Raw genomic sequence first — 53,350 nt, 5'->3', positions numbered from 1 at the left:
TCCAAGGAGGAAAATGTGATGGTACTATTCCAGAAGAGGAAATGAAGAAGAGATATGCTCAAACATCTGAGGAAAAGGGCCTGCCCCTCCAATAGGTTCAGAACAGGTTTTGTTCAAAGAAGAAACAGAAGGTGGCCAACCAGAGTGAGTTTGTCCCTGTTGTGAGGCTCCCAGTTGCCCCCCCTTGCTGGCAGTTGGAAGGGCAGGCAACGGCCAATATTCCTAAAGCAAAAATGGGCAAAGAACAAGGTGGTAGGATGACTTTTTGAAGCTGCCTATTTGATATGTCTCTTGAAAGTGTAGTATTTCCGAGCCAGCGCAGAAGAGCTGGCCAGATAAACACAACACTGAATTCAGTATTCTTGTCTTTCCAAAGTGTTTTTAAAGAAGTAAGGATCACTGCCTTTGAATTAAGTGATTTTAGGAACCATCCCACAGGATGGAACTAGGTCATTCAGAAATGCCAGCTGACAACTGCCAGAAACAATTGATTTTAGAGGCAGTACTTGTATGAGTGCAGTGAGAATACAGAAATCCTCAGTCTTACACCTCCAGGTTGACAGGTAAGTGAGACATCTGTTGAAGTCCATCACTGATAAAATGCAGCTCCCTGGGGTACCAGCAGCAAACTAGATCTTCATTAACCCCTGCACATGGCTGCATTTGTGTGAATGTCAAATAGGATAAAAGACCTAAATTGTTGAAGAAAAACACAGCCACACTGCAGACATTTTCTTTAAAGCTGTAAAAATAAAAATATATATTTTATATGGATTCACCCACTCTTAAAATCAAAGCCTAAAGGAATGTCTTCGGTGTTCAAGAAATGGCACAATATGTATCTTTCCTTCACTGCAGGATGGCAGGTTTCAGTAATATGAACACTTCTAGTGCACAAAACTAAATAAAAGGTATTGCATATCTCTTTGTGTGTGGGATTTGTTCTTGATTCACATGGCAACTTAATTTATACTGTCTTTGTTATGAGAAACAGATCAGACCAGCTGTTCAGTGTCAGGAACTAGAAAATGCAGCTCCTGAGATTATGGAAACCAGTATTGCTGCCATTACTGGTCCTACGGGAAGATCTTTTCTATGGTAAGGAAAAATAGTACCTATGTGCACTATTTATTTTTTATTATTTTACAAGAAATGCTCTAAAAGAAATGTCTATGAAGCAAAGCAGTCATGGGAAGTTGTCCTTGTTTATTCCTTGTTATTGCATTAACTGAGGAGATCAACAGTGATCCATTCTTCTGAGGTGATAGTGTACTTGGTGCACTGTGCATCAGTTATGGATCAGTGCTATTCATAAAGTGTTTTCTGATGCTCTCAGAGAAATTAGATATTAAAGGATAAAGTGTTAATTCTATCTGATCTTGCTGTTATCCCCATAAATCCCAGGGGCAAATAACACCAAACTTAGCAAATCAGTCCCTATCTATTAAGGATGGTATTTCAGGCTTTGGTAGAGCAGCAAATTAATACTGCATTCTGGATGACTGGCTGAAAAGATCTGATCATCTCTAGTTTCTCTGCTCATGGATTTCAGATTTTCGGTATTCAAGGCTGCTGACAAACCTTGTTTTTCGCAAAGCTACTCCTCTATAATGTCATCTGTGTAACCCAGTGCAGCATCATCAAACAAATGTACCTCTTCTGCGTTTATAACATGACTTTTGCTTACATTCTGTGTTCAGAATGGCTAAGGTCCTGTTCTATAGCACAGCCTAATACCCATAGAAATTAATGGAATTGAGGCATCTGTTTGCTTTGTGGTTTTTGATCTGGTTCCTTAATGTTCAGGTTAGCCTGACAGAGATCAGCTGCTTCTGCAAGAGGGGACGACTGTGTATCTGTCAGGAGCAGGGACACAGGGGAGAGAATCGATAGGGTTCTGTAAGACTACAGAGTGAAACTTCTGGCAGGTATCAGTTTCATAGGAGAAGTAAAAAAGAGAAATGTCTACACATCCAGTGAAAACAGATACAGATGCCCCCTTTTTCAGATTTTCCTCTAACCTTTATACGTCACTTATAGTGTGCCAAATACAAGTTCTTAGACACAAACACAGATGTGGACCTCACCAAATGCCATCTAAAAGCACTGTGGATACGGGGCTGGCAGACAGAACATGTTGTTCAGATGTTTCCAGAGGCTCTTGCAGAAGCCTTCCCTGGGCAGAGCTCGCTAGATATTTTCATCAGCTGAAGATACTTCTGACAGAAACCTGTTTAACAGCCAGTAAGTACTGGCAGTTACCCGTGGCAAATGAGACAAACAAACTGTGTCTCCTCCTCTTCCCTGCCATGCCAACTCGCAGGACAGCTCTGTCGGCAGAAATGGTTCAGGAACGTCTTTGTCAGACTGGAACTGGTGAACCTCAAACCCAGTGCCCTGGCCTCTTCAGTCTCCTTCTGGTGCTGTCGGTGGCAGATGAATATCCCTCCATTTCCCTCTGGAAATTTATGCTGAACCTTTAATTGAGTTGGTTATACCCTTGGTTATCATCAGCACTGACACAGAAATGGAGCCCTTAGAACATGGGTCCAGCCAGGCTACACTCAGGAGCAACCTCCCACCCCTGCTTTTGGAGGTCAGTGTCCCCTGCCCTCTTGCCTGGGTGCAGAAGAAGCACCACTCTCTGATGGAGGATCAACTTATAGCTGTAGCACCTCTTTCTAGAAGCACAGCTCCTTCCTTCAGTCGTGCTCTGGAGCAAAGTCATCACCTCTGATGCTGATGCCATATGTGTACTTTAGACTCTCCACAACACCCCCCTCACCCATATTTAGAGATCCACGCATACTGATACTCTGCAATGTAGTTACCAACACTATATTTACAAGAACAGGACATGTATCCCACAAAGAAGTACAACAAACACAGCATGAAAGAGCTGAGGAGAGTTTTAATTTACAAATTGGAAAATTGTGTTGTGTTCAACCATAAGGAGTAAATGCAGAACTTATTGCTTCCCTATTAAAGGACTAAGCACTTTCCTACATAGAAAAGTTAATATTAAATGTTAGTAGTTTCATTAGATCAGTCATATAATTCTTCTAATTCTGTACATGAGAAATGTGGCCCCAATTGCAAGTACTCTAAACTCTAGCAGAGTAAGGCTGTGCCTGCTCTGGGCTGGCACTTCTGTTTAGATGATGCAGTGAATTGTGGAACCTGGGAAACCATCAAGAAATGTTTTATGGGAAGAAAATGTATAAAATGAGTAATATTTATGCATAGTTAAAACATATTTGCCAAATGCTGAGGAAAGGGGAAATATTAATTAATAGCAGTTTTTTACAGCAGAAAATTAACTGAAATTATTCAGAGTCCAATTCTGCTCTCCTTGTGCTGTGACTAATCTAATTGAGATGAATAGGCTACTTGTAGCATAAGAAACTTCTTAGCATGACGAACTTTGGTGAAATCAAGCTCTCCATGAACATTATTAACCAGTTTTGAAACACAGTGCTCATTTTGTGTTCGTCTACTAAAAGACAGGCAATTTTATCCACTCCTTTACATTTCCAAGATGCCCAAAAAGGTGTCATTTCAACTTATGCCAAGAAAAAAACAATAAAACAACAAACTAGTTATGAGATGGCATTCTTACAGGTGTAAAATGGCTCCTGTATGTATAAGAAGTGAAATCGCACTTTCAAACTTCACATCTCAGGAAGGCAGGACCCCTGCCAGGGGGTTATGCCAGTGGAGGCTTAGCACCCTCAGTGTCAAAGGGATGTGCTGGGTTTTCTGGTGTCAGATAACGTCAAAGCACAGGGCAGGACCGTCCCCTGGATTTCTCAGAGCACCCGTGTTCTGCAGCTGTCTGCTGCACAGAGCTGACGCTCTCAGTGTTTCATTGTGAGATGTAGTCTTAAAGCATTTAACATAACCACAGTCTGACAGACAGGAAGATGTTTATCCCCTTAGGGAAGATATCAACAAAAGCACATCTGGATGCAAAGCAAAGCATTTGGATCCCGTCCTTATGGCCTGACACCATAAACAATGAAGTCAAACTCTTTTTGCCTGCAGGAGGACTTTACACTTTTGATCCAGAGATGTGCTAACACAGAGCAGAAAGTAAAGGTGGCATCCCAGGTGGACCACTGGTAGATCTCTGGATGCCCCTGAAAGGAAATCGTAATACTGTTTCTGAGTCCTGCTTTTTGTTTTCTGGGTCCTGTGCAGGCAGTTTGGTCATTCTCTAAGCAGAAAGGAGACAGCTGCCTGACAGGCGCCCGTGCACAGTGACGAGCTGGTGCAGGCTCCAGGCAATTACTGGTTTTCTTTCAGCATCTGACCCAAGGTAAGAACTTTTTCCTTGGTTCTAATATTACAAGAAAAACAAAATCCTTACAGTATGGCTGCTTATTAAGCTATTCTAATTTATTCCATTTGGGTCTTTATATAATGAGTTATTACATAAGGCTACAGACTTTATGACAATCCACTCCTCAGCATCTCTGCTAATGATGCTGTGGATTCATGGGAACATGGCAAACACAGGATAGGATGCTGAAATATTCTATTAGATGTCCCATATATTTTACCACCTCAGTGATAAACGTTCTGCATTGCTGGTTAGAACATGGGAACCAGTGTAGTGCTGCCTACACTGGTCACCTGCCAGAATTTGGACCTTACTCTCACACTGACCTTTATGGTACTGCCACCACATGAAAGAAAGGGCCTGAGATGTAATATAATTGAATCACAAATTGTCTAAAGTTGTGGAACACATTTTATAGTTTTAGCCTCCTGCAAACATAAGACCTTAATGAAATGTGTCAAGTCCCAGACAAAGTTGTGCATTCCTCCAAAAGTCCCAGGTCATAAGTATGTGCAAGAAAACAGAGAAAATAATGTCTTGTCATGCAAGACAGGAATGCATTTCATGTCCCATCTGAAAGGCAGGCATATAATTTATGCTATGATCTAGAATCCTGTGAGCATGCATGGAGAGGACCACCCCTAGGATGAGTCACCCCACCTACTCTAGACACCTCACTTAGGAGGTGGTGAGTCACCCATGAGGGTGTCTCTTTCTGCATTGGTTGCAGAGGAGATGGAGACGGCTGGCACACAGTGGCTGCCTGGATTCTCAGGCATTGGTGTGAGGCGAATTCTACCTCAGCTGATGGGTATTTGTCTCCATCTTGTCAATGGTGGTGTCAAGGGAGGAATAACAACTCGGTCCTTTCCTGTTGAGTATGTGGGGTGATAAAGGTAGCACTGGTTGCTGGAATGAGGTCTAGAACCACCCTAACTTAGGTAAATTTTGTGCTTTTCAGGCCTCTCTGTCTTGCCTTTGCAGAGAGGACATGATGCTTGCAGTCCCTCAGTTGCTACCCTCCATCAGAATTGGGTCATTCTGCCTTTAAACCTTGACGGCTGGCATAGTGATTAATGAGATTTGAATTTAATGATAATACTAAGGCTGAAATAGTTCTTTGGGGAACCTCTTTCTCCATTTGACTTCTGTTCACAAGTTATATACAAATTTGAGTCACTTCACTTCACTGAGCTTGTGCTGTTTATCTTTGAGAGCTGCCTGTGGAAATGTTCAATTGAAAGCTCTTCACTAGGGCCCCGTAAGTCCTTTCTAAACTGCTGATGTCTGCCAAGTAGCGAGAAGGTGGCCTTGTTGCTGTGCCCACGACACTTTCTTCATCTGGGTTCCCATCACACTCAGTGGGGCTGGTTTGGGGGCTGGCAGGGGAGACACGGTATGTGAACTGTGCTCTCTCCCATTTCCAGACTTTATCTTTTCATTTATGTGCTGCTTATTTGGCCCCTGTCTAAAGCTGGTGTCATGCCCACCTATCTTGATGGAGTCAAGGGTTTCATTTAGAATTCTGCAATGTGTGGCAGGACCTTTTAACAGGTACTTTCTTGCATTTATCTACACTGCATTTCTTGTACTATATGTTTCCTTTCAGCTGGTTTGTTTTAGGCTCTTCGAAGATCCTCAGCATTATGGTCACAACTTTACTTACTTGAATATATTCTTACCAGAACTTATCTCCCATAAACCACCAAAAGGCATAAAATCTGAGTTCCAGGAAACCTGGTTACACAGATGATAGTAAGAATGCTTCGTGTTCTGTGTGAATAATGTGCATATTGCCTTTCAATTGTGATAATAGTTTTATTCTGATCCCCTAACTGAGGCTTAATCAGTTCCTCCCATATAGTTTATAAGGGATTGTACACAACATTATACCTTTTGGACCAACTGATACCAACGGGAGGCTCACATCACTGTATGCTGATGCCATAGTCCAAAGCCTCATAAGTAGGCTTATTTTCTTTTTAAGGAGCTTTAAGGAAAAAGCAACTGAAATTAACATTTAGCCTTTAGCATCCACATCTCAACTTGGACATGCTCACATGTTGACTTGAAGGTCATGTTTCACCTTCAAAATCCGTTTCTATAATTGTGCCAGGGTGGAACATGAAGTCTTGAGCAGAAGAGAACTGAGTCTGGGAATTAACTGCAAATGATGCTCCAGAAAAGTGTCCTATCGTCTTTTAAATACCCTGCCAAATTTCTTGGCTTCTCTTGTGGTTAAGAGGGCTACCAAAGCCACATACCTCATCTTGCAGTTTCTCTTCAGAACACATTATATTCCTTTTTAGCTAAACATAAATGTTTTAAGTATAATTTTTATTCAGAATTTTTTGTAGAGCAATTTAAATTCTGAGCTATTTGTACTCTCAGAGTTAATTTAAATAGCTTGTTTGGTTGATGGATGGCATATGTTCATTTGTTAGATTGGTAATTTGCTCTGAGGTATAATCCAGGAATCAGATGGTTAATTATTGCAGTTCTGCGCAAAAATTAATTGCGAGACCAGGTGCTTGCCTTTGTACATGTTAGGTAGAAGTTCCTGAGAACAAGTTGCTTCTGTATGATTGTTGTTCTAGCTTGGAACTATGTTGAATTCATTAGAGTGCAAAGAAAGTGGTTAGGAGACCATCTTGAGCGGGTGAGAAGATTGTTAGCCTCTGGACTTCTAGGTTGTTGTTTTGAGCTCTAAGGATATTCCTTTATCTCCTCTGTATTTAAATATGAGTGAAATATCTGTGAAACATTTTCTGTGATGTGTCAGGAGTTTTAAGACAAGTCTTTCACACATCAAACCTTACTGTGTCCTATCCATTATTTCCTATACACTTTTCCTTGTACATCTCAGCAACTGAATGCTAATTGTATGAAGGGAAGCTATCTGATTCATCATTAAACTTTTCGTTTCTGATAAGATTAACCACTGCTGGCATGTTTTCCAATAATCTCCTCATTTCTAATATCCTGTTCATGACATTAATGCAGCTTCCAGTGCCCATGAAATCAGGAACTATAAAAAATAACCAGAAATCACGCTAGTATCTGTCACTTACTATTCTTCTGTTTTACAAGCTTGTCATCCAGTTAGGGAACATAAGATACGCTATGTGACTAGTCCAATACCAGTAACAGACAGCAACTTGTCAAAATGAACATTTGCAGACAACCCACAGAATAAAAATGTTTTTTTCTGAAGTGTTTGAGAACACTTACAAATAACAATTACAGTCAGGAAAGCCTGAGAGTAGCATTCAAACCAACAAATTCTAAACTCGTATTTTTGACTCAGTGGGTATTATTTCATATTTTGAATGTGATGTGTGCATGTTTCTGTATAGGATTGACCATATTACTTCCCCAGCCATTGGTAAAATAAATTAAAACATCTCTCAAATAGCAGTGCTAATAGTATGTATTTTATTTTCTCTGGTTCCGTTGTACTGTAGAGTCCGGGGTGACATTTATATGGGTACATCAGAGACACTTCATCCAACCTCAGGCACTGAGGACAATCCACCTCCTGCCTATTGGGCTCTCTCAGCCTTCAAATCAGATCACCCTGTCAGGAAAGGTCCCTGGCCAGTTGTTAGCTCTGAACTACACCTGGAAAATTTTTTGCATGCCAGGGGCATTCAAGCAGTTTACCAGCAGTGACCATCTGGTTCCAGTGCCCAGGACATTCCCTGGAATTAGCTCACAAGGCTCACTGCCTCAAAAGCCTGTGTTTTTCCCTTACAAATACCCCAATAAAGAATTTGCAGTGGAGCTTCACTGGTGGTTGACACATAAGGAAAGCCAGGCTCAGGGCAGGAATAGTGTAATTTCCATTTGGGCAGAGCAGAGAGCCAGACTGCTCTAAGACAACAGTTATCTGGCTGGCAAAAATAATTATATATATCCAAATCTCCTACTAAAATCTGCCCCTCCATCACGGTGCATTTAACAAGACCTGCGCACCTTGAAGACCAAGCTCTGCCAGTGAGTGCCAGGTGCTTGAAAAATCTGACTGCAGAGCATCTGCTTAATGTTGTGCAGCAAAGACAGGGGTAAAAAGTACATCTCCAGAAACCAAGCTGAGAGCCAAGGGACACAAATCCCTTCTTGCAACCCAGCAGCACTAGGGCTCAGCTCGGGACTGAAAATGAATCATGCTGGTGGAACTACAGAAAGATTGCTAAGATTCAGCACAGACATCAGGATTAACGTGAGAAAAAATGGTGACATTTCAGTCCCCAGGTGGTCAGCCAGCTTGAAAAGGAACTGAAGCAGGAGAAAATGGGCTCCCTGCTGTCCTGGCAGCAATGCAGAACCTAAACCCAAGGCCTTGAGGTGTTGGTGCAGGCTCAGCTGAATGAACACTGCAAAAAGGGATATGGCATTTTTGCTGACAAATTATCCTAACTGGTCTGAACTTAGTTTTCTGTTCGGAAAACACAGAGTCCTCAGGGCTATATACATGGAACATGCTCACATAACTCCAGGATAGCAAGTATTGTTGATAAACGTGATACTCACATCTTGCTGTCAAAAAAACAGAGGGAATTTGAATGAGGCACACACTAACATGAACACCCCAATACTGTTCTGGAGATGGGTGGAAAAGCTGAAATCCCACATCCTGAACTCACAGCACTTCCTTACAGTTCTGTTTTTCCTGCTCACCTTCTTTCATGCTGGCACAGACTTGCATAGCAGCTTCTGCAGGGCTGCACTGGTGTGATCGCCTCTATGGGGCCTGATGTGGACCACCAGCCCACTGAGAGGGCCATGTGTTGTGTGAGGTTGTGTGGGTTGTGTAGGGGTTGTGTGGGTTGTATGGGGTGGTGTGGGGCATGGGGTGCAGACCCCAGCAGGCTGAGCAGAACAGCAGTTATTTTGCCTTGCTGAAAGCAGGTTGTGCTCCTTTGGGTGCAGGTACAGCACCAACAGCCCCTTCACCCCACCCATATCTCCAGCTGGGAAGCTATGGAGAGGCCATGAAGCTCCAAGGTCAGCTGCAGCCGAGGCTGGGCACTCTGCCTCTTAGAGGACTCTGTAACATACTCATACACTACAGACCACCCGAAGGCATGTGGGGAAGGACGGTTCCCTAAGCAGGATCCCCAGAAGAAGTGCACCAAGCAGGAACCCCTCCAAAAGTGGCCATCAGGAGAGAACTCTTGGGACTGGATCCTCTGCCCATCATCAAGATATAAGACACTCACAGAGGGAGAGATGAGTCTGCACTCAGGATTTGCTGCCCTTGAAATTAGGTCACAAAACCTTTCTTCCAAACCCAGACAGGAGGAGGTACCCTGCCTTTCAGAAGGGAAGTGATGCCTCTCCAATCCTTTTCCAACAGGGTGCAAGCCCCTTTTGGAGATTCGAATCCTCAGTTCCTCCAAGGACCCCTTACTGACTGAATTATTGTCTCTTCCAGTGCAAGAACAATCAGAGCTCCAACACTCCTATTTCACATTGTGAGATCAAGCACCCACTGGTCTAATAAGCATGAAAAGTGGATATCTCTGTGCCTGCTGCTCAGACATGTACCTCCCCACTTTGAGGCAGGTTCATGGGGCCAGGCTGCTTGCCACCATTTGGAAAGTTTCTTGAAAGAAGCTGCCTCCCCTTGCCGTGGGCAATGATATCCTCCTAGCAGACACCTTTTCCCTGGGAGGCAGAAGGCTGCCTGTCTTTCTGATGCCTCTCATCACCTCCCCTTTCTTTCTGTTTTTGCTGCAGTGGATGTCCATGGGGAGGTCTCATGGACTTTCACCCATGCTGTCCCAAACTGCTAGCCTCGGGGGTAAACAGCTGTCGGCTGCAGCCCCTCAGGTTTAGTCTGGCAAATGCCAGTAGACATTTAGGTCAATTGATTGCAGATGCTTGAAGGGCTGGGTTTCTAAGTGCAGGCTGGGTCTCCAACAGCAGTACCTTGTGAGCCAGGGACAGGAGCTGCCTCTTGGAGCATGGCACCACCAAAAATCTCTCTTCATGGAGATCTGCGAGAGCAGTTTGAGGCCAGGCTCTTAGGAGGTCTCAACTTATTTTTTGTTCATGGGTGTACATAATATAAAATATGTTAATTATGGCCCAGATTTACCCTGGAACAGAAACAGGTAGAAGTAGTTACAGAGTCAGCCCTCAGCAGCCTCAGCCAGCAGGAGCCCTCTGATAACAAACACCACCAGAGTGAGATCCTCAAGGACTGGATGTGACAACCAGGTAGCAAAAGGAAAGGTGCAAAACTGGCCACACCATAATATAAATGCTTATTCCTCTTGGTGCAGAGAAGTTAAGTGAGAAAAATATGCTGGGGCTTTTATTGTCAGGAGAGCAAAGCTGCTATTGTCCCCAGGTCTTGACCACACCAGGTATGCTGGTGAGGAATGTTGAAGCACCTTTATTCAAACCCTTCATAACGATGGTTTGTTTTCTTGCCCAACCACTGCAAGACCTTCAACATTTTGTAGTAGTTATTAGTGCTATACCTCTGATTGCTTTCTTTGGTAAACTGTTGACATAAGGTATTGTACAACACTCATGAGCGTGAATTGAGAAAGGCACCTCTTCTCAGCACTGAAATGCCGAACATTAATGCAGGTCTGCATCTAAACACCATGAGTAATGGTGATAGGAAAGAAACCTCATTAATGGTGTGTGAGCTGGCAGCTGAGACCACGGGGCTACCTCCTCATTCTGAGATGATTGGCCCCAGGTTCTGGAGCAAGAATGGGCAGGCAAGCAGCAGAATCAGGACTTCATACTTCAGAGCAGATTTCACCTTTTTTTCACCTTTAGGGAATTGCTAGGAGGAGTTGCCTTGGAAGCTGCCACAAGGGAAGAAGGTGCTCAAGAGAGCTGGCTAATTTTTAAAGAAAACATTGAGAGCTGGGGAACATATTATCCTGTTGGGAAGTCAGACCAGGAATTTCAGGAGCAGGCCTGCTTGCCTAAGCAAGGAACTTCTCAATGAACTAAACTGCCAAGAGAGAGTGCAAAGAAGTGGAAACAAGGAGAGACAGCAAATGAATAGTGTAGAACTGCTTGGGGATCTAGGAACAAACTCAGGAAAGTCAAAGTCCCTTTGAAGGTAAAACTAGCAAGGCACATAAAGGGTAGGAGGAAGTATGCTAGTAACCAAGAGAAGTTCAGAAAGAAGTTCAGAAGTTCATGGTGGTGAAAAAGAGTATGAGCCGACAGTGTGCTCTCATTGTAGATGATGTAAACTGCATACTGGAGTGCTGCAGGAGGACTGGAACCAGCAGATCAGATAGTAATGGCAGACAGTAAAACAAGGGGCAATGGCCACAAGCTGTGGCTTGGGAGGTTTGGACTGGGCATTAAGAAAAAAAATCATGAGGAGGGAATGCAGTGCTGGAAGGATTTATCCAGCAAGGCTGTGGAGTCTCTGTCCTTGAAGGTTTTCGGTACTTGCCCAGATGAAGTCATAGCTGGCCTGGTCTAGAGTCAATGGCAGTTCTGTTCAAGAAGGTGGCTGGATGAAAGACCTCCTGAGGTCCCTTATGACCATGTCTTTTTGGTTCACTTGTTTAGGGCTGGACCTGCTGGAAAGCAACACTGCAGAGAAGGACTTGGGAGTTCTGGTCAACAACAGGTTGACCATGAGTCAACAATGTGCCCTTGTGGCCAAGGCGGCCAACAGTATCCTGGGGTGCATTAAGAAGAATGTGACTGGCAGGTCAAGGGAGGTTCTCCTCCCCCTCTACTCTGCCTGGTCAGAGTACTGTGTCCAGTTTTGGGCTCCCCAGTTTAAGAAGGATAAGGCATTACTGGAGGGAGTCCAGCGGCGCGCCCTGCCTGTGCTCTGGTATCAAGCTCCTGATCTAAGAGCTTGAATCACCATCCCTGGAGGTGTTTAAAAGACATGGTTTAGTGCCAGTGTTAGGTTAGCTGTTGGACTTGCTGACCTTGAGGGTGTATTCCATCCAAAATGATTCTTTGATCCTAGACTAGCTGTCACAACCCATTTCCAGGTGAAACATGTCCATGCAGAAAGCCTGGGGCTCATGGAGGTATGCAGTCCCATGCAAGCCAGTTGGTTTCTCCATCTGTGTGGGAACAGGCAGTTATAGGACATGTCGATAGGTGCCAGCCATGAGAAACCTGGAAGTCACGCTGACCCCCAAAGTAGTTGAGCCGTGGCATGGAGGTGACCGTGGGGCTGACTGACCAGCTGCTGCATAGAAAGCATCATGGGTGGGGTGGCTTTGGGGTTACATGGCCCAAAATGGGGCCCGTTGTGGTGGTGGTGGCTGGACATGGCAAATCCAATATCCTTCTCAGGGCTGTGCTGCCCTAGGGTGAGGTTTTTTATCTTCCTCTGGCGTGTCCCAGGAGGCCCCAGTGCAGACATGCTCCTGTGCTGGGAGCCAAAATTAGTAATCCAACCCAGTTAACCCTGCTCCATCCCCTTACCTGGCCTGGTTTCAGACTTACTGTGGCCTCATAGCTTCTGCCCTTGCTGCTCCTTCCTTCTCCACGCTCTCACCTTCATTTGGCTACAGCAGCAGCAGTTGTTCACTTTAATCATTTGCCACGTATGGAAAAGGTGCCAGGAGGAGCTGGGGGAAGGGACGCCATGCCTGAGTGTGCAAGTGTGCGTGCCTGTGTGTGAGTGTGAACACATCTCTGATGCACGAGCAGAAGCAAGCTGGTTCCTCCTTGGCTGCCTCTTATGAGAAGAGAAGGAGAAACTGCCAGATCTCATCTCAGCAAGGGAGCTGCTAGTCAGGGAGCTGGAAACCTTCCCTCTCTGCAGAGCTCTGAAAAAAGTTGAGCTTTATTCAAGTTTTTCACAGCTCCGCTGCATCTTCAGAGAGCTGAAGTAATTTCTCCCAGAAAGCCTAATGTTTGTTAGGATGGTGAATGAGGCAGGGAACTTGCCTGGTATTTAAGAAAGGCCACAACTGGATGGACTGGATCCAGCTGTCAGGTGCCTCCAGAGAAAGCGTGTTGAACTCCACTGAGATGGTAAAGTAGGATTACCCAGTTTGCAGAGCTTTCCTATACCACACTGGGAACATGCCTGCACAGTCTTAACTCACCATTTAGACACTGTAATTTAAAAACTATGAGAAAATCTCCTTCATTCTGAATAGCAGCAGGAAATAAGAGATGAAATTTTCTCTACTTGGGGAGCCTTTACAATCTTTCTTCATAATAAAGAAATAAAATGAGCAAGACATCATCACACGGACAGGCAAATAATTCAAGTGCTTTCATTATGTAAGTCATCTTGATTTATGTGCCATAAATCAGAAGTGCGAGCTCAGTCTTTGGCTGGGACCTCAGCACTGGTGGTTGTTCACCATCAGAATCTACCCAGGCAGGAAAACCTCACTGCTCAGTAGTAATTTTTATTTCCACATGAGCAGAGGCAAACAAGTCTGGACTTGAGGCTGGCCTTCCTGTTCTATGTTAGCATGAGCTGTGAAATGATTTGGATTGGGCTACTTTGGATTGTGTTGTCCTACAGCAAAAAGCCTTCAAAACTAAGAAAAAGTCTGCAGGAGTCCTCCCTGTGGCTGGTGGTGACAGGCAGTGCCCATCCTGGGAACAGAACACCAGAAAACAAAGCTCTTGAGATCCTCCTTTAACATGATGTGTAAATGCAGGAGGTTGTACTCTTCATCGTCTGGTCCCTTGAGAAGATGAACTCCAATGTGGTCTTAACCATGTGGAAGTGGCATTTCAGATTTCATAATTTTTTTTCTCTTCTTTCCAGGAAGAACCTGTCTTCTTAAAATAACATTCCTGGTATGCTAAAGGCAGGCAGAATGACACAGGAGTTAAGAATACTTATTGTTTTATCTCTGTAGAGCACTGAAGACCACAAGTTGCTTGTGACTTCACCTGAAGAGTGAGTTAAACAGAGGAATGTATAGCTTGCTGTGGAGGCCTTTAAGATCTTTCCCCCCCCTTTCTTTTCTTGTAACAAAAACAACCCCTGCTATGCAAATAACTGAATTACTCATTCCAGACTGACATATTGTCTTACCATTTCTGCTCTATTCTGAGCAGTTGCACTTTTCAGCTGGTACCTGGAAAGAACATAGTCTCTTAGGAGGCTGCATAGGATGGTTAGAAAATACCTGCCTAGATGAGTCACTAGGGAACAGAGGGGGAGAAAGAAGGTTGGAAGCATTAAGTTGCAGAAGTGCTACAGGTAAAAGAAGAAAATAAGCACAGAGTTACTGCATCCAACATCTGTAGCTTAAGAAGTTGTTTTTGCTATTCAATATAAGTAAACCCACCAGGACTACACAGAATTCAGGGATAAAATTAACCTCAAAAGAGTTGTCAAGCTACAGTTAACACCTTGGAGGCTCAGGTTAGCTCACCTGGAGGTCAGGCATGCATGTCCCATGCAGTTTGTTGTACAGGTGGGATAACACTGTAAAAAAGAGAAGGGTGGTGGTAAATAGGTGTGTGTATCTGCATGTGTGCATGCATAATTTCCAACCCTAGCTCCTGGTATCACCAGCTACTGAACTTTCACTGGAAAATTAAGTGATTTTAATCCTCACAGCTGCCAAACAGAGTCTGAAGCAACTGCTAACATGACACAGGTCACTGCAGCAGCTCAGCTCCTGCTGTGCCCCAGGGCAGCCCCAGCTGGGGGTGTTGGGGTGGCCCCTTGGCTGTGCTTTGGGACACCAGCTCCTGCTCCATGGCACCCAGCATCCTGTCCCCAGCTCCACAGGCACACCTGGATGGCAACATTGAACCATTTGACCCAAACTCTATCAAGCTGCAGGAGAGAAACTAAATACCGCTTACAGCAAGGTCAGAACGCTTGTCCTCCTTACCTGCTAATAAGCTGGAAAAAATAATTAACCAGGGACAGAGTGTTGATCAGCACTAGGGGAATGGGGCAGGTCACTTGTATACAAGCAGATATTCACCACATGTACACCCCTGTGTTTGTTCATGCTGTTTCTAAAGCTATCTCTGGAACCATAAGATGCTTTTGCAATCTTCTTTTTCTTTAAATGAGCCTCAAGAGCAAATGAAAGGTCTTGAAAAGGGCACAGGCTTCCCCAGAGAGGCCTGGTCTATCTCAGAAGCTGCTCCTAGAATGGTAGAAACCTCTAAGGATCCTGGATTGACTGTGCTGCTTTAAAATCACCTTTTCTGAATTACAGACCTGATTCCCACAAGAGATGGTTGTGGCTTCATGGGCCTCTCATAGCCAGGGCTGTAATTTTTGCACTCGGTGTTTGTTTAAAACAAATAATTTGGAGGCCATGGCATTAACCACCAGCTGTAATTAGCAATCTTGCTTTAATAGCCTGTGTCCCCATTCATAGTGCCCAGAGTTGCTGGATGGTGGCCAGTCACAAGTAAGAGTAATCTACTTGCAACAACAGTCTTGGAAATAGTGAAACAAAATATGAAAGTTCAATCCCAGAGTCTTATACATGTCTCTCAAGACTGGGTGTGAGCTTCCCACAATCTGGCTTTCCAGGACATTGGCAAGGCCAGTTCCCAGAGTGGCTGGCTCAGTAGCCAGAGGTTGTGTAACACACTGTGCTGGCCTGGCCTTGGCATCGGTGAGGTACAGTTTTCCATAATTACACCGGGGTGAAGTCATTTGTCGTCGTTTGAATGAGGAGAATTTTTGTCTTTATTCCCAGGTAGGTCAGGAATAGAAAACATACCTCCTCCAGATCCTCTCCAGCTCAGCCTCCTCATCTCCACCATTAAATTAAAGTATGAACAGGGAATGACCTTAAGACCATTTTGTTACAGGCATGTGGGATTCATCATGACAACAGCTGCCTCCACTTATTACTGTCTGCCCTCTTTCACGTTTCCCTTCCCGCTTCCATTTTCATTCTCAACACTCGACTTCTACCTGTGTTTTCAATTTAGGTTTATCCCAATGTGAAATACCTGCAGAGCTTTACTGGGAATGTTCAATGAAATTCTTAGTAGATGCTTGGGCAAAATTCCTGCTAGGATCAAAGCCCTGGCTGTGCTTGGTAAGGGCTTCAGCCTTGGTCCACGTTTGCACCAATAGCAATATGTTGCCACGGTTGAAGCTGGCAGTTGTACAGGACACCTTTATTCAGCTTAGATAGGCAGCAGTTAAATACCGTATCATATAGAGAGATAATAAAGGTTTCTGTCAACTAAGCTGGCTAAGTTGGAGAAACAGAGCCATATGGTGCATGGGATTTTCTCAAACACATTGGGGAGGGCATTGGATGCCACTGGGGGAGTGGGAGAGGTTGCTGCTGGAAAAAGAAGGCAGAGATGATGAAGCAGGCAGTAACAGAGGTCCACAGGAGCTGCCGAGTGAAGCAGCTCTCTGCTGTGGGCTCCTGTGATTGCCAGGGGTGCAGCGCTGCCAGCAGCCACTGCAAACAGTGCTGCATCACAGCTACCCAGCTCCACACATTGGTTTCTCCCATGAACAGAAAAAAACCCCACCTCTGGGCATTGAAATATTGCCTAATGCTCAAGCCATGGGACCACACCAGGTCGGTTTTACTTATGCTGGAGCAAATCAGCTGCTTTTACTGCAGGTCCTTCTGACTTTGTGTAGGAGTAAAGAAAATTGCCCCCTGACTTTTTCCTGTGGAGCCTGCCACGTGATGAGATAAATTTAATCTGCACAGGCTAGCTAATGCAGCCCTGGGAACCAGGCTTAGCTTTGATTAAGTTCTAGCACATATTTTGGGCCAGCAAATTCTTTTCACAGGAGTACTTTATGGCTTTGCATGTAAGTCCTCTCTCTGGGCGCGTTGTATTGTACAGCACAGGCAGCAGTTCCACCGTTTCTGTGCCTGCTTTCTGTGCCGGCGCAGGCAGCATTTGGGGGAGCAGGCTGGCTCTGGTGCTGGAGGCAGAGGCTGTTGCTGTGCAGGCTGCAGAATTCCCATGGTGATATTGCTTGGTGTGTGTCTGAAGTTCACCTCCACACACAATCAAGAGTGCCTCTTATCTTGCTAGTTATCCTGCAAAACTTCTAATACTTGAGTGCACCAAGTATAATGCAAATACAGTGACCAGGGAGACTTCCTAGGGCCGTGGAGCATCTGCACCTTGCTTTATTCCAGCTACTGGCTGCTTTATGACTGTCTTTAGGAAAAGTTTCCTTTCAAATGGGCGTATTTGCTTGTTTTTAATGTGGTGGTGACTTACGCAACCAAAGTCAAGCAGTCTCAGATGAATTGCTGTTTCCTTTCACAGAAGAAATATTGCCTTGTAAGGCAAGTGACCCAAGCAGCAAGCTATCTCTTGATGCAGAAGTCTGTCCTCCTTCCCAGAGTGAGCGACCTGGAATGAATGATAACGAGTAGATGCTTGTCCTGAAGTGACTGTGAGCTGAGGTGGCAGGAGCTAAAACAGGGATTTCAAATGACAGAAAATGAGAGGGGATGGGCTTGGGTGATCACCAGTGGTCTTGAGGCCTTGAGCAGCTGGGTGCCCCACTTCAAACCTAGCATAGGTATTAGCATCTCTGGGCCACAGCAACCCTGGCTGTACATACAGACTGGGGGACAAGATGCTGGAAAGCAGCTCTGTGGAGAGAGATCTGGGGGTTCCGGCTGACAGCGAGTTGAACATGAGCCAACAGTGCCTGGGCAGCCAAGAGGGCAACCGTGTCCTGGGTGCATCCAGCACAGCATGGCCAGCCGGGCAGGGAGGTGATTGTCCCGCTCTGCTCTGCACTGGTGCGGCCCCACCTGGAGCACTGGGTGCAGGTCTGGGCGCCACAGGATAAAAAGGAGATAAAGCTACTGGAGAGTGTCCAGAAGAGGGCTACCAAGTAGGTGAAGGGTTTGGAGGGCAAGCCATATGAGGAGCAGCTAAAGTCACTTGGTTTGTTCATCCTGGAGAAGATGAGACTGAGGGGAGACCTCACAGCTACAGCTTCCTCACAAGGGGAGGAGGGACAGGTGCTGATCTCTTCTCTTTAGTGACCAATGAGAGAACCCAAGGGAATGGCAGGAAGATGTGCCAGAAGAGGTTTAGGTTGGACATTAGGAAAAGGTTCTTCACCCAGAGGGTGCTGGAGCACTGGAACAGGCTCCCCAGGGAGGTGTCACAGCCCCAGGCCTGACAGTGTTCAAGAAGAGACTGAACAACACCCTCAGACACATGGTGTGAACTGTGGGGTTGTCACATGCAGGGACAGGAGTTGGACTCGATGATCCTTGTGGGTCCCTTCCAACTCAGGACATTCTATGATTCTATGATCTCAGAATAAAGATGATTTGCGGGAAGTCTGGTTGCTTGTATTTTAATGAACTGGTTCTCTAGCTTCCCAGGGACCAGCAGAAGACCTGCCCATCATTTTTGCCAGCTCAGCAGAGAAACACAAGCCCTGGAGCCTAGAGGACACAGGGGTGGAAACAGGATGGTGAGGGACAGCCTATTTAAAGCATCTTTGGAGGGACTTAGATCTCCCAAGAATCTGTACCTGTGTCTTGCACATCACACGGTGCCTGTTTGAGTAGCACCCTTTAGGAGCCAAAACTCTCAACCTCTCATGTATTTAGCCATCAGTATTCAAGTTGGCAGAGAAATAAAAGCAAAGGACAGACTCAGGGCAGGATAAGCTTGAGCTTCCAACAGAGACAGGTCTGTCAGAGGAGGACCCATCTCCAGGGGTTCCCAGGTCCTGAAGGGCATCCAGAAGTTCACAGCACAGTTTTAACAGGCCCTGAAAAGACAGGGCTTGTAGTTCAAATATCCTTTTTGTTTGCTAGATGGGAAATATATTATTTTTACATGCTGCTTACAAGATTGATGTCTGTGAGTGTTACCACAATTTGGGTATTAATTAATTGCAATGTGCAGTAGCTCTGGGACAGATGAGGTCTGTGGGGCTGACTAAGCCCTTCTCCAAGTCAGTAGCAGCAGCCAGAGACAAATAAGGACTTTGCCACAAGGATCTGACGAATCCATCAAGCAGCCTAATCAATCAGCTGAGAAATGAGCAAGCAGACATTTAACAGGTGACGTGGGGATGATCTCACTGGGAAGGTGAGGGGACATCACAGTGCCTGATGGCATGTCCCGTGCCATCAGCTGTCATCCCTTGCAGCAGGTTGTGCCGGTTGTGCTCACAGCCACCCCGTGTCCTGGGAGAAAACACACCATGCCAGCCCCAGTGAGGGTCAGCTGCTCCCAAGGGATGAGAGCCAGGAACCATGGTGACCCCACACCAGTGCTGCCCTTTGCCTAGAAGGCAACTGGATCTTCTTGTTTGTCCCTGGCACGCATCCTCACATCTCCCTTCTAGACTTGCCTGCCCACGTCCAGCTGCAGTGGCATACTCAATCTGGTGGGACCAGGAGCGCTCATGCCAGCTGTTGCCAGCTATGTGCAGCTGCTCAGGGGGACCCATCCCTGTGGTGCAGCTCATGGCAAGACGCAGCTGGACCGGCAGCCAGCGGGCCGCCTGGCAGCCCTGTGCCCTGGGGGTCTCCTACCCTCTGTGCTCCCACTTGACAAGGTTGTGTTGAAGGATCATTCAGTCACGCTTCGAGCAGGCTGCTACAGGATGATCTTCTCTTCTTTTTAAAGACAAAAGAGAAAGAAGGGTCAGAATTCCATAGCATGTATATTGAACTCAAACCCAAGAGATCAGGGCGTGTTTCTGTAGGACTTACAGTTTTGTGCTCTGCCAGCAGAGGGAGCGGACATGCACTGATTACCCCAGTCCCGGAGCTGGGCACAGTGCTGGTGACCCAAATGTGACCACACAATAAAATCTATTCATATTAAGCAGAAATGACAATCAGTATTTTCCAAGTGCCTTGTTGGTCAAGGAGCGGTTGAGCTGAATAATTATTTCCAGGCCTACCAGAAGGCATTGCTTTCTCTTTTAGACAAAGCTGCAGCTCCCAGCAAACATTCAGGCAGGTGTATTTTGAAATGATCCTTGATGGGGCTTCTGCAATAAGCACAGTCGAGCAGTACATGAATTAGCACATTTGAGAGACAAACCAGCAGAACAGGAATTATCCAAATCTAACCCAACACCATCTGGCACACAAGGCACTGCAGCTATATACAAAAACCTCATTAGTACCTGATGAGAGGGAGGCTGGGCCCACAGATAAGTGTATTTGCAATACAGGGTATGTGTAATGCTGTCAACATCCATGTGGTTCCCAAACAGGGGACACTTGTCCCGGGCAGCAGCTGGCCCTAGTGAGACCTATGAGAAAGCCAGGGGGGGCAGGTGTAGTAGCTCCCGGGGTGCAGAGACTTGTGCTTAGATATCCCTGGTGGCCTGGTGGTGCGTAGCCTTAGGCAGAGGAAGAAGCAGCCCAGCTAAGCTTAATTTCTGCCCCCTAGGCCCATGTTGGTGAAAGCCAAAACCGGCAGAACCACAAGGAACCAAAATAAAAGCAGTCACATCCATCTCCCCTGCTCCAGGCTGGCAGCTGCTGGGGACATGGGGACACGGTAAGCACGAGGGTCACTGGCTGTGTTGCACCCATGGAGCTGCTCACAGCAACATCTGCCATTGCCCCAGCACATGCCGCCAAATCCACCTTTATCACTGGTGCCCAAGGGATGGCAGGACACCACGAAGGGTGGCAATGGTCCTGGCACCATAAGGAGCAAGGCACTTGACATCGGCAGCGTGGGTGTCACTGTACCTGTCCCCTCCCAGCTGGCAGGGGCCTGGGCTGCAGCTCCCTCTGCAAGGGGTGTTTGGGAGGATGGTGGCAGCCAGGACAATGGAGCCACTCTGCAGGCTGCAAGGAAAAGCCTCTCCCCTGCTCTCACCCTCCTCCCTTCCCTCCCATCCACACCTTGCCAGTAACCAGCCCAGGCACTTGCAGGCAGGATTTATCCCTTGGAGGTAACTGCTGAGGTGGGAGGATGGGGGTTGTGCGCTGCCGCTGCCGCAGGAGCTGTCAGGCTCAGCCGGAGATGCTGGCTCGGTGGGAAGGACCTGTGTCCTGGGCCAGCTCCTGCTCCAGGCTGTGACAAAGACGCGCTTGTGATCTATGGAGGGCACTGGTGCAAGGCCAAAACTTGTTGCTATTATTATTATTGTTAATTGCTTTATTTTTAACTGAGCACTTGTGTTTGTGTGAGCTGTCCGGCTGGGTGGCTCTGGCTCCCCGTGGAGGGCTGGAGACACGCGTGGCGCAGTGAAATCCCAGCCTGGGGAGAGATGGCACTGGGGGTGGGTGGTGAGTAGGCAGAGGAGAATTGGAAGGGGAGAGGGTGGCAACTGAGACTTCAGAGCAGATACAATCCAGATATATTAAAAAAAAAAAAGTAATTAAACAGAGAGAGGCAGAATTAAAGGGTCACTTCAGGGCTGCCACGTGATAGCATGTTTAAAGCCATCATGCAAGTGCAGCCTGGTATCAGCGTGCAGCACTATATGGGCTACTGCATTATGACCTCCCTCATTTTCTCTCTCCATACAGTGAAATATGATGTATGAAAACAGGAAAGCAGTTTCCCAGACACAAGCCCCTGCGGAGGGTGAGAGTGGGGAGGCACGGTGCCGCAGCAGCCGCCCGGCCATGTAGCCCAGGGAAGAGGTTTGTGGGTTCCTTGGCTTTGGCCCTTGCTCCCGGGACTCTGCCTGTCCCCAGGGCTTGTCCTGCCCCTGGCACAGCAGTGGAGGAAGAAGCTGTGATGCGGGGCCATCATTATTTTTTTTTCCTTTTAAAGGAGTTAGTCCAGGACAAGTGGGCTGTGCCTTCTCCTGCTGCTTCTTAAATATCTGGGATGCCAGCTGGCTCCCTCTCCCACCCTTGGCTTTTGCATTTGTCTCTCTCGTCATCCCATCATGACATTGCAGCGTCTAATACCCTCTGACACCCAAGGTCACACCTTGCTCGCTGAATTTCCTGCTCTCATACATTTCATCTTCTCTTTCCCAGTGCAGCCCTTTGGCCAAAAGCTACTTCGCAATTTAATCACCAGCTTTGCTTCTCTAGAAGTTTTGTTTATTTTCATCTGTTTTCCTTCGCTCTATGTATTCTCTTGCCTGTCGGTTGGGTCAATCACAGGTCAAGAGGTGGCAAGGCACTTGTATCACACTCACACCAGGGACCTTCCTGGTGGTGTGGGACACTGCACTTGCTTGAGGACTGGCTGGGAATTCAATCATTTAAGCTGCAGAGATGCAGGGCATAGGCACTCTCTCTCTCATGCTCACCTTTTCTTTTGGTCTCTGCTGTGCCTTTTGGAAAGCCTCCAAAGGTGCATGTGATGGACACTTGCTACTGCAAGGCAAACCCACTTGGCTGCCAGGGACCCCCACCCCTGGCTGGAGCGGGGGTGATGCTGTGGGGCCCTCACTCCTCCGGCCCCCCATGAGCGGGGCTGGATGGCTGGATGGTGGAGGCAGAGCCGCCTCCTCTGCACCGGAGCCTTTCAGCTGTTTCTGAGTTTTCCTCTGGGTTTGGAGGAGCCCAGTCCTTCAAAACCCCTGAGTGTTTGCAGCACCATTTTAGAGTCTGGAGCAGCTCCTTGTTGGTGCAGTTTCTCTGCTTCTTAGCTCACTCTGTTTTACTGAATGGCTTCAAGAATTATAGCCTGAAAACACTGGAACAGGCAGGCTTTATACTTTGCCTCCCTTCATAATTACAGTGCTTGCACATTTAAAATTATTTAGTTAATTTAGCATTTGAAATTCCACACAATTTCAGGAGCACAGGGAGATACATTAGTCTGAATTATTTCCTGCCAAACAATTTGGCCATGAAAACTATGGAGGCTGCTCATAGAGGTGTGTTGGGGGCAGAGAGCTCACTCCACTGCAGCTCAGATCCACATCTTCAGCCCCGGAGCAGGAGTTTCTATGGAGACATTTGCAGTAAACAAATGTATGGCTTCCCTAGTGTGCGTGGGCACCACAGCCTCAGCCCTGCAAGCTCTTAGGCGGTATTTTTTGGCAGGGGAGTGATGCTGATGAACCCTGGCCTGTTTCTCTCACCAGCCCCTGGTCCTGCTGCTGGTGGTGCTGTCTTTGCAACCCAGAGGATGGTAGACAGGGGCAAGATTTCCCAGTACTTTAGCTAGGGGATGAATTTTGAAGGGTCCCAGCATGGAATCCTGCTCACCTGGCAGCTGTAAACACAAATCCCTTTAAATGTTTGTGTGCATGTAGCTAAAGCCAGGGAGACCCACAAAATCCAATGTAAAAGCAGAGTGGTGGTTTCATTCCTTTTTCTAGCCCATCTCAAGCCACGTCCCCTCCTCCTGTGTCTCCCCACACTGCGATTCCCATGGCTGGAGACCTGCACCCCACCAGCCAGCGCTGAGCACCCCTGGGCTCCACTCCCCAGGTCTGCAGGAGGTTTAAGCCCCTCCTGTCAGTCCTTCAGCCACTTCTTCCCTGGGATGGCTCAGCAAAACAGAAAGCAAGGAGATGACACTGGATTACCTTTTAGTGGTTTTAAAGCCATTTTTCCACTCCTTTGCGATACCCCAGCGGGGCTTTCCTGATCTCTGTGCGATGGGCAGTTTCCATGAGTAAAATGCCTGTGGCTCTTTTCAGGGAGGTAGTCATATTAGCTCCAGAACCTCAGCCAAATATTGCTCTGGTAATAACCAGGAACTGTGCTATAGCTTAATTATTGTTCCTGTCAAGGCTTCCCTGGCTGTTCCAGCTCAGCAGGGTGCTCTCCTTCATGTCCCCTCTCAGACTGCAGCGATGCATCTCGCTGGGCTGCTCAAAGGCTGCTGCTTCTCCAGGAAGGGCTGCCTGAAGGCTGAAGCTGAGCCCAGAATATATAAAATATGCTAAATGTTTTGCCATTATCAGGCTAAAGGGTAAATGCAGCTGCTGGTAACTTTGATCTTGGAAGACCAGCACAAAACAAAGCAAGGACTCACCAGTTAAGTGCATAGCATTATTTCTCTCTCCGCATCCAACAGAACAATTGCTAATGGACCTGTACAAAATTTGACCCTGTATCTATTTCCAAATTCTGAGCTGACCTGGCTCCAGTGTGGGCTCCAGCTCTCCAGCAGTACCATCCTGTCAAATCTCACTGTGAAACAAGGACAAAAAAGGCTTTTAGGATATTCAAAACATATAACTCTGTTGGAAATAGGGGATGTCAGACAAAGCCGGCTGAAAGTCCCTGGCCTTGTTTCAGCCCTGGTTTGTGCTTTATGTGGGTTCAGGGGAACAGACAGATGGCCATGGAGAGTTGAAGGTGTCTCAGGAACAGCAGAAACGCCTCATGCCTTACAGCCCAAGCGTGTATCTTTAGTAACACACCCCCAGAATGAGCTCTGCCGGCAGCACCGATGCTGGTTGATGGCAGCTGGAATTCTGCAGCCCCGCAGCGGCCACCACAGCTCAGCCTGTCCCAGGACAGGGGAACATGGCACAGCCTCACCAGCGGGTAGGTACACGGGGCTGCGCAAAACTGTCATTGCACTAAAATTCCCTTATTCTTGCTCAGCCATAAGAAGAGGTTATTCAAGCACCTAATGAAAACACCGTGTCCTGTGGTGCTGGGGTGATGACAGGGTTTTAGACACCCATCCCTGCCAGTCTCTTCCAAAGACCCAGAAATTGCCCGCTGTGGCACACAGTGGGACCATCAACCTGGCCATGGACCTTTAGGGTCCCTCATGTTTTGGGATTGCAGCAGGGCTGGGGCTTTTGGTCTTGGTGGGTGCTTGGCCCCTTCATCCACCCACTGCCACAGGTGAGTGCCCCACTTTCAGCTGAAGGAGCGAAAGAGGGTGCCCTGCTCCTGCTTGCTTTTCTAGTTTGCTTCCTTAGAGAGTTAATAAATATCTTGCTCTATTTTTTGCACAATAACCACAGCGTGCAGCTCAGGGGAAATTTCACAAGGTAAAAAAATGACTTTGTCAGCCAACTGCAGCTCGTGCTATTCACCTGGTTTAGCTCTGAGAGGCTGGAAATCGGAGGAGCACTGGAATAAACACCTCCTGGGTGCACGCTGCTCTGTTCGGCACGTGGGCGCTGCCTGCAGCAGAGCCCCGGTGGCCTGACCCCGAGCGACTCATCTCACCTTCTTACATAAAGGCACTTATTGAATAAGGGTTATAAAACTTGGCTTATCAGTTTCCGAGACACATGGCTGTCCCTGCCCCTGTCCCAGCACTATGGCCTGCTCTTCTGATCAGAGACATTGCCCTGGGCGGCAAGGAGGATGGTTAAACCTGACGGCTAAGCAGGTCTGGAGGAGTCCCTGTTTTCTGGCCCTGCACTTCATACATCCTTGGTTTCTTTAAATTAATTACTGCTATGAAAGCTCAGTGACAAAATTAATACATAAAAACCTTAATATTGCTGAAACCCTGCATATATACTATGCAAGCAGCTCCAGTAAGTGAGGTTAGGAAGAACTGGTATGGTAGACCAAAGCTAGACACACAGCCCTTCCCAAGCCAGAAACCTTTGACAGCATGAAAATAAACTTGTTAGAAAAATATGGATTAGATGTGGTAGGTAAAGAGATGGGAGAGTGAAGGGAGCTGGTATTTGCTCTGCAGAAATGCAGTGACAGAGGAGAGACCCTGCAATAAACTGTGTGAGTCAGAGCAGCCTCTCAGCAGCACTTGGGTTGAGAGCCTGGAGCTAGCAAATGAGGCTTATTTGGGTTTTGCTGCTGTTATCAGCTTGGCAGCCTTCAGCAGTGACGCCTGGCTGCTGAACACATGGTGCAGAGGTGTTTTCAGCTTCTCTGAGCATAGGATGCAAAGAGAACAGAGCTGCTCTTCTGGAGCGTGCCGCTGGTCGCCGTCTGGTGCGGACGCTGGTTTGTGCTGCCCCTCCGTAGCGATCCGGGCGGCCTTTGGGCTGCGGCCACTGCTCTCTGCGTAATCCACGGGCTGGGCTGGCCCAGGGAAGGGCTGGATTGCAGCCCGTACCCTCGCTGCAGAGGTGAGAGACGCTCTGCCTCAGCATCTACTTAGGCAGCAGCCCGGTGGCGTTATCCTTGCCTGCTAGTCAAAACCTGTGACTGCGACAAGCCAAGGCTGCCCTTCTGCCTGAAGCTGCATTTCCTTCTGCAAATACTTACCAAGGGAGCATGTGCTAAACTGCTGCTGCCCCTCCTGGAATATGTTTATGAAGAAAAGACGTGCTGCACATTCCCCTGAGCCTGGATTTGTGCTCCTGGAGGTCAGCGACACAACCAGGACTGCCCTTAGGAGCTTCTAGCAGGACAGGACCTCCTGCCAGCACCTTCCAGCCCCATTAAACTGGAAGAGGTACTCTCCGAGGAGATGATGGCTATGCGGGAGGAGGAGCCCCAGCAGCGGGCAGAGCCCCAAACTGCAGATGGGACAATTACAAGAGGGACCGACTCAAGAACACCACAGAAAACAGGGCTAGAAGAGTCTTGGAAATACCTTAGAGCTTATCAGGCTGCCACAAGTCAGGATCAGCCTCTGGTTGTGCCACTTCTGACACATCTAGCCAGACACTGCTGGCTTTTTCTCGGTCTTTTGGTAGCTACTCATGCAGCGTTATGTATTACTGCTTGCTCTGCTGGTAACCCACTGGGTTCACTATAACCTAAGAATACTGAAGGAAGGCACATTTCAGTGGGGTTTTGTTCCTTCTGCATGGGGAGGAGTGCCCATGGTGAGGTTTCTCCACCGCAGCAGAGAGAGTGGTCCTGCCTCAATGCTCCAGCAGCAACTGCTCCGTGAGCTCCAGAGCAGCAAGCCACCGTATGAAAGCTCCCTGGCACGAAGGCAAAGAATAGAGAGGTGATTTCAACCTCCTCTTCCTTATTGCCTTGATCCTGAAATATGTGTGTAGTCTAAGCTTATTTGTAGCAGAGTTCACATTCATCACAGTGCAAATGGCAGTGTCCAGCGGAGTTTTCACCATAGAACCACAGAATGGTTTGACATGGAAGGGACCTCCAAAGGTCATCTAGTCCAACCCCCTGCAATGAGCAGGGACATCTGCAACAAGATCAGGTTGCTCAGAGCCCCATCCAGGGAATGTTTCCAGGGATGGGGCATCTACCACCTCTCTGGGCAACCTGTGCCAGTGTTTCACCACCCTCATTGTAGAACATTACTTCCTCATGTCTGGCCTGAGGAAGGTCTCCCCTGCTTTATTTTAATACCATTACCCTTTTGTGCCATCATAATACGCCTTGCTAAAAAGTCTGTCTCCATCTTTCCTGTAGGCCACCTTTAAGTACTGAAAGGTCACAAATAGGTCTCCCTGCAGCCTTCTCTTCTCCAGGCTGAACAACCCCAACTCTCTCAGCCTGTCCTCACAGGAGAGCTGTTCCATCCCTCAATAAAATAGGGATATTTTAATCAAAACCTTGTTATATGCTGATGCCCCAAATCTCATTGCCTTCTAGTACCTCATGAGGTGCAGAAGCCCCAGCCCCACGCAAAGGTGGGGAACACTATGGGACACCAGTCAAAATGCTGTGTCTTATTACTAAATACTGCTGTGCACCACAGACACTGGTTCACAGAGCTGTATTTTTGCAGAGCCTGTAATGGGGCCTCGTGAAACAGGTTCTGAGGCAAAAGGAGGGTTATGAAAAAGGGGAAAGTCCTATCCTAATGCAGATGCCAGTTGGCAGGACACCAGTTGGTTTGTTCTGAGGGTGACAGGTGAGGTCCTCCATGGCTTTCAGAAGGAAGAGGCGGAGGGATTTGGGCATGCCCCAATTAAGGGGCATTTCCTGGGCACCTGAGGCAGAAGGGAAAGGCAGAAAGGCAACACAGCACAGGAGAGGGCTGGGGTGGCTCAGGGAGGATCTCTGGCCGAGGAGCTGTGTGGAGAGGAAAGAGAGAAAAACCTGAGCAGGTTATGGGCAAAAAGACAAGTTTGCCTCAGGGAGTGGGGCCATGAGGGTTTTCACAGCAGAGCAGCGAGCTGGGAAGAAGGAAGGAGAAGGGTAAGGAAGGATGCCAAAACATCGGCCAGCGTAACGCCACTGGCTGCAGCACAATGACACGTGGGGAATTTGGCCAAATCGTAGCGCTGTAAGGTCCAGAAAAGCTACTCTCTATTTATTTAGCTTTGGTTAGTAGTAAAGAGCACAAAGCTCTCGGCACCCTGACAATCTTCTGAGAGTATAATACATCCGGCATTGCTAAAAGCAAACATTAAAACAGGAACAAAGGAACTTGGCTGAGGCAGCTGGTGAATCAGCCACGAGTACGGCATCTCCCAGCTCCTGTCTGCTGTCCGGGGAGCACAGCCTCCACCTCCACGGCACAGCAAGCAGCCGGCTCACGTGGGAGGTCTTGGGGGACGGTGGGGAGCAGCACAGCCCATGGGAGCCCTTGGAGAGAACACCACCACCCCTGCACCTCTGCCTGGGTAAAGGAGGAAAGCGATAAGGAAAGGAGTGTCAAGCCATGATTTTTGGTCAAAAACATACTCCTCTTTTTTGGACTGTTACCATCTCCCAGAAGAGGCTAAAATTCTCCTTCTGGTTTGGAAGAATCAGCTGGTCTATCCCTCTCTGCGGATGAGCTCTGCATAAAATATACGCTTCACACACACACACAAGGATCATTGCTAGCGACCCATTACCAAAAGCCATCCAGGATGGTCATGAGTTTCCTGATTTTTACACCAGTTACATGGGTATCACCAAATTGGTCTCCAGTTCAGGGAGGCTTCCCTGGTTTAAATCCCTGTGGGCATGAGCCTGGATTAGGCACTAACCATCACCAAACCCAGCAGGACCTGTGCCACTGAGCCGGTGGGCAGGGACAAGCACTGGCATCTGCAGACTTTGCGCCTGCCCCTGTTGATGGACCAGCGACTGATGGCGTCCCAGTGGTACCACATCTGAGGGGAGAGCAAGTCATTAACCATCTGCCATGTGGTGGAAGCTGACAAAAGGTTTTAAGCTAGAAAGCAGAAAGTGTAGGGTCGGCGGCTGCTCTCGCAGCCCTGCTGAGGGCACATTCCCACCCTGGTTTGGTCAGGAAAGCCTCCATGCATCCTTCCCGCTCCCTGACAGCCACTCTTGGGCATTGAACAGTGTGCTTTCAGGGCACATACAAGGCGTTAGCATTTTTAAGAGCTGACAGTGTTTCTGGACACAACACAATGTATGAAGCTTGCAGAGGCGTGACATTATAGTCTATCCCAAAACAAGTAAGAAAACCCAGGAGATTTTTCCTCCTCCTGGGATCTGCAGCTTCCTACTGTTGTCCTTTAGACATCCTCACCTTTGTTCCTGACCTCCTTAGCCTCAAAATTAGACCAGGTTCTAATGCAGAAAAGATGGACGATGACAGAATGGCTCATCTCCTCCCTTGAGCTAGCGGACTTGTGTCCCTGTGGGGGGATCACATCTCCTCTTGCTGTCGGAGCAGGGAAGGATGCCTGTGGGGCTGCCGTTAGAGACTGTATCTCAGTAACCAGTTTCCAGAGGCTGAATTTAGGTTTGTGTAGGTGGTAAGTATTTCCCAGCCGTGGGTGTCTGGCATTGCTACCTTCCCACAGGGTTTCATATGTGGAATTAACCCCTCCATCCCAAGTAATGAATGCAGCATGTCCCCCAGTGCTCATCAGGACCCTGTGCAGGTGTGGATGGGGTCCAGCCTGTGGCCCCGGCACCCCCTCACTGCTGTGTGCACCCCGTTTCACAAGGGCCTGCTCATGGCAGAGGACTTGGGGGCTCCATCTTGTGCTCAGGAGGGGACATCGCTGGGGGTGCCCTGCTCCCACCTGTCCCCCAGCAGCACCCCATTTCTTTCAGCCCCCCCACTCACGCCAGTCTCTCGTCATTCCATTTGCCTGCTCTCCTCTAAGTCCGTCACAGAATCATAGAATGCCCTGAGTTGGAAGGGACCCACAAGGATCATCGAGTCCAACTCCTGTCCCTGCATGTGACAACCCCACAGTTCACACCATGTGTCTGAGGGTGGTGTCCAGTCTCTTCTTGAACGCTGTCAGGCCTGGGGCTGTGACACCTCCCTGGGGAGCCTGTTCCAGTGCTCCAGCACCCTCTGGGTGAAAAACCTTTTCCTAATGTCCAACCTAAACCTCCCCTGGCACATCTTCCTGACATTCCCTTGGGTTCTGTCACTGGTCACTAAAGAGAAGAGATCAGCACCTGCCCCTCCTCCTCCCCTTGTGAGGAAGCTGTAGCCACTATGAAGCCTCCTCTAATTCTCCTCCACCCCCTCTCCCCACCTATCGCCCCAGTTCTCCCCACTGGTTTGACTCCTCTCTGCTTTTTTCACCTTATCTCAGCCATTCCTCACCTCCTGCCAACTGGCATCGGGCTCCTCAAACCTCAGGGTTAGGACTGTGTGGCCAGACAGACGGTTGAGTAGGATTTTAAAAGTCTTTAAAAAGAACTTTAGAAAAAGAAAGAATATTTTAAAATTAATAATATTTTTGAACTACAGTGGATTGAAGCCCATGAGGAGACATCTCCCCCACCCCTCCTGAGCCCAACCTCAGGTGGGAAGCAGTGTCTTTCAGGGATGTACCTTCTCTTGTTTGCCCAGAAGAGCTCGACCCAGATACTTTGCTTTTCAGCCACTAAGAAGAAAGCTTTCAGATGGCAGGATGGAAAATAGTGCACATGACGATTACACATTTTTTTCATAGTGGTTCTTTGTTATAAACAATTTGCAATGTCAATACTCAGTCCTAACCACATCAGATATTTTTTCACCACCCTCACAGTATCCACCTCGGCCCTGGGGCTCCTGTTCCACCTTGGGCAGCCCCGCCCCGTACACGTTTCTGTCTTCCCTCATCCTCTCGGGTCTGAATGCTGGGCTTGCCTGGCTGAGGAAACCCCAACCCACCCCCAGGCATTCCCACAAGGTGGCCTTGGGCCTGTGTCCCAGCAGTGACCGTGTGTGGGGGCAGGAGCCGGGGAGAACTACAGCTGTGCCCGGGTCTGCTCAGCCGCTCTGCAGAAGGGCAGCCCAGGCGTGAGGGCATCGTCCTGCCTTCGGGTCATGAAGCTTTCAAGCAAGCTTATTTTAATATACTTTTTAGTGTAATAATTATAGCACAGTAGAATTCAGATGCTCAGGAAGAAGGGAAAGACAAGGTGTTTACCCTGATTAGCAGCTCTTCGTTAGTTACTGAGCGAGAAGCCGACTCGCCCTCCCTGACTACCTTCAGCACTGATGCAGGAGGTTCTGGCTTTGCTCTGGAGGCACAAAAAATACCAGGTACAAAAGATTACAATAATATCCAGAGAAACAGCCCAGTTTCAAACAGGGATGAGTTGCTTGGCAGAAGTTAGACAGGAACATTATGAATTCATTTTAACAACAACAATCACTATTGAATGGCTGGAAGGATGGTAGAAGTGCAGCATTATTAGACTGTGCAAAATTTCAGGTGATTTGTTCGTGGAATTTGCTTTGTTGCCATCATATTATTGAATTCACCAGATAATGTCTGTCTAGAATTCATCTTGCAAAAAAAACCCCAAAACAACAAACCCCACAAATGAAGGAAAGCAGTAAATCCAACTCAAATGAACATTAACCTCCCAAGACATGATGCAGCGCTGAAGCCACAAGGGCAGAACACCGGCTCCATCCGCTCCAGCCCCGCATCCCCGACCCCAGGCACCCACCCACACCACAGCCACGAGGCTGGGGCCGCACATGTAGGGTTGCGGATCTTGTCCCCATTGATCCACTCCCAAATGGCTTAATTAAAAAAAAAGACAGCAATGCCTGTCCAACCAGGAAAAATCTGGGTGAAGCAAGGAGGCTCTGGGTGTCCACCACGAGCTATCGCAGCTGTGAAGGCAGCAGCTTGGCAGGGATCAGTGCTGGGACACGGAGGACAGAGTGTTTGCTGTACTTGGACTCAAAGGTCAGTAGATGTTTACTGTACAAATATGTGCTGCTTTGCAGCTAAGAGGAGTAGATTTTGCAGATCACGATTAATTCTCCCAGGCATGTGAGCACTGGACAGAACAATTACAGCTGTGGACAGTTTTATCCTCTTTGCCACGAGCAGAAAATGGAAGGGCTGCAGAAGGAGACAGTATTATATCCCAAATCTCCTTATTTAATAGTGGAACAAAATGTACTTTTATGCCTGTGCAGTTTGTAGCAGCAAGCCAAGGCTTTCTTCTTCTTACCCCAGGGTGCTTTCATTTGTTCTGCCAGCCTATTCCCTGTCAGTCAAAGGATATACATTATTAATGTACAGACTAAATGCTGTTCTCACTCATCCTTTTGCTCTCAAAAGCACCGCTTACACGAAGAGGACAAGGAGGATTTGGCCCAAAGATTTTAATCGTGTCACTCCAATGAATTGGTTTAACACAGATTTAAATGGGAAGCTTTTTGTTCTGATTTTTTGTGGGTTTTTTAATTACTGAAGGGGTTATTGTTTGGCTAATTTAAATCAGCATGGAAAGGAAATACCCTGGTATCTGCTTGAAGGAGTAGCTCTATAGCTCTGTCTGAAACAGAAAGAGATTAAGACTGAAAATATAGCTTTATAAATTGTGGTTATAAACAGCTTGGGGTTTTTTGTGTGTTTTGTTTGTTTGTTTTAAAGGGAAAATGTATGTGCAGGAAGAGACATCACCTGCAAAGGAAGTTTGAAATTTTAGGCTAATCCTACTCCAACTGAAGCTGAATCAGCATCTAAGGTATGTTTTTGACAAGTCATGGCCCAATTTCAAGACATACATGGATTTTATTTATGTAGAGCCATAGTCCAGTTAAGCAAGTCCACGACCTGGTTATTCATGCCCAAAAAGTAACCCGTGCTTTGGAAAATACAGGGTACAGCAGAACATACACGCAAGTAACACTTCAGATGACAGTTATAGATGACTAAGGCACCTTAAATGATCTTGAGAGATGGCCGAGTGATGCCACTAAAGATGATGGCTGTAAAACAACAACCAGCATCTTGCCATGGTGGCCAAAAGCTAACAAGCAAGACCCAGCAGGTCCTGCTCCTCTGGTTTGTTCGGCACTTGAGCTGGATACATGGGATCTCTCATGTGGATTTTACACCGCCCGCTCTCACTACGCACTATGCTGAGGAGGTGACAGGATGTGTCTTTCCAGACAGAGGGACACTAAATGAAAAATAAATGAGATGATGAAGCGCAAGAGAGAGTGAAAGGCAAACAGGTTGGGAAGGAGGTGCTGGAAATTCAGCAAAGCCAATCTGCAAGGTGTTGGGAGTTCAGGGTTCATCAGAGATAAATTGTGGAGCAGTAAGCCTTGACCTGGGAACTAATTACATTAAATACATAGCGGTGAAACACGCCCAAGGTTTTTAAGGAGCTGTCTGGCTTCTCACTTCAGAAAGAGGGCTGCTCAGTGCCATGGTGGTTTTGAGCGCAGGGAGAGCAGGTCAGGGCTGCTCCCAAGCCCCCTCTCTGGGGCAGCTCTTCACCAGCTGAACATTCAGGGTGCAGTATCAAACCCACCTGGCCTGGCCGCTGCTGCGCTGGAGATCGTTCGGCAAGTAGAGAGCAGAGGACGCTGGGCAGGGGGACTGTGGATGTGCAGTCCTGCTCTCCTCCCCGTTGGGTCCCAAGCCTTGCCCTTATGTCTCTGACTGTCCGGTTCCCTGCCACTAAATAAGGCCACGCGTGTGATGGAGGGCAGAAAAGAAGAAAGGGGCATGGCAGAGAAAACTGTGGTCTTAAAAAAGATGCTTGTGCATGAATTTGGATGCTACAGGCCAAGGCAGTAAATCCTAATTAAAAAATAAAAATACACAGTCTGAAAAGCAAAGACCTTGTGGAGTAAATTTTTAACTCAGTGAAGAAGGAGCAAGAGAGCCCATGAGCTGCACATGAACTGTTTATCTGGTGAAGAAAAGAGAGAGGCAGAGAAAGAGTTGCTTCAGCATCCAGCAGCTGGGGCAACTTCTGCCAAAGCAAGACACCTGTTCTGCAGGGGAATGACTTGTCAGTGTAACCTGAGAAAAAGGATGGTGTGGCTGTGACCAGAGTGCATTTGCAAAGCGCCAAAGAGCCCTGGCTGTGGAGCTGGAGCCAGCTGTGCCAGATGTTATTTGAGATCCCACTGGTGGATGCTGCAAAGGCAGCGATGAGGTAGGGTCAGATGGGGAGGTGCTGGGAAACAGCGAGGACAGCGGCTGAGAGGACAGCAGGAGCAGCCTGGCAGCTGCTGCCCACTTCTGGGATGTGTCCTGGTAAAGCAGAGCTTTGAAGGAAAGCAGTGAGGTCTAGAGAGAGTGAGGATGGTACAAAGAGCAGGTGAATAAGGGAAAGCGACAGATGAGGACAACGACCTTCAGGGCAGCTCTCTGGACAGCCACTGCCTAAGCAATGAGCAGGGCCAGGCAGCCTATGTGAAGGCTATACATTAGAGGAGGGGATGCTGCACACAGGAGATGTTAAGGACATGGAAAAATGCATTGAGTAAGGAAGGCAGAAGAATCAGCAAAACTCCTACCTTGTATGAAGGGACCTAGATGGAGACCCAAACCACGCCAAGGGCTCACGTACAACCCAAAGGGACAAGAGAGTGGTTGCAATGGAGAAAGGAGTAAGGGATGAAGATCTGTGGGCAAAAAGTTGAGTTTTCTTTCAGCAGCATGGAGCTACAGCTTTTGGCTAGACATTCATGTGGGATGTCACAGAGAGGGAATGAGATTGATTCCACAGTAAAGAGGCAGACTGAGGAGTTATTTGGAGTAAAAATGGTACCTGGCTCATGTTTTCAAAGAGGAAAGACTTATACGGCTCTCCTAGAAGGCTGGCTGGAAATGGGGATGAGGAAAAGTCTGCCATAAGAGAGACTAGAAAATGGTAGCCATTGGAAGACAAAAATAATATGAATAATAATGCTGGATTTAATACACCTTCCTAAATTAAAAGGGCTGTTTCTACACAGTATGAATCCACAGACCGCGATACACCTCTTATAACAGGTAGGGTTTATCATAGCTTAGGAAAAACAAGAGATGCCTATCTCAAAAATAAGTGATGTGTCTAGGACTCTGAAATCTGGTAACGAGGAAACTGAACCAAGGATAACCATTTGGATTATCTGTTTAATGTCCCTGCATAGCAATTTGCCTGAAGAATGGACTGAGACAGACCAGTCTTGGTAATGAAGAACCTTGATTTTAAGTTAAATTCTACACCATCTGTTTCATTATAATCCGCTTCCATTCACTCTCCAGGAAGACAATAACAGCTTTACTAGTTTTCAGAAGCTGCACAACTAACCTTCAGCAGGAATAACATTTCAATACTTTCTCATAACCAGTTTTAGCAACTAAGCTAAGGAGTTCTTGGCAGAGCTTATACCTGCCCAAGAGCCAGAGCCATTTGCAAAGAAATTCTGGGAAGCAGCACTCTTTCTGGCTGTTGAGTTCATGGCTGACCTTTGGGTTTTTTTGGTGGCACTTTTCAATGTTCCCGTTGCTTTATTCCAGTCTCCTCTTCAACTGTGACTACTTCACTGAGCTTTCCTGTTCATTTCCTCCCATGGAGCTCCCTGGAAATCGAAGCACTTCCTTTCTCTCCCTGCCAGCTCTACAGCATCTGATCTGTTGGAGTCAAATTCTGGTCAAAACATGCCTCACAAACATCCCAGCTGACAACAAAGTTTCAGCATCAGTTTTGTTTAAGCTTCCTTCCAGTTTTTCCCTTCCTGAGACAGCAATTATACACAAGCTTTTTCAAGAGTACTTGGAGACATGGGTATCTGGGTAAGAATTGGCGCAGCATGTGGAGGTCTGGTATAGACATACCCACCACAAGGAGGGATGGAAGAGGGAAAAAAAATCACCCAAGCACTTAGCCCATTAATTACCACATGGTGTGTTGGTACTTGTAAAACATCTGTCACAGGTGCCATATAAAGCACAATCTCTCCGAGATATTGTTAGTTTACTGCCTTCAAATGGGCCTTGACCATCATTAGCAATCAATAAACTCTGAGCCAGCCTCAAGTGCTCAGAAGCAAACATTTCATGTAAGCAAACACACAGTGAACTGTTCTCACAGTCTCTAACTGGGATCCCACCTCTCCCTCACACAGGGCAGCTATCAAGGGAAAGCTCTTTATCTTTTCTGATCTCATACAGAAATACAGACTCCTGCCACCCCGCTGCTCCCAGCCACCAGCTCCCCAGCACAGGCACCTTGGTTTGTTGAGCTCTTCAGGGGCTGACTTTGCTCCCTTGCCCTGCAAAAGTCAAAGGGACTTTTTTCTGTCAGGCTGCTGGGCTGACTTGGCTCATGGAAGTGCCCAGTCGGCACTGATGTGGGCGATGCTGGGACATGCGGCGGGGATCAGGGGACGGGAGAGGGAGGCAGAAGAAGGACCAACTTGTCCCAGGCAGCCAGAGCCAAAAATAGTTCTGCATCCCACAGAGCCATGGGCAAAGCTCTGACACTGAGCAAGTTTGGTGCAGGCACTCGGTAACACGTGCTGGATTCTCCTTCCTGAGTAAATAAGCACAAGCACCGATGCAAATTTGTCTTGTGCTTGGGCATTTCTCAAGTGTTTCTCTGGTGTCCGGCACTGTGGGAGGTTATTTTTCAGTGGTAACCCGCTGTCCTTCCCCATAACGACAGAGAGATCCTTTACCCAGGTGCCTATTTTCAGAAATAGGAACAACAGGATCACCTCTAAGATACCCCCTTTCTGCGAACTTCGCTGTCTTCAGCCAACGGTATTAATAGTTGGGCCCAGGGCTAGCCAGACATGGCCAGTTCCCCTGCCCGTGTGGCTCCGGAGCCCCATTTCCAGCAGCAGGCTGGTGGCCAGGAGCAGCAGCGCCTCTGCAGATGCCAAGTTGCTTCTGTACCTTCACAGGATGGAAAGGTGAAGTCTGGCCACCACTGACTAAAAATAGATGGTGCAATCAAGTCAACATTAGCAGTTTGTAGTTTTACACTGGACAATTTTACTGCTGCAGGATTGCGCTCCTACCCATTCACCCACCCCAAGAGGGGAAGGGGGGGGCAACACAGAGATGTTTGGGTCCTGAGAAAATGCCTGCAGCCACCGGGGAAGCAAGAGAGACAAGTGGCTTCCAAATCTCTGTCCATGGAGCACTAGCGTCTGTGAGGTCCGCAGAGTCATATTGCCCACACAGTGTTTCCCATTAAAAGGCTTATGATAAAATAGCAAGAGAAGTTTTGAGGATGGACAGCGACTCTAGTCCAAAAACATCCTGTGTCTTCATCAACTACAGTCTGTGAAGTCTGTCTTGGTACAGCACTGTATATGTTTTTTGGGACAGACCTGTGCATCTCCTAGACATACAGAGATGCTCTTCTGATCGACAGAGGTCAGTTAAACTGATTTTAGTGACATACGAGATTTATAGATTTTACAAAGGTGTTCGAGCTCACAGCTTTCTGCACACGCATATGAATATTAAGCACATGACAAAATCAAGTTCCTACTGACTTCAGTGAAGTAGAATTCAATTATTACTTGAGAAAAACACAGGCATACTTTGTTCTTTAGAAAGCAGCCCAGAAGCTGAGAAGTTGCCCTCGTTTGTGAGTGGTGGTTATGACCCAAACAGTGCCACATTCTTTCAGCTGCCTAACAGCTCATGCTTTCGGATGCATAACAGCAAATTCTTTGAATGATTTACTGCAGCAGCAAAAAGCAGCTGTGTACTATTTCTTAACCTTTCTTAACACGGTCCCTAATAAACAGTATTTCTTAGACCTCATTAAGAAAAATATTATCTACTAACACTGATCTGGTAAGAGCTAATAGAAGCAGTAGGTGCCCTTTAGAAATGTATTTAAGGGTTAAGCAACTTTTTGTAAAATCACAAACAATATAAATTTACTTTCTAAACACAAAATACAGCAAGTGAAATCTAGCCATAAATGTAAATTATTTTTCCCTCTGTTTTTGTGTGGAGAGGAAAAGGAGCTCCATTGTTCTGGTCAGCTCCCATACAGCCCCTGGGATATGAAATGTGAATTCTATCTCTGCCAACAATAGAAAGTGCCATTGCACCCACTGTTACTCTAATAGAAAGTGAGTAATGACCATAATGAAAATTCTGAATACCAGCAGGACATATACAAACCTTTTAGACCTTTTTTTTCAGAAGACATCATTCTTCAATTATTCTTTTGGTTGGAAATAAATATTCAGTTTTCACCCTTCAAAAGATCAACAAATATTTCAAAATAAAGCAACCATTTTATTGCAAAATATACGATGACCATTTACAGCTAAAGAAAACATATATACCAAAGGAGATTTAAAACTATCAGCAGATAATGACTACTGGGACTTCAAGGCGCGTCAGAATAATAAGCTAAAAATTAACGCACATCCTGTTGGCCTGAGATTATGCTGTGCAATTAACATGCATTATTTTCCAGGTGTACTTTCATTTTGCAAAGCACCATGTGAGACACAAAGGTGGTTTGGGTATTACCCCGTTATCAGTAAACAAAAGGTATAGAAGACAGACATGAGATACTCCCGCAAGGAGCTGGATGGCATGGGCATCCATATGGAAAAGAACAGACAGAAATTATTAAAGTTTAGGGATAGGCTTGAAAACCAGAAGAAGAAAGGGTCAGAAAGATGTCTGGTGGAAAGTCATTCAAGTGTTTACTCTAATTAGTACTACGTAGTTTTATACACAGCATAACGACTGTCGCACATTCAGGAGGTTTATCAGGCCAGCCCGGTCTGTGGTGTCTTTCTCACCGCCAACCTGTGGTAAGTACTCAGCAGAGGTCAAACTTCAGTGAGAAAGTCAGCAACTCTGGCACGTTTGGGACCACGAACTGATCAGGACAGAATATTTATAGCTTCTGAGAGTTATATATATAGCCCACCAATATATAGTGTTGGGCAAACTGTGCAGAAAGGGCCCCAACAAAAAGACCCAAAAAGGATTTTCAAAGAATTGGCCTCAGGAGTTGTGCAGGGTGTTGTAAATGTACTAATTAACGTAGAACCTCAGAGACAGACAGATGTCCGGGTTTTACATGGCTCAAAAGTCAACCAAGTAACACCTTCATTAGCAGAGCCAAACAAACAGCTGGGGTTCTAAAAGACAAAGCATATAAATAGCTAGGGAAAGATGAAGTTAAAGACATGTACATTACTTGCTGAGGAAGGAAAGCAAATGAAAGATTTGCAAATAAATAATAAACAGCACCAACAACTGCTAGACTTAGAAGATGTGACCTATGAAGAGTGATTCAATTAACTGGGTTTACTTAAAAGAGAAGACTAGAAGGCGACAGTGTTCAGACGAGGGCACTGTTCATCATGTATTGCCCGTGAGAACCACCAGTAACTGACTCAACCCGCAGGCATCGCTCCTGCTGCGTTCGCTCTCCAGCCGCAGGTTCAACAGCGGACGTGCTGCTCACGCAGGATCCCTCTCCTTGGAAGCCTTTAAGAGTTAGAGAAACACTTGCCAGTTACAGCCTTGCAGATTTGATCCCACCTCAAGCAAGGAGATGGACCAGGTAACTTGTTGAGATTTCTCACAGTCCTTACTCTGAAAGAGCCCCAGCATTCAGTCATGTTTTGCAGAGTTTGTGACTTTCTAACAGCTGTGAACGGGGAACATGCAACTGTGTTTGTCATGCCATCCATGTGCTGTATGGTTTATAAATTTAATGGACAGTATTTTTCATAAGAGAACTGTGCCGTATTTCCTGAAAAAACTTAGACACTGCTTGAACAGACTCCTGTTCAACAACAGCGTTGGGACAACTACAGATTCCTCCTTTCCCAGAAACCTCAATGCTAAAAGCCAATACAAGAGAATTGTAAAATGACACCCAACCTATTCCACCTTTTTTTGAAAGCTACCAAGATAACACAACTCCCTAAGTGAGTCTCTGTTGTACTTCATCTACATAAAAATCGTAACACAACAGACAACACATTAAAAAATCTCCAAGTAATTTTCAAAGCGGACAGCAAAATTCCTCAGGCAGAACGTGACACCCTCCTACTCTGGCCTAGACCAAGATCACTGATGATGCTAGGGAATACAGAAAAAAACACATACAGAACACCAGTCCTAAGCTGAGTTTTAGGATTGAATTAAAAGTCCACTGAGAAACCTGTAAGGTTCTAAATAGGTAAACGAAACACTCACAAACTATATGCAGCAGAATGGGACTGAGCAGACAGAAACACAAGCTGACCTTTGCTTTGTTTGTGGAATCTGTAGGACTGAGTTCGCTGGTCAGATCTTGGGAAGACCAGGCTTCTCATGAAGCCAAATATTATACTTCCCCACTTGTTTCTGTGAAAATGGGAAACAGAATAGACCTCCAGTCTATTAGTATTGGATGATAAAAGAAATTCCATCTATTAGCAATGTTTATCAAGGTGGCAAACCAGCTCAATATAGTTTACAGAAATGCTACAAATTCCTTCATTAGTGTGTGGTTTGCAAGCAGCCCATGGTCACAAGCTTTACTTGAGCTGAAGCATTTTTAGCACAACCACAAGGGATACAGTCCAGGGATGTTTCAAGAGCACTGTATAGAGCCAACTATTTCCTTAAGGCTACACAGCAACTGTCTTCACCTTCTATTTCAGATTTTTCACACAGTTTTTTGACAGCAAGAAACCAGAAACCCTCAGAGGTAGGTAAAGCAGCCTAAGTCAGTCTGAGAAACAAAATTTGCAGAACTGTTCTTGATTACTCAGTAGTCTCTGAGATGGCCTCATCATCATCACATGTGCTAACTTTGGGATATAAATTAAGATTTTTTTCACAACATTCCAAGCCCTACTTGAAATGTGATCTCAGATGCCATTTAAAGAGAGTCCCAAAAGAGATGTGGGCTTCTGAAAATCCAAAATCACTTTTTAAAAGTTGCTCCACTCCATGAGTATCTGTAACAGTTGTTGCCCACACTGACAACATAAGAACCTTTAACCTAAATTCTGCCCTTGCACAAGGGTGAATCTTTCTAAAGAGAAGAGGGGAAACTTTCCATGCCTACTTTTCTTTCTTGTAAAGTTAGACAGCTTCAAGTTCCAGGACTGTCCAGAGACAGGAAAATAATTTTCTAAATGTAGTGATACTTGTTTTTAAAAGCAGGAAATATGACATTTTACATTTCGTGTTTTTAATTCTCTTTAATCAGACACGTTACAATGCACAGCTGTGTCTTTAGCCAGGTAACAGTGCCATCCTTCAGATCAGGAAGAAATTATCAAGTCCTAGTCCCTCCTCCAAATACAAGTACTGCAGATATTCTAAATGAGGATGATTCCCACACTTAGTATACCACTCCCCTAAACTTATAAACCCTTTGTAACAATCCGGCTTTCATTAATTTCTGTAACTGAGACTGCTGCTAGGGATCTTATTGAACTGACGATCACCCCTGCCTTCTAATATATTAAAAACCACCAGAATGTCATATGGTATTTTCAACTCAAGCATTGTAAAGTTTTGAAAATACAATTCTGACTGAAGTTAACCATCCCACTAATGATGCAGTTTTCCAGCTCTTCAGTGCTCATTAAGAGAGATTGCTTATGAAACAAAATATTTTTATTTAATGCTACACAATCTGAATTGAAGGAATAGAACATATACTTCCCCTCAGGACCAAGCTACAGGGATACATCCCAGAACATTTTCCAAAGTAAAGCCAGATCACCAATTACTAATCAGTGCAACTAACATCTTTATCCATCTTTATCAGCCTATTTTTAGACAAACTATGGCATCAGAACATTTCTGTATCTCTCCGCCACACAGCACACAAGTTGAGAGCAGATTTCTTGCCTTGCAGGAGCTAGTTTGTCAGGAAATATGTATTGATAACATTAAAGAAAAACAAATGAAGCATTACATTCTGATGTCAGGTGTACAAGTGCAGTAGTGGATTACTCTCAGGGAACAACATTGTCTATAAAAGTTAAGTGGCACACAGGTTATCCTGGAGTGACTATAATACAGAGAAAGTCTATGCCAAAGTAAGTATGTACAGAGATAACTGTCACAGCAAAGAGGACAGGAAGCTAATCTCACAGAAGTAGTTCAATAAGGAGCAAATGAGTGGACAAAGACAAAGGCTTTGACTTTATATAATAAAATACCAAGTGCATTCTTTTAAGTGAATGAGTCTTTGAGACTATGGTCCTAGATTTTAGGAAGCCATTTGAAGGTCAGATATACAGTCCTGCTGCGTAGCAATGGTTACTTTGACTGCCAGAATTTTTACATCCGTTGCAACCTCAGTAAATCACAGCAATTATAGTATTGCTTCTTACTGCAAGGTCAAAACTAAAGCTCTTAAATAAGCTCCCTCCAAATGCCGAAGATGTGATTTTGGATAGCAGACCTTCTAGCACAATTCAGATGTCTCTCCACTACTTCTGTGCTGCACATATGGAGTTAGAACTGAGCCCAGAACACTTTAAGGGTAATTACATTGAGCTGCTCAAATGTTCTTGGCCAAAGAGTTATTATCCAGCTTTTCTTTTTTTAATTGTATGAATGAAACTTTAATCACATCCGATTTCTAAAGCAGCCATATTATTTTAGTTACTTTGGCTCTTTTCCAACAGGCTTATTTTAAGCTGGTTATAAAGAAAGGTTATTAGTGGCTGGATATTCTGCCTATTTCTTAAAGAGCTGCTACTGAAATAACCAGATGCATTTGAGGAGGGACATGTGTGGTCAACTGCTCAAAATATCATCAAAAAATCTTTCCAAATCAATTTTTCAACTAATAGCAGAGTTGCTTTAACCTAATATTTGAGACCATTTTACTAGCCAGCATTTAATCCTGCCACTTCTCAGCTTCCTCAGCCATTTACCCAATATAAAGGCTAAAATGAGTCTCTCCAGTGCAGGACTTCAAGGAACATGATCCCTCACAGTAAAAGAATCCCATTCAAAATGGCTCACAGTATTAGACTTCAATACACAGGACAAAAATGTAGAAGTCTCACAATTTTCATGCAGCTTCTAGGGAGTCTGCTGCGCCTCAAGCCAGCAACTTAACTACTAGTGACTGGGCTTGAGTAGGCAGCACACTGAAGAGTAATTCCGAGCTGCTTCCCTCTTCACTTAAGATTGATTTACTGTAATGTACATTACTTTCAGTGGAATGATACTGCTCATGTTTTGGCAGGATGGGGAAAATTCCACTTTGTCTTTTTTTATTATCTTATAAGGCAGATACTGCAGAAAGTTGAAACAGAACTTCTACAAGGATTTAATCGGTGATATTGTAAAATCAAAGTACTACTTTATTAAATGAGTTATTTTACACAATATGAACATCAATATAATTACAATTGTAAAAAATTTTTTATAACAAGTATGGACTGATTTTTCAGGATTTCCAAATAGGGCACAACTGTACATTTAAACAGAATTGTCTTTGCATGAAGCCCAAGAGGGAACAGCATAAAAATATGAATGTTTCTGTAGCCCCTTCATTTTTGCTGATCAACAGTTTTAGAAAAGCAGCTGCAGGTTTGTTATGTAAGGTCTGACAGTAGAAGAGTCAATAGGTGCCATGATTTCACCTATAAAAAACAAGAATAACTCAGATAAGCTGAAGTTACACAATGCTGTTTACCTTTACATAAATTTAACACCATACTACTTTTTACCTCGTTTCAGCCTTTCATTATAACCATGTTCAGTTACAGCCTAACAACTGGCTATTGGGAAATATCTTCTATAGTTAATGCAGAAAAATCTGCATTCACTTGCATAGCTGCAGGAACAAAAAGGCTAAATGGTTGCAAATACACTAAACAACTGTTTCCATTACATGTTTGGTAGCAACAGATTGTATTTATTATATGTATTTTGTTCAAAGCAAAACTAACATTTCAAAGCAAGAATTAAATAACAAAATATTCCTACGATTCTAAGGATGACCATTTGAAATAACAACCTCACAGCACAGTGAAATGCCACAGCCATTTCACCTATGTAACCATTACCTTGCTTCTCCTATGTAACAGTTCAAGGGTATAAATTTCACCTATATCTAATTTTCATATTAAAGGAAATGAATTAAGTAGTCTCAGCTGTTGGTGATAAAAACCAAACCAAACTCTGATTCATAATATACCTTTCTCAAACAATCATTTAAAAATTAAGGTAATGACCTGTAGACAACTTTACGCCTGAACATCAGCCAATTCTGGAGGAAGTGGAGTCTTAGGATGCTTGCTTTCAAAGTGCTGTTTGAAGGTCTTGGGATCCGGCATTTGCGTCTGATTAGAGAGAGACATTTAACTTTATGCACAGTACAACAGTTAAGTGATACTACAAAATCTGCTCCCCCCATGTTTTCTTTTCTTTTTCCTATAGTAAATTGTCTCCTCAATGACACTGCTGTAGTGACAGAAGAACCATTAATTTAGCTGCAGACTAAGAGAGAATATTTACCCTCAGATTTTCTGAGAGCTGCTTTAAAGCACTAGTTCCACAGTTCTGGCATGTTGATGACTTTGGTATTCTTGCTAGAAATCTCCCTCCAGATCTTACACTTCATATGCTTATTTGGAAGAAAAATGTACCTCCTTATCATTTTATTTTTCAATACATAAAAGAGAAACATTTATCCTTCTCAGAATCACATCTTCATGAAAGTATTTCTTTCGTTTATCCATAGGCCAAAGACTAATATGGCACAGACTGATTCTCTACTTGGCACAAGCTACCTTAGACCATTATTACTACACAGTTGCAGGCACCAACTGCCCAAAGTGATTGCTGCTACAGCCTGATTTCACAAGAGGAGCTCGTTATGAGGACTTAAGTAAGATGCAGTCTTATTTAAGACACTCAAAAGTGACAAATCTATTCTGAGACTGACCATTTAAGTGAAAATGGCACGTTTATCCTTCAGCTCCAAAATGAGGACATTCAGGAAAACCAGCCAGAAGGAAAGTATAATCTGATTAGCGCTCACATTTCTGTTCTCTTGTCAAGTCACAATCTACTGCATATCAAACTTACACTAAAACTTTTGGCACCACCACTTTTCCTCTCTGCATTAACATTGATAACCAGTGATGCCAAGACAGGTCAATTCCTTCACAAATAAAAGATGTTTCCATTTAGGAAAAAAGTGATCTTGCACTTTTTACATTTCATATATCATACTAACACCACATGCAGACCCCTCAATTCAAAAGGCAAGATCACTAACAAAATCAGATCTGTACACAACCTCTCAGATTCTCATATCTCAATTATCAGTACAGCTGAGTAACCTGTAAGCAAGTGACACAACAGATGCAAATGCTTATAGCAACAAGCTCAACAGCCACTTAAGTATTTCAGTTTCCATGATATAATCTTCTAAAAATTCTGCTCTAGGCTGGAAGACAGACCTTCCTACAGTAATTTGTCTTCAATTCCTCTTACCCTACAGACAGTGCAGGTGTATATCAAGGCAGCCTTGGCTGCAGCCTTCTGATCATGTCCTTGTTTCTTTTTTTGCTCAGCTTGCTTTTTGGCATTTTTCTGCTGTGACTGAATCTTCTGCTGTCCACGAGCCATATCTACAAACAAAAAGAAGACATTTAGTCTACAAATGTGAGAAACTACTCCTGCTAGCTGACTCGGAAGCAATAACCACGAGAATAAAACAGTCACGTGCTCTGTCCATAAGGCCCACAACTGCCATAACTCATATACCACAGGCATCTGTTCAACTTGCTCTTTACCATCTAAAGACTCTCTGGTTTTAGAATTTTTCTTCAAATATACACCAGAATTATTAGGTCAATCTAAGGTTTCTTCCACCACAAAGCATCAAGGTCTACTTTTGAAAAGTGTTTTCAATAGTCAGAATAATTTAAGTCTCCTTTCCAGTTAACAGAAACTTATTATCTATTTCCACAGGTACAGTAAAGTTTCTTTTGTTGCTGTTGTTCTTTTATTTTAAAGCTTAAGACTCAACCTTTATGAGACAGGTTCTAAAAAAGGCAAATTAAAGTATTACCCAACCTGTATTACTGTCTTCTAGTGTATGTGACTGTGAGCTGCTTTGGATGTGGAAATGCCAAGAACAATAGGTCATCCCTCTATTTAAGGGCTTTTTTTTTTTTTTTTTTTTTTTTTTTTACAGGTAGCCATTCTTTTTTATTTTCAGCTGACTTTACGTGCATACACGCTTCTTAAAAAGAAGTAAAATTCACCCCTTCGGAAGCCATTACTCTATATAATACAGCAGCATAAAGGAGGCAAACACTATTGGTATAATGCCAATATGCCATTAGAAGGTCCACCACCAAAGAAATGAGGTACAAAAGTCACATTTCCAGGGGCAGCAAACTAGCATATTTAGAACTGCAACACTGCCCCTGCACGCAGCCCACTAGGCCACCCAATTCAGCTTGCACCCCAGCCCCAGATCAGATACCAGGCAGGATCTGGGCACACCAACAGAGTAGGCTTCAGAACATGGGTCTATAACCCAGCAGCCCACTTTCTGTTATTGTCTTCCTCATGGGCCACACACATGATCCAGTTGTGTAGCTCTCACAGAGGCAAAAGTCCACCACACACACACAGGCCAGCCAGCCAAAGCTGGTGTCTTCAGACAACTAGTAAAGCCTAACATTGCCAGGAGGTTGGCTGGTTGGTCACTGCCCAGCTATGCAACCCAAGCATTTGCTCTAAGTTTTGTACTCATGAGAGACTACGTGGCTACAACAGGTCCGTCGTGCAGTCCTTCCCACAAGGACAGACAGCGTTCTGCTTCAAGAGGGAGAAGGGCCTGTCCAAACAAAGACTGACCTCCAGTAAACATCTGCAAAAAGTCCTTAAAACTGTTATGAAAAAAAATTCTATGAAACATCAACTACATCTGGAAATTCACTAGTATTCCAAGAATTTCTGGATATGTGGCACCATGGTGCTTAACACTGAATAAAAAGATGGCCCTGAGACCCAAAGCAGCTCTTGCGTGTTGAGAGGCCCCTCTCAGGCCACAGTCAAGTTCTTCCATGGCACGTCACACCATCACGTAACCCTTTGCAGAAGCATTACCCTACATCTTCAGCACTCCCTCCTCTTCCCCCCTCAGTTTCTCCAAAGGAGAATTTAGGAGTCCATATGGCTAACAAAACTGAACACAAGAAAACACAAATCCTATTAACAGGCATACAGAAATACATGTGGCATTCACCACCTTCCACAAGATACAGCATTGAATGTCAGTAAGACTAAAAATACCTGTCCATGTTTCACTGTATGCTACAATAGTTACCCCGAAACATCCCAGCCAGGGACTCACACTGCTTTCCATTTAAAAAAAAAAAAAAAATCTTCCAACAGCTTTGCATACACTACATACACTAGAAGGAACTTTAGGTTTTACTTCCATTTTATTTTACTAGCATTACAGCAGTCCTCCAGAAGTTAGGGGGTTCCTGAAAAAAAATACTCAGGTAATAAAAAAGGAACGATTTTCATTAAGTTTCTGCATTTCGTATTTTTTGTTCCTTAACAAGAGCTTGTTAAGTAGTACACTGCAACAGTCAATCACACTGAGCTTGCGTGTATTTGGCAACTGCTGGTTTTAGTTAAGACAAACAAGAAAACACAAGCAAAAACATCTGCTTAAAAATATCAACCTCCATATGATGCCCAGGACCAAAAATCCAAGAGTTTAAATATTGCAAATTACACTAATGCAGTTGAAACACAGAGTGAATACTTCATTACTGGAACATTAAGGTTATTTGGACAATCAGTATATCAAGAAAGTGACAAAAATAAGAAGCTCGTTTAAAATAATGATGAGTTTAACTACAAGGCTAAATCCTTATTTCAGTTACACAACACAGATTAGTGTTGTTTTACTTATCAGGCACACCCTCAGAGAGCCCAGTAAACAGGCCTGCTGTTTTGAGATAGAATAAAAATCTGGCAGCACACAGGAAGCCTAATAACACTGAAAAATTTGCTGCCAAATTATAATGGCAGCAGCACAGGCCCTGCAGGGCAGCGAGGCTGAAGCCTGCGTTACGTTAATGCCTCACACACAGTAATTTCCCTATAAGTAACGAGAACCCGAGTCGGGAGTTTCGAGTCCCCAAACTGGACACCGACAGCTGCTCCGCTGTCACCTCCGGACAACAACAGCCGCTTGCGCTGCTCGGGCTTTCCCGATCAGGCGGCCAAGGGCCTGGGCCGGAGAAGCAGCGAGCGCGGCCTTCGCCGACAGCTCTGCGGGGCAGCCTCGGCCCGGCCGCAGGGGCAGAGCGAGGCCGCCACCCCAGCAGACCGTGGCGGGGCTGGGGGCGGCCGTAGCCGGCCAGCCCCACCACGTGGCCCGCGGAAGGGGCCGAGGAAGGAAGCGGCCCAGCGCGGAGCCCCAGCCGCGGCAGGCGGGAGCGGAGCGCGCCTCGCTGCCGGGCCGCCCCTTCCCCCCGGGTGGGTCTGCTCCGCCGCGCCGCGGCCGGGCCCGCTCCCCGCACACCCCACCTCCCTCCCGCCGCCGCGAAAGGGGCCGGCACCTCCGCTCACCCGGGCCGGGAGTCCGGGCTGGGCCCTGCGAGCGGGTGGAAAGCTCCGCGCGGCCCCGCAGCAGCAACCGGCGCCGCCTGCCCGAGAGGAGAGAGGGAGCTGGAGGACGGGGCGCCGGCACTGCGCATGCGCGGTCCCGCCTCGGCGCATGCGCGGTCCCGCCTCGGCGCCCGCGCGGCCCAGCCCTGCCGGCCAATGGCGGCGTGCGCCCGTTACATAAGGCGGGGGGAGGGGAGCGAGGGGCGCGCGGCCGCGCTGACCTCGCGGGGGCTGGGGCGTGGCTGGGCTGGGCTGGGCTGGGCTGGGCTGGGCTGGGCTGGGCTGGGCTGGGCTGGGCTGGGCTGGGCTGGGCCCGGCCCGGCCCGGCCCGGCCCGGCCCGGCTCGGCTCGGCTCGGGCGCATTGTGGACAGATCCCGGGGAGCGCGGTTCCGCCTCGCTCCTGCTTCGGGTCCCGGCAGCAAAGGCTCCCCCGACAGCTGGGGGGCTGGGACGAGGAGTCCCTCGTCCTACGGGGTCGGGCGGAGGCAGGGCTAGACCCGGGCACAGCGCCTCGGCCCTGGGGCAGGGGCGGCCCTTGGGGACCAAAACCCCACCAAGCGAAGCGCTGTGCAGGGTCTGGCACAGACCTCGGGAGAAGCCGAGGGACACGACAGCGCTGTGGTGGGAGATCACCGCGCTGTGGCTAAGGCAGAGGCAGGACCTGCCGCCCGGGTCCCGGGGGTGCTGGCCCAGCCGGGCCGTGCGGAGCTGCGGGGGGATCCCAGGAGCTCCGTGTGCCGCCCCGGGCAGCCTGGGGGGGCACTTCCCGGAGAACATCGCCTCCCGGCAGGCCCCGCGCTCCGCCACATTCCTCTGTGCTTGGCATACAGATGCAGCCTGAAAATAGTCGCTGTTCCTCCCCAGTGGGATCCGGAGAAATGGCTCGGGAGGGGGCTGGAGAAGAGGCCAGGCAGGGATCCCGGAGGGCATGAAACCCTGTTCGGGTGGCAGATAGAAGGGTTAAATGAATTGAAAGCGGAAAGAAACAGAGATGAGAGAAGGAGAATTTATTTCAAGTTGAAAGTGTGCTAAATTTTGTTTTAGTGTTTAAGGCAAGGACTGCAGAGGAAGTCATGTACAGGCTGTATTCACAGTGCAAGTGATTTTAAAGGTACTACCTTGCATGAATAGAGATGGAGGCAAGCCTTGCAAAGATGGATAAAGGAGCAGTTTTATTTTCTACCAAAATCTTCATGTATCCCAAAGGAAGGCTGAATGTTTGTGCATTGTCAGATTACACACGTGTTAGGAAAAGGAGAAGCTGAGGCAGTGTCTTTGCTCAGACATGGCATTCTGCCACTGTTTTAAGATAAGCCTGGAGTCTTGGAACGGTTGTATGTCTGGGGCAAAACAGCAAACATAGTATGCTTGTTAGAGGAATTAGTAGGTGTTGGCTTGGGATTTTACAGGGACTCAGCCTTGATGACTGTAATGTTTCTTTCTGATCTGAGAGGCAAAGCAAATAAAAAAAAAAATCCCCAAGGCAATACAGTGAACATTTTGGTCCATCTTTATGACTCATGGCCAGAGCATGATAGCAGTTACAGGGGAGCTGTGTAGCAGATTTCTGACACTTAAGTCACTGGAAATAGGTCTGGATGTGACAACATCCAAGACAGTCAAACGTAAGCCTGTGATAACAAATGAATTTGTATTTTTCCTAACATTCCTCTTTGGAATGATGTCTTCCACATTAAACTGACAATGCTGAAAATGCTTATACCTGGGCAGTGCAATCAACAACGAAAATCTCTGAACTTCATGAAAACAGGCAACTATAAAAAATACTGGAAGTACATGTGGGACGGTAGGGAGACGTGGGCATTTTGGGTTCCGTGCTTGGAAGCAGGTGGCTTTCAGAATGAGGTTTAGCTTTGATCAGAGAGAAGATGGCTGAGTGAAACAGTAGCCTCTTTCCTGGCTGATGCTATTTTAGGAAGACTGCTGGCCTCAGATTTGGAACTGGAAACTGCTTTCAAGGGTTGTGTCCCCATGCTGCAGTGCTGCTACACACGTGGCTGGACAAGAATTTCAAATAAAGCAGATCTCTTGAACACACATTGAGCTCAAGCTGATCTCCAAACCCCTTTCTGCTTTTGGGAGAACAAAGGATCTCCTTGCAGGACAGGGGACTGTGGCCCTGCCTCTGGCTGCTCTGTCTTTGGTCCCTGTGTGCTGTAGATTCTGTTCACAGCATCAGTCCCTGTATTTCCCAAATCATGGCTTTGCAATTTAGATGCTTCCAAAGAGACCACTGGGAAATAAAAACCCAGTATGAAAGAAGAATATGAGTCCCCATAGTTGTGATTTCTACCACGAAGAGAATAATAAAAATTTTCCATTCACTCTAAATAATTTTTCAAAAATTATTTGCTGCATAAAACTTATTTATCACACTGAAGGGGATATTTCCATGTATGTCTGCAGGTTAGCAGAGAGATACAGGATGAATATGGTGAGCTGGTCGAGTGGCAAGGCCGGTCTATGTGCTGGATGTTTTGCATAGCTCTGACAAAATGAGCCTGTTGTAATTGCAGTTTATCTGGTTTATGGACTTCCTCTGCTTTGTGTTGCTCCCATATGAGGTGAAGTAAGCCGGAGTATGTGAATGAAAGTAAAAATAGAAGTTAAAATGAAAAATAAATGCAAGCTTTAGACTGAAATGTTGTATAAATTGCTAGCAGCATTTTTCTGCATGGTTCTTGTTTAATTGTTGTTTTCTAATTTCAAACCAACTCATAAACCCCACAGATATTACCAAGAATTCTCTGCTAAAACGGAGTGAAAATCAAGGATGCCTCTCAGTAGTTAAGGCTAGGCCAAATGCAAGGAGTTTGTTATTATCCCCAAGCTGAGCCTTACAAGAATGTTTCACTGGTTACAATTCATTGAAATCTGCGGTGGCACCAAACACATAGAAAACACAGCTCCATATGGGTATGGATAAAGCATTTTGGCTCTTATGGAGCCCCTAAAAAAGTGCAATTTTTTCTTTTTTAAAAGGCTTTATTCTCACAATGAGACAATTGATGAGACACAAGGCTGCAATTTAAGGTCAAGCATGAATGTGGTGAACAACATCATCAGGAAAAGCAAAATGCCTGTCTACTTGGGAGAAAGGCAGTGAAGGAAACTGGAAAGTGCAATACTGTTAGACAGGATTGCTTGTTAGGTGGCTGTGGCTTTTGTTTGTTTGCATTGTTCTGGGTTTGGTTTTTTTTACAGTCCTGTCTGTTTGTTATTCTCATGCTTATTCCCCATCTCTCTGGATTCCAGCCCCTCCATTATTTTCTGTGCCTGCACAGAAGTGCAATTTCTGTCATCAGAGCAAAATACTTGTTCTGCTCAACAGCAAGTTGTTGACCCTTGAATTTTGTTGTGAGTCAGTTTGTGCTGCCTCACCGTACCGTGACTGGTGTCCCCAACACAACTCCCTGCTGCGAACCAGCTGACATTTTGACGTGTTACTAAACCCATTTCGAAAGCAGTTGTGCTGAGGTGCAGGGCAGGTTCGCTCACAGCAGCACGGGCCGGGCTGCATCTCCCTTCTGAATGCAGTCCTGTCCGCCCACCAGGTCCTGCCACCGCCCTTCCCAGCCACGCTCCTGCTTCTTGCTCCTGCTCCTTTGCTTGCCGGCTCACTATTGACCCCTTGCTGTATTGATCAAACACCATCTCACCAGCGAAACGCTGGCATGCAGCCCTGTGCTGCCCTTTGCTACTCACTCGCAGAGAGTACTTGTGCTGATATTGTGTGCTTGGCTAGGGAATGATTTTATTTGGTGCCCCACCATGACCCCTCGGCATGTCTGAACAAGTGAAGGAAAGGGAAGGGGACGTGCCCTGGGCCCCGCAAGTGACAGAGATCTTCTCACTAGATTTCGTGGATGCAGACCAGCATTGACAAGAATGCAGAAGAGGTTGGCTCTGCAGTCAAGGGCTGTAAGATGCAGACGTTGAAGTCAATATCCTTTGAAAGGATATTCAAAACTGATGCCAGGGTAGATCAGAGTCAGTATTGCTGAATTTCAGGGACAGTATGACATGGTTGCAGGCAGAAGCCCGGACAGGCAGGAATCCTCTCCAGTTACTATTGTTTGATAGAAAATATCATGCAACAGTACTTAACTGAGCTCAGGGTCCTGGCAGGGTAGTGTTTTGCTATTCACCCTTCCTCTGCCTTACAGACTTGTACCTCCTCACCCATGTGCTGCCATACCATTCTTTTCCCTGTAAATGCATTTTTCACAACCACAGCTCCAGCTCTCATGAATCCAGCACATGCCTCCCTAACACAACATTAATTCCTGTCCGTCTGCAGACCCTGATTGCTGTGCGCTACTTTTCTGCAGCTAGGGGTTGGCACCTCATGGGCTTGCCCAGCATTGATATTGTGGCAAATATAAAAACAAGTGAGATCATAAATCACATATTTGGTTCATGGATTCAATAGATTCTTAGCTCTGCACTGGTATGAGATGATACCAAATCACAATACATACGTACAACAGAAAGATTTTAAGGCACATGACGG

The 53,350-nt window shown here is 46.2% G+C and overlaps 1 protein-coding gene across 2 annotated transcripts; it reads right to left on the bottom strand.

Annotated features, from left to right (window-relative positions):
• Positions 1-41,795: 41,795 nt before the first annotated feature.
• Positions 41,796-48,911, bottom strand: ZNF706 (zinc finger protein 706). Of its 2 annotated transcripts, none has more exons than XM_065830625.2 (4): positions 48,777-48,911; positions 45,666-45,802; positions 44,399-44,506; positions 41,796-43,804 (listed from the first exon to the last, which is right to left on the bottom strand). In XM_065830625.2, exons 2-3 carry the CDS (start codon positions 45,798-45,800, stop codon positions 44,411-44,413), a joined length of 231 nt encoding a protein of 76 aa, XP_065686697.1. In that variant the 5' UTR covers positions 45,801-45,802; positions 48,777-48,911; the 3' UTR covers positions 41,796-43,804; positions 44,399-44,410. The 2 variants fall into 2 exon arrangements, with proteins under 2 accessions (XP_065686697.1, XP_071660003.1); XM_071803902.1 differs by having other exon boundaries at positions 48,767-48,907.
• Between the last annotated feature and the right edge of the window lie 4,439 nt (positions 48,912-53,350).

Source organism: Patagioenas fasciata, chromosome 2, assembly GCF_037038585.1.
Source record: "Patagioenas fasciata isolate bPatFas1 chromosome 2, bPatFas1.hap1, whole genome shotgun sequence".
Taxonomy (NCBI): Eukaryota; Metazoa; Chordata; class Aves; order Columbiformes; family Columbidae; genus Patagioenas; species Patagioenas fasciata.
This window is presented reverse-complemented; position numbering and strand designations above follow the sequence as displayed.

Bases quoted from the DNA above. Each gene is read 5' to 3' on its own strand.
- ZNF706 (XM_065830625.2), bottom strand. From the start codon at position 45,800: ATGGCTCGTGGACAGCAGAAGATTCAGTCACAGCAGAAAAATGCCAAA. The intron at 44,507-45,665 runs GTAAGAGGAATT...CTCTCTAATCAG, and splicing joins ACACCTGCACTGTCTGTAGG to ACGCAAATGCCGGATCCCAA.